This window comes from Panthera leo, chromosome B4 (genome assembly GCF_018350215.1).
Source record: "Panthera leo isolate Ple1 chromosome B4, P.leo_Ple1_pat1.1, whole genome shotgun sequence".
NCBI classification, from domain to species: Eukaryota; Metazoa; Chordata; class Mammalia; order Carnivora; family Felidae; genus Panthera; species Panthera leo.
In genome coordinates this window covers 44841271-44913359 of record NC_056685.1, presented here as the reverse complement: position 1 = coordinate 44913359, position 72089 = coordinate 44841271, and the positions used below count along the sequence as shown (strand labels likewise).

General features: G+C 39.2%; 5 protein-coding genes, 1 non-coding gene and 1 pseudogene across 6 annotated transcripts; 6 read left to right on the top strand and 1 right to left on the bottom strand.

Annotated features, from left to right (window-relative positions):
- The first annotated feature begins 9515 nt into the window (after window positions 1–9515).
- LOC122225351 (taste receptor type 2 member 8-like) lies at window positions 9516–10445 on the top strand. Its single transcript, XM_042948285.1, has one exon. The coding sequence runs from the start codon at window positions 9516–9518 to the stop codon at window positions 10443–10445; it is 930 nt and encodes a 309-aa protein (XP_042804219.1).
- Window positions 10446–11282: 837 nt separating this feature from the next.
- LOC122225698 lies at window positions 11283–11387 on the top strand. The gene has a single exon (XR_006205311.1). It is a non-coding gene; the product is annotated as a U6 spliceosomal RNA (small nuclear RNA).
- A 22970-nt stretch (window positions 11388–34357) lies between these two features.
- TAS2R10 (taste 2 receptor member 10) lies at window positions 34358–35260 on the top strand. The gene has a single exon (XM_042944847.1). It carries the CDS (start codon window positions 34358–34360, stop codon window positions 35258–35260), a length of 903 nt encoding a protein of 300 aa, XP_042800781.1.
- A 14296-nt stretch (window positions 35261–49556) lies between these two features.
- On the top strand, window positions 49557–50570 carry TAS2R9 (taste 2 receptor member 9). The gene has a single exon (XM_042948284.1). The coding sequence runs from the start codon at window positions 49557–49559 to the stop codon at window positions 50568–50570; it is 1014 nt and encodes a 337-aa protein (XP_042804218.1).
- A 1862-nt stretch (window positions 50571–52432) lies between these two features.
- TAS2R8 (taste 2 receptor member 8) lies at window positions 52433–53361 on the top strand. The gene is given in 5 exon segments (XM_042948282.1): window positions 52433–52642; window positions 52644–52676; window positions 52678–52806; window positions 52809–53044; window positions 53046–53361. Coding segments are annotated over 5 exon segments (924 nt in total).
- A 4145-nt stretch (window positions 53362–57506) lies between these two features.
- On the top strand, window positions 57507–58442 carry TAS2R7 (taste 2 receptor member 7). The gene has a single exon (XM_042948423.1). The coding sequence runs from the start codon at window positions 57507–57509 to the stop codon at window positions 58440–58442; it is 936 nt and encodes a 311-aa protein (XP_042804357.1).
- Window positions 58443–64311: 5869 nt separating this feature from the next.
- On the bottom strand, window positions 64312–64733 carry LOC122225568 (annotated as a pseudogene).
- Window positions 64734–72089: the final 7356 nt, after the last annotated feature.

Below are 72089 nucleotides of genomic sequence, written 5' to 3'. Positions count from 1 at the left end.
GTCCGTGAGTTCGAGCCCCGCGTCTGGCTCTGTGCTGACAGCTCAGAGCCTGGAGCCTGTTTCAGATTCTGTGTCTCCCTCTCTCTCTGACCTTCCCCCATTCATGCTGTCTCTCCCTGTCTCAAAAATAAATAAACGTTAAAAAAAAATTAAAAAAATAAAAAAATAAAAAATAAAAAATGACAAAAAGTCAATTCCTGAGAAGACATAAAGGTCTTAATCACGTACACATGTAGCTAGAGAATTACACAATACATGAAGTATGAATTGATAGCACTGAAAGGAGAAAAAAGCAAACCCACAATCCACTTCGAAACTGCAACAGTCTTCATTCAGTAATCAATAGAGTAGGTACACAGAAAATTAGTAAGGACATTAAAGACTGAAACACCACTATTAACTTGGTTTAATGGGCATTAATAAAATATTCTCTCCAACAACAGCAGAATGCATGTTTCATTTGCACATGGAAACTTCACCATGGTAGACATATTCTGGCTTGTAAAACAAGCCTTAAAAAGCAAATAAAATAATTAAAATTATACAAAGTATGTTATTTGACTGTAAGGTTTAAATGAAAAAATAATAAGACAAAAAGAATCTGGATACCGTAAATATTTAAAATAGAACAACATACTTCTAAATACATCAAAGATAAAGACTCAAGGGAAATTATGAACATTTTGAAGTAAAAAAAACACATCAAAATTAGAAGGTTGCAGTTAAACTAGTGCTTCGAGGGAAATTTATTACAGAAAATTCATATATTAGACAAGAAGAAAGGTCTTATACCAATAGGCTAAGATTACAACTTAAAAAACAAGTAAATTAGAAGAGCAAATTAAGCCCAAAGAAAGTTGAGGTAGGAAATGATAATAATTTTTTAAAAGTTCAGAAATCAATGAAATTGAAAACAGTAAAACAAAAGGAAAAAACCCAATAAAACAAAAAATTAGTTTTTTAGAAAATATCAATATAATTCATAAAATACTAGCTAGATTGATAAAGAAAAAAAAGGAGACACAAATTATCAATATTAGGAATTAAAAAAGAAGATATCCTCAGACTACTGACATTAAACAGAGTAATACTACAAACAACTCTTGCCCATTATTTGACAACTTAAATGAAATGGGTCAATTCCTTGAGCTATATAAAATATGAAAACTCACTCCAGGAAAAATAGATAACCTGAAAAGACATTTATTAAAGAAGTTAAACTTATAATTTAAAATCTTTTAAAATAGAAAACTCTAAGCCCAGATGATTTCACTCGCAAATTCTGCCAAATATTTGAAAAAGGATAATAATAATTCTACACAATATCTTCCTGAAAATAGAATACAAGAAGTATTTCCCAACTCACTTATGAGGCCAACATTACCATTAAAAAAACACAGACATAGATATCACCAGAAAGAAATTATAGACAATAGTTACTTATGGACATAGATGCAAAAATCCTCAACAAAAAGTAAATCAAATACATCAACATATAAAAAGGATAATATATCAATACACAGTAGAGTTTATCAAAAGATGTAAAGTTAGTTTAATATTAGAAAAGTCAATGTATGTCATCATACTAACAGATTAAAGAAGAAAAATCACATGGTTATCTCAATAGGTGCAAAAAAATCATTTGATAAAACCCAAGTTCTATTGATAAAAACCTCCCAGTAAACTAGGACTAGATGAGACGTTTCTAAACTTGATACAGACAACCAAAGAAAAAGCCAGAGCTAAATGCATATTTAATAGAGGAAAACTGACCACGTTGTCCTAATATCCAAACAAAGCAAGAAAATTCACTGTCAATACTTCTAATTAACACGATACTGAAGGTTATAGCCAGTGCAATAAGGCAAGGAAAAAAAAGAAGGAATCCATATTCTACAAGAGGAAATAAAACTGTCTTTACTTACAGATGACATGACCATCTAAGTAGAAAATTCCATGGAATCTGCAAAACAAAAAAACAAAAAGACCCAAAATAAAAAAAACTACTAAAACTAATAAGTGAGTGTGACAAGGTTGTAGGATAAAGGATCAACACGTAAAAATAATTATATTTCTATATACCAGCAACAACAATCAGAAAGTGAAATTAAAAAAAAACAACTATCATTTGCAATATCATAAAAATATGAAATACTTAAAGACAAACATAATAAAAAGTGTTAAAAATATGTACACTGAAAATTACAATACATTCAAGTAAGTTAAAAGCTATATATTATTTATCATTGGAAAACACAGTATTTAAAAAAAATTTTTTTTTTACATTTTATTTATTTTTGATAGAGACAGAGCACAAATGGGGGAGGGGCAAAGAGAGACGGAGACACAGAATCCGAAGCAGGCTCCATGCTCCGAGCTGTCAGCACAGAGCCTGACACGGGGCTTGAACTCACAAACCATGAGATCATGACCTGAGCCGAAGTCGGATGCTTACCTGAGCCGAAGTCGGATGCTTAACTGAGCCACCAGGTGCCCCCACAGTATTTTTTCAGATGTCATTTTTGCTTAAATTGATTCAGTGCAATCCTGATAAAATTCCAGCAGACTTTTCTTGTAGAAATTAACATGCTAGTTCTAAAAAATATATGGGAATGCAAAGAAACAGAGTAACAAACACAAACCAACAAACAAAAGAAAAGGTAAAACAAATCTGGAAGACTTACTCTACCTGATGTCAAGACTTATAAATCTACACTGATTGAGACAATGTGGTATTGGTGTAAAAATACACAAACAGAATAGAACAGAATAGATAACTAAGAAAGAGACTTACATGTATTAACAATTCATGTAAAAAGACAATTCAGTGAAGAAAGATTTTCTTTTCAACTAACGTATAAGAACAATTAAATATCCATATGCAAAAGATAAAAAAACAAACAACTACACCTTGCAACACGTACAAAAGTGTACTCTAACTGGATTATAGAACCTGGATTATAGAAACCCTGTTTCAGGCTCTGTGCTGACAGTGCAGAGCCTGCTTGGGATTCCCTCTCTCCTTCTTTCTCTGCCCCTCCCCTGTTCACACACTCTCTCAAAATAAATAAACTTAAAAAAATTAAAAATTAAAAAATAAATGACTGGATTATATAAAACCTAAAATTGTAAAACTTCTAGAAAATATAAGAGAAAATCTTTATGACCTTGGATTAAGCAACCATTTTCTAGATAAATCAAATAAGCGATAATTGAACTTATTTTTAGAAGACATTGTTAAGGACATCAAAGAGATATTTGTACCCCTTTGTTTTTTGCAGCATTATTCACCATAGCTAAGATATGGAAACCTAAGTGTTTACCAATGGATGAATGGATAAAGACATGGTATATACAAACGATGGGCTATTATTTAGCTATGAAAAAGGCTGTCTTGTCATTTGCAACTGCATGGTTGGACCTTGGGGGCATTATGCTAAGTGAAATAAGCCAGAAAGCAAAGGACAAATACTGCATGAACTTCGAGCTGTAAGATTAATAAATTCTGGGGATCTAATGTAAAACATGGTGACTATAGTTGATAACACTGTATTGTATCATTGAAATGTGCTGAGCGAGTGGAACTTAAATATTTTCATGAAAAAGCCTCAAAAAATAGAAGTATGTGAGACGATGGATATGTTAATTAATTAGATGGGAGAAATTCTCTCACAATATATATGTATATAAAATCACCATGATGTACAACTGAAATATCTTACAATATTATTTGTCAGTTATACTTGAATTGGCAAATAAAGTTGAAATTTAAAAATTAAAAAAATAGGGGCACCTGGATGGTTCAGCTGGTTTAGCATCCAACTCCTGATCTTGACCAAGCTCATAATCTCAAGGTTCATGGGTTCAAGCCCTGCTTCAGGCTCTGTGCTGACAGTGCAGAGCCTGCTTGGGACTCCCTCTCTCCTTCTTTTTCTGCCCCTCCCCTGTTCACACACTCTTTCAAAATAAATAAACTTAAAAAAAATTAAAAATTAAAAAATAAATGACATTGTTAAGAGAATAAAGAGGCAAGCCAAAAATAGGAATCTATATTCACAATTCACTGTTATCTAAAATATGTAAAGAATTTTTAAAAAACATTTTTTGTGTGTTTATTTATTTTGACAGAGTGTGCTCATGCTAGAGAAAGCAGGGGAGGGGGAAGGGCAGAGATAGAGAAAGAGAATCTCAAGCAGGCCCTATGCTAACATTGAGGAGCCCAACTCAGGGCTTGAACTCACTAACTGCGAGATCATGACCTCAGCCGAGATCAAGAGTTGGAGGCTTGGGGCACCTGGGTGGCTCAGTCAGTTTAGCGTCCGACTCTTGATTTTGGCTCAGGTCATGATCTCATGGTTCTTGGGATTGAGCTCTGAGTTGGGCTCTGCGCTGACAGTGCAGAACCTGCTTGGGATGTTCTCTCAAAACAAATAAATAAATAAAACTTACCAAAAAAAAAAAAAAAAAGAGTTGGAGGCTTAACTGACTGAGCCACCCAGGCATGTCTATAAAGAATTCTTAAAACTCTCTAATAAGAAGGGCACTTGGGTGGCTCAGTCGGTTAAGTCTCCAGCTCTTGATTTGTAATCAGGTCATGATCTCATGATTTGATTCCCATATGACCATTAAGATCGTCTCTATTAGAGGAATGTATTAGGAAAACAAAACAAAGAAATGAACATGTCTGAGAACAATAAGGCACAATGAATAAAGATGCTTGTTTATTTTCAGCTAACCTGTCCCTACGTCACTATTGAGCACTGGATGTGTAGAGGGGAGAGTGGATAAGAACTCTCTTATCTGTTGTTTTACTTTACAAATCTCTATGTCAAAAGGTGCCAAGTCCAGACCAGAGATGTTAGAATTTGAGCTGTAGGTATTTGAGCTTTGGTCTTTGGGTTATCTTTCTTGGGGAGAGGAGTTAAATGTGTTCTACACCACTGAGGAGGGAGTGAGATTGTATTTTATGACTACAAGTGTGAACCGTGGAAGAGACATTGAACATCTCTGAGCTATCTCAGATTTCCCAGGCCCTTGCAATTAGTATGGGGTTTGTGATTTGTTCAGGCCAATAGGCTTGAAGCAAACTTATGTGTCACTTTGGGACTGATTTATTTAAGAGGTTGAGCATGAACTTCCTTGTCCCTCTCTTTCCCAGGAAAGTAATTTGAAGGCCACATGTTGGGTGTTACATTCCAGTAGCCTGCATTTCTGGGAGATTACATGGAGGAGAACTTCCCCTACTCCACCCTGCAATTTTAAACTAAATTGGTTATGGAATGTGAACCCAGAAATGAAACTTGTACGAAACTGACATTTTGGATGTTACAGCATAGCCTATCCTATCATGCTTCATATGAGCAGTAAAAAGCTCCTTCATAATAGAGTCAGCAAAAGTGAAATTAATATGGTTTTTGATATTTTTATTTATAACCCAGAAATAAAGAATTTTTATTTATAGATCAGAATTAAACATAATTAAGCAAATAGGATCACTCCAATGTAGAAGAAAGTTATGAAAAATATACACAGATATTATACTCCTGGTTTATAAGGAAAACATCTTATATATCTTTTTTCTTTTTTTTAATGTTTATTTATTTTTGAGAGAGAGAGAGAGAGAGAGAGCAGGGAAGGGGCAGAGAGAGAGAGGGAGAGAGAGAATCCGAAGCAGTCTCTGCACTCAGCACAGAGTCCAACACTGGGTTCAATCTCATGAGCTGTGAGATCATGACCGCAGCAGAAATCAGGAGTTGGACACTCAACTGACTGAGCCCCACCAGGTACCCCTATATCCTTTTTTAAAATCTTTTATTTAGTTTTGAGAGAGAGAGACAGAGTGTGAGCAGGGGAGGAGCAAAAAGAGACACACACACAAAATCTGAAGCAGGCTGCAGGCTCTGAGCTGCCAGCACAGAGCCTGATGCGGGGCTCGAACCCAAAAACCATGAGATCATGACCTGAGCCTAAGTCGGACACGCGTAACCAACTGAGCCACCCAGGCGCTCCTGTATCTTTTTTTCTTAAATAGTTTCATTGAAATATAATTCACATGCCATACAACTCACTCATTTAAGTGTACATTTGAAAGGTTTTAGTATTCTCACAGATACGTGCAACCCTCACCAGTCAATTTTAGAACATTTTTATCACCTCACAGAGACCTGTACCCTTTAGCTCCCTAAACATCTCCCTGTCTTCTCATCATTCCCCACCCACCCCACCCCAGCTCTAAGCAACCACTTATCTATTCCCTGTAACTATAGATTTTCCTATTTTAAACTTAGTTCATATTAGAATCATATAATATGTGGTCTGTTGTGACTGGTTTCTTTCACTTAGCATAATGCTCTCAAGGTTCATCCATGTTGTAGCATGTATCAGTACTCTGCCCCTTTGTATGGCAGAACAATATTCCATTATATGGATAGAGCACATCTGGTTTATGCATTTGTCCCCTGATGAACATTTGAGTTGTTTCCATCATTTGGCTACTACAAATAATGCTGCTATAAAAATTCATAACACAAGGGCGCCTGGGTGGCTCAGTCGGTTCAGCATCTGACTCTCGATTTCGGCTCAGGTCATGATCTCACAGTTCGTGGGTTCGAGCCTGCATCAAGCTCGGTGTCGACAGGACAGAGACTGTTTGGGATTCTCATTATGCCTCTCTGCCTGACCCTCCCCTGCTCATGCTTTGTCTTTCTCTGTCAAAAATAAATAGACATGAAAAAAAAATTTTTTTTTAAATTCATACACAAGTGTTTGTGTGAACATGTGTTTTATTTCTCTTGGGTTTATACCTAGGTATGGAATTCCTGGGTCATGGTAACTCTGTGTTTAATCTCTTGAGGAACTGCTAGACTGTGTTCCAAAGCAGCAGGACTATTTTATACTCTCAGTATATGAGGTTCTCATCTCTCCACATTCTGGCCAACACTCGCTATTACTTGCCTTTTGAATTCTGGTCATTATGGTTTGAATTTGCATTTCCCTGATGACAAGTAATGTATAGTATTTGCTCATGTGCTATTGATCATTTTTATGTCTTCCTTGTAGAAATGTCTGTTCAAATCCTTTGCCTATCTTTTAAGTATTGTAATTTTGTCTCACAAAAGTTATGTTATTTGTGTTGGGGGAAAGAGACAGATGGGCAGCTGGAAAAATAAAAGACTTTTTCTATCTATATGCTAAGTCATTTTGTTCTGGATACATATTGCTCTTTAAAATATCCAAAATTCTTGGGGCACCTGTGTGGCTCAGTCAGTTAAGCATCCGGCTCCAGCTCAGGTCATGATCCCGCGGTTCGTGGGTTCAAACCCTGCACCGGGCTCTGTGCTGACAGCTCGGAGCCTGGAGCCTGCTTCGGATTCTGGGTCTCCCCCTCTCTCTGCCCCTCTCCCACTCTGTCTCTCTCTCCCAAAATAAATAAACATGAAAAAAATAAAATATAAATAAATAAATAATAAAATATCCAAAATTTAGTGGTACAAAACAACAACTATCTTATTATGCTCCCAGATGCTGTGAGTCAGGAATTTAGACAGGACACAGCAGGACAGCCTATCTCTGCTCCAAAATGTCTGGGGCTTCAACCTCAGAAGACTCCAGCAGCTGAATGTGGCTCAAATGCAAGAGGCTGGAATCGCCAAGCAGATTCTTCACTCACAGATCTGTCACTGCAGTGGGGTGATTAAAAATCCGGGCTCAGTTTGAGTGTTTAACCAGATTACCTACATGTATCCTGTTCATGTGGGTTGGGTTTCCTCCCCACAGACTCGTCTCAGATTTGTCAAACTTCTGATAGACCCCTCAGGACTCTCAGAGAAAATGTTCTAGTGATTAACACGAAAACTGCATGGCTTTTTTTTTAGGACAGCTGAAAGCTCCTATAATGTCATTTCCACTGTAATATATTGGGCGAGGCAGTCACAAGCCCACTCAGGTTCAAGGAGAGGGATGGCAGACCCCAGATCTCAAAGGAGAGAGTTAAAGCACTTGCAGCCACATTTCACAGCTGCCCTAGACTCCAAGAAATCCTGGTGTAACTTCGGACAGCAGATTTTCTGTATTTACGTAAACTTTGAGTAATTTATACATAATATGTATTGGTGAGGTGAGTAGGTGAAGGTAAACTTTGTAAATTAAGATACTTGCTGCCTGTGGTGGTTAGGAAAATGTGCCTCTAAAAAATCTGACTCAGGGGAACCTAACCGGCTACCTAAGGGCAAATACAAATGAAAACAAGTGTCTTAATTCTCCCTGTTAGAAATAAGCACCCCTATCTCCCAGTTTCGATTACAGGACCAGAGTCTAACTTCAGCTAGTGCCTGACTCCACATTGCAAAACTGCCTCCTGTCATAAATATATGAATTTATTTTTTCCTTTGTATAAAGCCAATTAACTAACACAGATGGTCAACCCAATACCAGGTAAATTTAGGACAAACCACCTGTATTAAATAGTGCTGCCCAGTTTTCCTACTGCTGGACTAGTTCTTGTTTACCTTGAGAACATGTATGTAACGGATTGTATCTGTTTGCACTATATAAAAGGGTGAGATTTCTTTCTGTTTTTGTAAATTTCCTGTGAGATGATGCATCAGATTCTGGTTTAATGCTTTGTCCGATAATGAAACTCTTTTCTCTCTCTACTTCCTTGGCAGAGAGGTTTTCTGCGTTAGCAGGAGATTTTGCTTTTAATTTTATTTCCCCAACAGCTGGCAGGCTCGTGTCCCTGTGCTCTGCAACCCATCACCCCAACCCCTTCTATGAGCGGCTCGCCGCCCAAGATTGATCTGGGCAGAGATTCGATGGCAGGACCACTCCTGGGAGACTCAGGCCACCTCTGATGGGCGCCATGGACTTGCAAATTCCCACCGATTTTCTTGAACCTCTTTTAGGATAGCTCCGCTACCCAAGGTCTACCTCCTTTCCTTCCTTCTCCTTCCACAGAACTCAGACTTGCATTTGGTAGAACAACTCCCCCAACCTTCTCCTGCTCACTCCTTCGTTTCCCATTGGGGCATTTCCCCTGGTAATTTGCTTGCCTCTCAGAGCACCCAGACCGGAGTCACCATATTTTTTAGATTGGGTTTTCAGGTTTCTAGCTCATAACTGAGGTGAGTGAATCAAAAACGTCTAAATCTTAAAAGAAAAAAAAGATGTTGTAAAAAATATGTAAAAATCAAGATCTGGTTTGTGTTTTAACAAACCAGGATTCAGATCTTAATGAATAGCTTTGCATACAAATTACAAGCAGTGCGACAGCAGCAGGTAATATGCTATTTGCCTTGAAAAATCAGTAGCTGGGATCTTGAGAGGAATAAAGGTAGTTTTCCAAAAGATAACTAAGACTTTGGGAGCATCCTGGAGGCAATCTTCTCTTTGCCAGTGGATATCAAAGTACAGGAAAAAGAAACTTATTGAACATTAAAGCTTTGGATCCATAAATCCATAACACTTGATTCACAAATCAGAGGAGTACTGAAGAGAGAGCTTGACTATCAGCGGGCATGGCAAGCATATCGAAGAATGTATTTATGATACTGTTTGCTGGAGAATTCATAACGGGGATTCTGGGAAATGGATTCATTATATTGGTTAACCGTATTGACTGGATCAGGAACTGGAAATTCTTCGTAATTGACTTTATTAGTACCTGCCTAGCTATTTCCAGAATAGTTCTGTTGTGCATAATAATTTTAGGCATAGGTGTAGATGTACCTTGTGAAGAAATATGGAACAAGAAAAATCAACTAATAAGTTTTGAAATCCTCTGGACAGGATCCAATTATTTCTGCACAACCTGTACCACCTGCCTCAGTGTCTTCTATTTCTTCAAGATAGCCAACTTTTCCAACCCTATTTTCCTCTGGATAAAATGGAGAATTCACAAAGTGCTTCTCATTATTGTACTGGCTGCAGTCTTCTCTTTCTGCTTGTCTCTTCCCTTTAAGGATACAGTGTTTATGAGTCTGATCAAAAACAAGGTAAACGCGGAAAGAAATTGGACAGTGAGTTTCACAATGAGAACATATGAGTTATTTTTGTCTCATATGCTCCTGAACATAATGTTCATCATCCCCTTTGCAGTGTCTCTGGCTTCCTTTGTCCTTTTGATCCGTTCCTTATGGAGCCACACCAGGCAGGTGAAGGGCAGAGGTGGGGATCCTATCACAAAAGTTCACGTGAGAGCCATGAAGTCTATGATTTCATTCCTACTCTTCTTCTTTATGTACTATTTGAGCACTATTATGATGAATTTGGCCTATGTCATCCTAGATAGTTTGGTGGCAAAGATTTTTGCTAATACACTAGTATTTTTATATCCATCTGGCCATACATTTCTTCTGATTTTATGGACCAGCAAATTGAAACAGGCTTCTCTCTGTGTCCTGAAGAAGCTGAAGTGCCTGCATCTAAGGAAACCCACACACCCATAAAACATGCCTGAAATGACTGCGATTTTGTCAAGAGTGAAGATAATGAATAGAACTCCATGTACGTTTCCTTCCTCTCCACTTCCTTTATTCTGTTTTGCGACAAGGTCATTGAATCTTACTGAAAATATCTGCCTCGAATAAGTTAAAAGAAAAAGATTTTGCTGTGTGTCCATCAGAATAGTGATGATGTAATTAATTGTAAAATTAGAATATATCACCAAGGCAATGGGAATTTGATGAGAGACAAGAAAAGACTAGGGAAGATAGAAATTTACTTGTGGCTAGATTACAACTGTACAAAATTAAGTTTAGCAAGTCTCAGAGACAGAAAACCCCCAGAATTCATGAAATGAATATTTGGACATCCTAAAACCTTATTACCTGTGGCTGATGGCTAACCATGACTTAAAGTGGTATTTGGGAAAGGATGAACATAGAACGAACTGACATGACGAATTTTTGGTGATGCATCCACAGCATGTGCCTAGAAGTCCTGTTGGAGAGCCCATAAGAACCCTACTATTTCTTAAACATATGCCAAAGTTGGGGGCACCTGAGTGTCTCAGTCGTTAAGCGTCTGACTTCAGCTCAGGTCATGATCTCATGGTCCATGGGTTTGAGTCCCACATCAGGCTCTGTGCTGACAGCTTGGACCCCAAGCCTACTTCAGATTCCATGTCTCCCTCACTCTCTTCCCCACTTCTGCTCATGCTCTATCTCTCTCTGTATCTCAAAAGTAAATAAAACGTTAAAAATTTTTAAAAATATATGGCAAAGGTGGTTTCAAACAAATAAATGAATAAGAGGGAAAAACACAAGGCTTAGAAAATACAAGGTGTGTTCACTTGGGCAGCACATTTACTAGAAATTGGAATGATACAGAGATTAGCATGGCCCCTACCCAAGGTTGATCCACACATTCACGAAGCACTCCGTATTTTTTTAAAACTTCTTTCATTTGTACTGTTCATTCAAATAAAATAGCTTGGTGCCTCTTACCCCCCCAAAATACAAGGCTCAAAGTCTAGGGTACTATAGAGGTTATTTTGTATGAAAAAAAAATACAGAAAACACAATGCAGAATAGTTTTATATTTTTCTTATTCCCCAGGTATAGTGCCAGTTTCGGTACCAATTATTACTCATTAATTCTGGGTTATCAGGAATCTCATGTTTTGACAGAGGTTGCTTGCTACCCCCAACCCCCAGTAAATAAAAATTTATTTTATTTATTTCACCTTTCTCTCTCATAGATGCTCTAGTTTTTAAGCAACAGTTTGCTGTTTGACTTTCCATTGGTGTATGAGAAAAAATGTATTTATTTTTTAAAAAATAAGTTGTTTTAAAGGCCTATAGAATATATCATAGAAAAAGAATAGGGTAGAACTGATTTTTTTTAAAATGGAGATGTAACTGACGTGTAACTGACATGTGTAAGTCTGAGGTATACAAAGTGTTGGTTGGATACATTTATATATTGCAATATGATTACCACTGTTGCATTAGCTAACACCTCTATCATGCTACATAATTATCAGTTCTTTTTGGTGTGTTGAGAGCAATTCAGATCTACTCTCTTAGCAAATTTGAAGTTTATAAGTTATGCTGTTGGCTATAATCACTATGTCGTACATTAGACTTCCAGAACTTATTTATCTACTAGCTGTAACTTTGTACTCCTAAACAACATCTCCTCAGTATCCTCAACCCCAGCCCCTCTTTTTGCATGTTCATCTTTTTTAGATTCCACATATAACTAACATACAGTATTTGTCTTTCTCTGCCTGACTTATTTTACTTAGCATAATAAGTGATCACTTGCTTTTGGTTCCTTCCTTGGGCAGTTTAATTTAGGTATGGGATGCCTACATTTTAAGAGGGTAGAATATTTGAAAAGCTTTGTCTAGGTGAGATATAAATGCACCTTATTTTCAAAAAGTTGGACTTCAGTAGCATGAAAGCAGAAAGCAAATTTATTCTTTCCCCCATGGCCCCTACAACCCTATTTTGTTGAGTTCTTCTTTTGCCAGGATAAAACCTTAGGCAGATCCTACAGCAGCTATAGTCACTCACGCATACATCGCGTCCAATCCAGACCAAAACCAAAGTTTAAATCTGTCATTTAATATCAAACTTTTCTTACCTTTTTCAGATCCTGTTCAAGCCTGAACACCTGATGTGGGAAAGGTTGTTTCATTGCTGATTCTTGTTCTTCTCCCCAGCATTCCTGCTGCCTTTGGTTTCTTTATGATTGCAACAAAGTTAAACAGCCAGTGTCCCCCTCGGGTTCTCTTTTGGCTAAGGAAAGCTGTCAATCATACCAGATATTTTAATGCAGACTCATTTTTTTGTAGGCATCTATGTCAGGGGTCCCCAAGGCCACCCTTATGTTTAATGACTCAGAGAAATGCTCAGGGACCTCAGAAAAAGCTATTATAGTCACAGTTACACTTTATGACAGTGCTACAGCAAAACAAAAAACAAAAAAACAAAAGCATTGATAGATGAATAATTGCATATGCTATGTTGATTTACTCCAATACAGATATAATGTCTGAAACAGTAGCTAGAAACTGGTTGAGAGACTGTGGATGTCTTTCGTAGCAGCCTAAGTTAGGAGTTTGATCCTGAGAATTGTAATTTTTCCTGTGGTATATGAATCAAACAGTGTTTGAAAGTTTGAAGCATTGATCTTTATTGTTGCAGTCTATAACTTTCTCCAATATATCTAGCTGTGGAGTTTGCTTATTTGTTTTTTTTTTTTAATTTTTATTATTACTATAATTATGGGTGTTCTCTTTCTATTAAAGCTTCAAGAATGTCCTCAGTTTAGCCCTTGGAATACCCTTTCAATCCAGAGTTTTATTTGGCTAAGAGTTTTCCCCCATTATTTGATTATTTCTTTTCATTTATCTTCTTGTATTTTTAAAATACCAGCAGATAGACATTTATATTATATTATTATTTTACAAGTGTCCTCATCAGGACAAACATCCTGTCAGAATTTTTCTTTCTTATTTCTTCTGAAACATTTTACACAAATTATTAGGCTGGAACTTCCAGCTCACTAATTTGATATTCAGAAGAGTCTCTTCTCTAATTCAGCATGACTATACTAATAATTAAAGAGACAGATGTGATTTTAAGTTCCAAGGATTCTGTTTGCCATTTTACTATGCGATAAGATTATCGGTATATAGTTATGAAAGCCTATCAAATTCCTCTGATCTACCAACAGTGCTGGGTGTTATATTGATTTAGTATTCTGTGTCCTTTGCATTCCCTGCATTTTCTTGAAGGTTTGTTCTTTTGTGTGTTCAAGCTAGTATTTCTCTTTCATTGGTTTGATTTGCCTCAATGTGAATTTTTAATATCTATACGTGCGGGTGAAATCAGTGGGCAAGATTTAGCTCATGTATGTGATTTTCATTGTTGTTGTTTTTTGTGTGTTTGTTTTTGTTTTGTTTCTTGTCTTGACTAATATACTTATACTTTCAACTATTGTGTCTCTAATTTTCCACACTTAGAACCTTCAGCAACATTACACCTTTATGTTCCCATCCAGCACATTTGATTTTATGACCTTAATCTAGGATATGCCTTCGTAGGTAGAGGGAACTAAAGTCAATTTTCTCACTCCAAGTTAAAGTCACCAGTTGCCTAAAGACCAGAGCATCATGGGTAGGAGACCCTGGGTCTGGTAATTATGTTGGACAAGGAAGTGGAGCTATGACTTTGCAGAATTTCTGTGGAGGCAAATGGACTGCTTGTTTTGGGGCAAATGGCGTCCTTTACAACTTGAAAGAAACTGAGATACTGCACAATTTTTCTTGATTTAGTTATTGGTCTTGTCATAAACCTTATCCCTTTTCTAACAAGACTATTTAACTTTTTCTTATGAACCCATAAGACTCCCTTATTAATTATGAATATTATCTCTGTGTGTCACAAATGTTGCAAATATTTTCCAATAAATTATTTCTTTTTAAAAATTTTGCATACGGTATTATTTTTCATGGAATTATTTTACCGTTCTATGTGCTAAATTTCTCCCTTGTTTCTTTTATGGTTCTGAGATTTTGTTCTTTATGTTTTTCTTAATTGAGTATAATTAATATGCAGTGTTATATTCGTTTCAGGTGTACAATATAATGATTCAGTATTTCTATACATTATTCAGTGCTCATCACCCTAAGTGTCCTCTTAATCCTTTATTTCATTCATTCCCTACCAACCTCCCCAGTTCTGGAATTTTGAATTCAGCTCATAAGAGGACTTTCACATTCAATTTTAAAAAAAAAAATTTTTAACGTTTATTCATTTTTGAGACAGAGAGAGACAGAGCATGAATGGGGGAGGGTCAGAGAGGGAGGGAGACACAGAATCTGAAACAGGCTCCAGGCTCTGAGCTGTCAGCACAGAGCCCGATGTGGGGCTCGAACTCACAGACCACGAGATCATGACCTGAGCCGAAGTCGGCCGCTTAACCGACTGAGCCACCCAGACACCCCTTTCACATTCAATTTTTAAAAAATATCTCCCTAATTTGTTTGTTTTGTTTTTTGTTAGTTTTTTTTTTTTTTTTTTTTTTTTGTCTTGTATGCATGTTTTTTTAACTGTTATATCTTCAAACTCCTAGTTACTTTCATATACTTTGTGAGGTAGGGAATCTGACTAGTTTGAATGGATGGCCAATAAACTTTTAAGTAATGTACCTTTATGTAAAGATAGCAAACTCCAATGTCCACAGTGGCCAGGAATGGTATAAATGTGTGAAGACATTGGTAGTTAGAGCTAACCGTGATGAACTTTTGTATGTGTTCCTCATAATTATGTTCAAATTTATTTTTTAAACAGTTAATGTCAGATCAGTCTGCCAATGTGTGGCCTCTCATTCTTCTTGAGTTTCTTATCGATTCTGCAACATTTACTCTTCTAAGGGATTTTCAGAATCAACTTCTCAAATCCCATAAAATATACTGTTGGGATTCTTACTAGACTTGCACTGAACTTATAGATTTCTCTAAAACATATTGAATTTCCTTCTCTTTTTAAAAAATGTTTATTATTTTGGAGACAGAGAGAGAGAGAGTGGGCAGAAGCTGGGGAGGGGAGGGAGAGAGGGGGAGAGAGGATCCAAAGAGGGCTCTGCACTGCCAGGAGAGAGACTGGCATGGGGCTCAAACTTGAGAGCTCATGAGATCGTGACTTGAGCTGAAGTCGGACACTTAACCGACCAAGCCACCCAGGCAACCCTGCATTTCCTTCTAAGAATATAACATCCAAATTAGTTTCCATAAACCCTCTTTTAGGTTATTTAATAACATTTCACAGTTATTCTTTCCTTTTAGGTGTTCTGTTTTTTTTTTTTTTATTGACTCTATTCCTAAGTCTCTTTTAAGTGTCCCAGCTAATTTTAAATATGATTTTTTTGTACTGTATTGTACTTGAGATGAGAAAACTAAAACTTTTGTTTAGAAAGCTGTTGTTACTAGATCTGTGCAGTTTGATGAGCTAATAAAGAAAGCAAAATAGGGGCGCCTGGGTAGCTCAGTCGGTTAAGCAGACAACTTCGGCTCAGGTCATGATCTCGCGGTCTGTGAGTTCGAGCCCCGCGTCAGGCTCTGTGCTGACAGCTCAGAGCCTGGAGCCTGTTTCAGATTCTGTGCCTCCCTCTCTCTGACCCTCCCCTGTTCATGCTCTGTCTCTCTCTGTCTCAAAAATAAATAAATGTTAAAAAAAAAAAAAAAAAAAAGAAAGGCAAAATAGTATTATCCTGGAACTAAGTTCCAAGTTATCACAATAGTGGAAATCGTGGGGTAGAGTTTGGAAGTAAAGAGATATTAAAGATTTTCTGTCTGGAAGGAGAAGAGTATAGATGTTGATCAATATTCCATTGGTGACTATGAATGAATTTTTGAATATGAATTAATAACTTCTAAAGTAAGTTAAAAAGCAAATGATAACTGAGATTCATTCATTCATTCATTCATTCATTCATTCATTTTTATAGGAAACAGGAAATGTGCTTACAACTCCAACATAAAAAGAATTGGTGAAAATACATAAGAAAATCACTAACACTCCTCAAATAAACAAGTTATGAATATGAACAGATACTTCACGATGGAAAAACACCATGTTCCACTTCCCAAATTAAGTATTTTTTATTAACTAATGGTAGTAACTTTGCACAGGCCAATAACAATTTGGATTGAAAAACATGCATCAGGGGCGCCTGGGTGGCTCAGGCGGTTAAGTATCCATCGACTCTTGATTTAGGCTCAGGTCGTGATCTCACAGTTCCAGAGTTTGAGCCCGGCATTGGGCTCAGCACATCGGGCCAGCGGAGCCTGTGTGGGATTCTCTCTGTCCCTCTCTCTCTGCCCCTCCCCCGCTTGTGTTTTCTCTCTCTTTCTCTCTGTGTGTCTCTCTCAAAATACAGATTTAAAAAGAAAAGAAAATATGCATCAGAGAATGTAAAAATGCTTATACATTTAAAATCATAATCTCATGGGCTGAAATTTCATCTAAGAGTAATATTTACATATACTTAGATAAACATTGCCGTACTGTACATAACAGAGAAAATAAAGTAGAACAAGAAGGAGATAAAAGTACCCTCATAATAAGGGATTACTTGAAATAATAGTGTTACAGGTCCTGATGTAATGTTAGTAGGCTCTTAGAATCATTGTTGTGGACAATTTATAAAACTCATAAAAGGCCTTAGCTTCTAAAGCTAGTAATTAAAAAGTAGACCTCAGCATTACAAAAATATTATGATTATAACTGTGTATAATGATAACTCATGAGTAGCTAAATATTAAAATACTGGAAGGAAATCAGTATAAATATTAACACATGATTGGTATTTTAATTTTTATCTACTTTTATATATGTCTAAAACTTTCTATGATTGTGTTTATTCTAATCCAGCAAATTTTATTGTTTACTACTTGTCAGGTTTTGCATTTACTGAGAGGATTTTGACAGTGAAACATCAGAATTTTGCTTCTATACAAAAAATGACAGCCCACAAAACAGTAATAATAAAGCACAAAATATACTATAATTAGAGAGATACAGGATGGAAAAAAAAAAAAGGCACCAAATCCAATTTTAGATGAAGAGGAAGATTTTTCGAAAAGTCAATTTCTTTTTTTTTAATGTATGTTTATTTTTGAGAAAGAGAGAGAGAGAGAGAGAGAACGAGTGGGGGAGGGGCAGAGAGAGAGAGGGAGACACAGAATCCGAAGCAGGCTCCAGGCTCATCAGCACAGAGCCCCACGCGGAGCTGGAACTCACGAACTGTGAGATCATGACCTGAGCCAAAGTGGGACGCTCAACCAACTGAGCCACCCAGGCACCTCAAGAGGGACATTTTTCTAGAAGCAACTGTATCTAAAACAATATTTGCAAGAGTCAGAAGAGGGATGAGTGCCAGGAATAAAGCATGAAAGTATCGATGCATTTGGACTTTATCCTGAAAATAGCGGTCAGGTTTTCGCTAAAGAAGACCATATACACACTTGAGGGAAAGGATTGCTATAAACGCATAAGATCGTAAGTCGAGTGAATGATAAGGAGACTATTCTTCCAGGCTGTGGCAAAAATGATGAGAGTCTGAACTAAGATAGTTGCCACAGGCTTGGCGAAAAAGCATAGATTTGAGAGCTATTAAGAGCATGAAATTAACTGGTTTTGGTAGCGAGTAACAGTGAACTCAGCTTGGCATAGATTTCCGGCTTCTGTGACTAGATGATCTGCAAAGGACTAGGAGCCATAATTGCAGAACTGATATTGGATTTGTCTGAGAAATTAAGAACTAGCCTTTGTGAATTCTCCCTAGTCTATGGAATGACTAATCCGACATAAGACAATAGAATAGAGAAAGAGATTTATTTTGGGTACACTGGAGGGTGGAGGGAGAAAAAGAGGTGTCGTTAATCCCCTAAACTCTTATTTCATCCCTGGTTCTCAGGGCATGAAATACGTTCCTTCGAATGCATTTTGCTACCAACAAACAGGATGGTGAAACTCTCCTTGCACCATGTGTAGATTGTTGGTGGTCCCTCCTTTATGGTAGATTTGTCTGTGTTTAGAAGGTGAAGTGCTAAGGTTCAATTAGTCCCAGAGCATCCTCCAACTAGCAAACTAGCTAACTAACTAGCATCTTCTTTGCACGACTATATTTACACGTCCCTGTCCCCAGGGAAGGATCTCCTCCCTTGGGTTAGTTATGTCATTATTTGAATCTTTCTACTATTAGTTTTCTTGAAAGACCCAGTCAGAAAAGTGGGGGGTGGGAATGATATCTAACTACTTTGGGTTCAACCGCATTGAAGACATTAATAAATCAAATTATTTTTTCTCGTTGAATTCAAATGATCAGAACAGATATCCCTCAGGTGTTTTGTACTTAAAGCAGAAATATACACAATAGATAATCCTAAAGATAGATATACATTTTAAGCATTTGTGCCAAGATGCAGTAATCTTCATATCCTCCGGAAAAATTTCCATGCTTTAGCGAACATTTCCCCTTTTTTCCCTTGTCCCCCTACTCGCTCAAGAATAAAAAAAAAAAAATTGAAGATTCTTCTACACTCTCAAGAAGGCTTTTGAAGAGGGGCGCCTGGGTGGCTCAGTCGGTTAAGCAGCCGACTTCGGCTCATTTCATGATCTTGCGGTTCATGAGTTCAAGCCCTGCGTCAGGCTCTGTGCTGATGGCTCAGAGCCTGGAGCCTGTTTCAGATTCTGTGTCTCCCTCTCTCTCTGACCCTCCCCCATTCATGCTCTGTCTCTCTCTGTCTCAAAAATAAATAAATGTTAAAAAAAAAATTAAAAAAAAAAAGAAGGCTTTTGAAGAAGTTAGAGAAGTTCAGTTTGGGCATGTATAGTTTGGAGTATGTGTGTTTCATTCCAAGAGATGACTGGAAAGGCCTACGTTTCCTTGGGAATTATGATACCAAGGTTAGATTTCTATATTGCTTGCCAAGTTTTCTGAAAATTACAAACCCTGTGTTTTACTCTGTAATGCAGTGACCTGCACGATGAGTGTATAGTAATCAGAAATGTAGGGATTGCTAGCTTTACCTGCATGTGGAGATATTTTAACGTGGTGAAAATTAGTGTTGGGGGTATTAAAAAGAAAACCACAGGTCCAAAATGGTATGTCACTTGGGTTAAGGTCCCAAGTCAATAAACCAAGACTTAATACCTAACCTAACTGTAGTTTCAACCCACCCTAAAATATAACCTTTAACCAATCAAAATGGAATCTCCTGATCAGCCCTAGGAAATTTACTGATAGCCCCCTTCCATTCCCCTTAGGAAGGTGACCTTGCCTAAAACAATGGATCTTTGTTAAAATCTTCTTTTTTTCCACTTCCTCTCTACCTTTAAAAACATTTCCTTTTCTGTAACCCTTTGGAGCTCCCCGCTACTTGCTAGGTGGGATGCTGTTTGATTCATGAATTGATTAATAAAGCCAATTCGATTCTTAAGTTTTACTCACTCGGTTGAATTTTTGTCATTTGACAGAGGTACCTATTTCACAATTTAGACTTGCAAACCAAACGAAGCAGCTCCTTGAAAGAGGAGAGGGATTTTTATTCAAAAGAGTGAAAGTTAATCCGTGCCTTTATTTACATATTAGCAAATGAGAACCTGGTCTTTCAACCATCTCTCTACACAGGCTATTTACAGTTTCTGGCTGACATCTGGACCAAGACTGGAAATCCTCAGCAGAGCTGGTTGGAAATGTTCAATGGCTGTTACAGTGATTCCACAGCTGCATTGCACATTACTGGGCTGCATAGCAAAAAAGAGCCACGGTAAAAAACAAGTAGGATACTATTGCCTAATTAAACATAAACTCCGTACCGTTATCTAGTAAATCATGTGGGTATCAGTCAACAAACTGCAGATTAGAGTCTTCCGTTTGCAGCCATGTTGAATACATTGGAGAAAGTTCCCATGGGTGTAACAAGTGGGACATAATGGGTATTTTAAGGAATTGGATTCATTGGACTCGCAAGTAACATTTTCTGGCTTAGAAACCGGAAGTTATGCTTGGTTGCGTTTGTTCTTATTAGTTCGGACTTTGCTAGGATTAGTCGGTTGTGGCTAACAATTGTCAATTTGTGTTCAGTGCCGTTGTATGGGACACTCCCCGATACTATGGAAAGAAGCCATGTCCTAACTAGTATCTGGATACTACCTAACCTCTTGAACACTTGTTTTGCTACTTGTCCTGATGTCTTTTTTTTTTTTTTTCCTTCCTGAATGCCTATTTCTCCGATTCACTTTCCCTTTGGCTAAAATGGAGCATTAATGAGGTCGTTTTCATGCTTCTGCTGGTATCTACAACCTTCCTGTTCATGAGCTTCCCTTTGCTACGTAGTTTTGATGTCTTCTGATATCATCTCCAAAAACAATAACAAAGAGAGAGAGAGAGAGAGAGAGAGAGAGACTGTGGGTGCACTTGTGAGTGAGGGAGGGGCAGAGAGAGAGAAAGAGAACCCCAAGCAATCTCCACACTGTCAGCACAGAGCCAGATGCAGGGTTCAAACCCACAGACCGTGAGATCATGTGAGACTCTGAGCCAAAATCAAGAGTTGGCCTCTCAACCAACTGAGCCACCCAGGCGCCCCCAAGTAACTTTTATTTAAATAATTAGTATGCCAAGGTGGCACATTGTAGGGTGGCCTGCTTTGGCCCCGACAGGTTCCTCTGTCCTGTCTCCCTTTCCTTGATTTTCCTTTTTACTGCTGCTCGTTCCTTGTGGAAATACATGAAGCACATTGAGCTCATCAGGGATTCCAGAGGCCCCAGCATGGAGGCCTATTTCAGAGTGATAACAACTGTGTTTTAATTTCTTGTGTTCTTTGCACTGCATCAATTTACCTTTTTCATGACACTTGTAGGAGTATTTTTGGTTACAGAACAAGCTGGCTTGGTTTGGATGTTTGGTTACATGATAAGAATTCTATAACTTTCAGGTCGCTCACATTGTGATTTTTGGAAACAGCCAACGGAGGAAATTCTTCTTGGGGATTCTTTGGCACTTGAAGCATTATCTGAAAGGAAAGGCACTTTCAGCTACACAGGTCGGCCTGTGAGAGAAGGCGGCAAGAAGTCTGTGTGATCTTCCTTGATTCACCGGATTCTTCCTTTCGTATCTATACTGTGTCACTGAGTATCATTTCAACTCTTCCTAGATGTGGACCCATTTCACCTTTATGGTTCTGAAGCAATTTCAGGAACTGAGGACGAGAGACGATGAATTATAATGAAAGATGCCTCCGCTGCTCTTATCACTTAGGAAATTCCAAGAGTTTTGGGAACTGTGTGCCAGGAACCATGGATGGAAGACCAAAAGACATATTTATCTTAAATTATATTACAGTACTTTTATATTTTTGGAAGTACATCTTCAGTGCAAATTCAAATAAACCCAAACTGAAACCCCTCCAGAAATAATTACTTTTCATAGTTTTGTGTATCTAGTGTTTCCTTAGGCAGACTCCAGCATGTACATTTTTTAAAACTTTTATTAAAACTTAAAAAAAATATTTATTTATATTTGAGATAAAGAGACAGAGCACAAGCAGCGGAGTGGGAGAGAGGGAAGGAGACACAGAATCTGAAGACAGGCTCCAGGCTCTGAGCTGTCAGCACAGAGCCCCATGAAGGGCTTGAACTCACAGACTGTGAGATGGTGACCTGAGCTGAGGTCCGATGCTTAACCAGCTGAGCCACCCAGGAGCCCCACAAGCAAATACATTTTTGTTTTCCAACATTTTTGCAAGAAAGCTAAATGAAATAATTATCTTATATTCCCCCTCTTCTCCCACACACTTACTAGAAAAAATATATAGGCATAGTATTATGCTACAGTTTGTGTTTTATCAAAGAATTTGAGCATCTAACCAAAACAGGTATTTCTGGATTCTGGCATAGTTCATAGAATTCTTGTTGTTATTAATAAAATTTTGGGTGGGAGGAAGGGGAGGGTGGGTGATGGGTATTGAAGAGGGCATCTTTTGAGATGAGCACTGGGTGTTGTATAGAAACCAATTTGACAATAATTTCATATATTAAAAGAAAAAGAATAAAGATATATTGCAAACAGAAAAAAATTTCATAGCACTTATATTAATACTATAATTGTAAATGATGTTTGAGTGGAATTTTTGTTTACCAACCAAGAAATGTTCCACCATCAAGGTCCCTTGAATCTCTTAATGTTCTTCTTTTTTTTTTTTTTTTTTTTTTTAAGCTTTTCTTAATATTTATTTATTAATTTTTGAGCATGGGGAGGGGCAGAGAGAGAGAATCCCAAGCAGCCTCCACACTCAGCCTGGAGCCCGATGCGGGGCTTCATCTCACGATGGTAAGGTTATGACCTGAGCTGAAATCAAGAGTTGGATGCTTAACTGCCTGAGCCACCCAGATGCCCTGAATCTATGAATGTTCTTAATTCCCAATGAAAAAAGGACGGTTTAAATTATGACCTAATATATTTGACCTTGTCAAATAATGTAGGAAGCATTCCCATGTGTTAATCACTCTTCTGTACCTGAAAAGGACAGGATTCAGAGTTTGGCAAACACCTGGAGGTTCAGGGGGAGTGGCAGGCTTGGAGAGGTTCCAGAAGCTTGCACCTTTTCCTGCATACCTTGCCCTATCTTGCCCTATGCATCTCTTCCGTCTGGCTGTTTCTGAGGCATATCCTTTTATAATAAATTGATAATGTAGTAAGTAAAATGTTTCTCTGAGTTCTGTGAGCTGCTTAGGAAATTAAGCAAACCCAAAGAGGGATCTCCAATTTATAGTTAGTTCAGAGGTACAGGTAACAGCCTGGGTTAGTGACTGGCATCTGAAATGGGGGCGGAGGGGCGCAGTCATTCAGGACTGAGCGCTTAACCTGTGGAGTCTGATGCTATCTCCCCGTAAATAATGTCAGAACTGAGTTGAATAGTAGAACTGTTGATGTCTGGAGAGCTTCTTGTTCTGAGACCTTCTCAGAACAAGTCCATCCTGGTACTAAGAGCATCCCCATAGAGCCCTGGTAATATCAGAACAGTTATAAATATTTGTCAATAGATTAATTGTTTTCATATTAAGTGTGCCTTGGAAATTTTCCTGGTAATTCATATATAATTTTATATAGAACAGAATGTGGGTATAATAAGTTTGAGTCCTGTGTCTTAACTGTGGGTACTTTGATTCATCTAAAAACCAAATCATAACTTGTAGCAATGCTAACTAAAAACAAATTCTCTACTCTTCAGATTTGATTTTGCTTAAAAACCTTTATGGGATTAGTAGTGATGTCCCTCTAATTTGTGATATTAGTAATTTGTGTCTTTGCTTTCTTTTCTTTGTTAGTTTAAGAAGCTTATCAACTTTATTGACCATTCAAAGAAGCAGCTTTTTGTTTTATTGATATTTGCCCACTGATTTCCTGTTTTAAATTTCATCATTTTCTGATCAAAGTCTTATTATTTCTTTTCTTTTGTTTATAGGATTGAATTTGTTCTTCTTTTTCTCGTTTCCTCAGGTGGAGGCTTAGTTGATCAATTTTAGATCTTTCTTCTTTTCTAATATATGCATTCAGTGCTATACATTTCCCTCTACGCTCTGCTTTCCCTGCATCCCCCAAATTTTGAAAAGTTGTGTTTTCATTTTTATTTAGTTCAAAGTATTTTAAATTTCTCTTGAGATTATTTCTTTGAGCTTTAGACACATTTAGAAATGTGTTGTTTAATCTCCCTCTTTGGGGATTTTCCAGTTATCTTTCTCTTATTGACTATTAATCCCATTCTGGTCTGAAGGCAGATATTGTATGACTTCTATTCTTTAGATTTGTGAAGGTGCACTTTGTGGCCCAGAGGGTGGTCTATTTTGATCAATATTCCAGGTGAGCTTTAGAAAAATGTATAATCTACTGTTGTTCGATGAAGAGTCTATATATTTCAATTATATCCTGTTGATCGATGGTGTTATTGAGTTCAACTATGTCCTCACAGATTTTATGCCTTCTAGATTGGTCCATCTTTACTGAAGACTGTTGGAGTATCGAACTATTATTTTGTATTCATCCGTTTCTCCTCACAGGTCTATCAGCATTTGCCTCGTGTAGTTTGATACTCTATTTTTGGGCATTAAAGTGTTAAGGATTATTATGTCTCTTTGGAGACTGACCCCTTTATCATTATTTAATGATCTTCCTGATAACTTTCCTTGCTTTGAAAACAGACCAGACTTCAGTACGGCTATTTCTGCTTTCTTTGGATTAGTGTTAGCTTGGTATATTTTTCTCTATTCACTTACATTTAATCTATATGTGTCTTTATATTTAAAGTGGTTTTTTTTTTTAGACAAACATATTTTAGGTTTTTTTAAATCTAATCTAACAGTCTCTATCTTTTAGGTGGTACATTTAGATGATTAACATTCAAAATGATTATCGATACCGTTGGATAATATCTATTATATTTATTACTCCTTTCTATTTGTTCCCCGTGCTCTTTATTCTTATATTTGTCTTCCACTTTTTTCTGCCTTTTGTGGCTTCAACTGAAAATTTTATATAATCCCTTTACTTGTAAAGGTTAAATTGTACTGTAAAGCTAACGCTTAGCTTGAAAGATAAGAACTTTGTTCTGACACTGAAGGTCAAAAGATAACAGCCTTACTTTTGCTCTTGTAAATCAGACTTCATACTCTTGTGAATCAGGCTTTACCAATGAAGGAAACAAAACCTTAAAAAAGAGCGTCAGAGACAAGGTCAAAGAGATCCACTGGTTGCAACTTAGCGGCAGAAAGTCTAAAATAATCACCTCATTCGATAACTGTTTCTGACTCATCTGGCAACTGTTTCTAACTCATCTGGGAACTGTTTCTCTGTTCTGTTCCCAGATAATGATAAAACGATGTGATCAGCTTTAAAAACTCTGTACCCCGGCTGTTCAGGGCCACACTCTTGTCAAGAGTGTTGGTCCCGATCAGTCAGCCACACTCTTATCAAGAGTGTTGGTCCCGATCGGTCGGCCTTGCCTCTCAGCGTCACTGGCGACGAGTGTGCAGAGGTCCAGGTTCAAACTTGCAATAAACGACCCTTGCCGCTTGGCTTTGAGTTACGACTCTGGTGGTCTTTTGTGAGAGGTTTCAGAACTTCGGGCATAACATTTGGAGGTTCCACCGAGATTTCCCCTGAGCCCACCAGACTTCTGGTCAACGGGTCATATCTGATTCCGATCGATCGCTCCCTGCGGCTTTCCCTCCCGCTACCTCCCTTGCCTCTCATTGTAATAAACTTTGTTGCAACTGTCACTGGTGCCCATAGCATTCTGTTTCAGGAGTCGGGTGGATGCAACATTTGGTGCGTTGGCCGGAAAAGTTAAAAGTCTAAAACAGGGCCCTTTCCTCGGATTGTTCCACCGACCCCTGAGAAAAAGCTCAAGATTGGGAGAGGACTATAGGAGAGCTGCCTCAATTTTCGGCCTCCACGTTAAAAAGCCAGTCCTTCAAACTCTCTGCAAGGTAAAAAAGATGAGCTTTCAGATGAAATGGCCTCCACAGGGGATCTAGAGCTCAGAATAAAAATCTTAATGAGACTAAGCGGCTGCCCCCTCTACACTCTTGCCCAGAAACCTTGGCAATAATCTCGTCCCTCTGCTCTGATCTTACAGACATTCCCTTACAGGACCCTGATATCAGCATGTTTTCAGACGGCAATAATTTTGTATCTCAAGGGCAAAAGTATGCCAGCGCTGCAGTGATGACAGACCATAAAGTTTTATGGCAACAGACCCTTCTCCCAGAAACTTCAGCCCAGCACACAGAGCTCATCGCACTAACAAAAGCCCTAAAACTTAGAAGAAACAAGTCAAAAAGTGGAGCTACCGATCTTGACAGAGCCCTTGCTTCCACCGGAGCCCAGTTACACTCCTAAAAATTTAGAGTAAATTTCAAGAAAAGGGGGAAATAAGATACCGGGACAAAAGTGGTTTCAAGATCCTGAAAGTAAGATACTCTTCCCCGTGGCACTTGGGTGGCAAAAATGCTGGAGAAAAGAGAGACGCTCTCCTGCTCCAGGAGCCTGTAAATCCGAGACCATTTCAGACCTGAACCCACAAAATCCTTGGAGGAAGACAATGGCTTTCTTTGTTAAATTAGATAAATGCTGTGAATGAAACATCCCTGCCCATCTGCTGGGCTTTTCGTGACTCTATGACACAGGTGGCTCAAATAGACAATCCCGCAGAGTTAAACCTGTGTTCGGTTTGGGGTTATGGGTTGCCCTCAGTTCCCAGGGCAGCAGAGGCACTGTCTGTCTGTGCCCCATCTCCTTCCTCCACCCCTTTATCACCAAGAAGCAAGGAAAGAAAATCTCTGTGAAAATTATAATGCTTCTAAGACTGTTGATGAGATGTGTGACTGTTTAAAGTAGATAAAGCTTGTGATTCCCACCCTCCTGTGACATCAACATACAGCCGCTGGTGATGAAAGAAAGAAGGAATCCAAGTTCACATACACGCTAGGTTGCATAGGTCGCTGGAGGGAATGCCCACATTGTGCCCAGGCCAGCCCAATATGGCTGCATGTTTAGAGCTACACGCCTGTGGCTGGCTGACCGTGGGCGTCCTGACTCCGCTGCTAGGCACAGTCACCTACTCCCCATGGCTGTCCGTGCCTCTACGCCAAGCCACCAAGGGCGCTTTGTCTCGAGAGAGAAGGAGATGCTAAGCCTGGCAAAAAAAAGTGTGTAATTTAAAAAAAAAAAAACCAGAAAGTAAAAGACAGGTGTATTAAAAATAAAAAAAAAAAAGGTGGTAGGCAAAAAAAAATGGCAATATAGAGGCCGGTCTAATGTACCGGTGCTAAAATTTCTTAAGTAGGCTAGGCTTCCAACTCTAGGTAAAAACCAAGAAAGCTGAGTAACTGAAGGTGCCATGGCTGGTGCTTAAATTTTCTAAGTTTATATAATAATAAGTGTAAAAGACTCAAAAAAAACTTTATAAATGTAGACACAGGAATCAAAAACAAAAACTGGCTCAAAGTTTATTCTCTTAGTCCGCCTGGCTCATATCATTGCTCACCACCGTAGCTGGGCCACTGCTATTGTTATTTCTCAGGTTAACTATTGGCCCGTGCATTATCAATTGATTAATACAGTTGTCAAAAGACAAATTAATAAAATAAAAATTATTATTAAGTCCAACTATGTCCCCTTAGTTCCTAATGATAAATCAAAAGATTGATTCACTGACAAGAAAAGGGGGAAATGTAAAGGTTAAATTGTACTGTAAAGCTAACGCGTAGCTTGAAAGATAAGAACTTTGTTCTGACACTGAAGGTCAAAAGATAACAGCCTTACTTTTGCTCTTGTAAATCAGACTTCATACTCTTGTGAATCAGGCTTTACCAATGAAGGAAACAAAACCTTAAAAAAGAGCGTCAGAGACAAGGTCAAAGAGATCCACTGGTTGCAACTTAGCGGCAGAAAGTCTAAAATAATCACCTCATTCGATAACTGTTTCTGACTCATCTGGCAACTGTTTCTAACTCATCTGGGAACTGTTTCTCTGTTCTGTTCCCAGATAATGATAAAACGATGTGATCAGCTTTAAAAACTCTGTACCCCGGCTGTTCAGGGCCACACTCTTGTCAAGAGTGTTGGTCCTGATTGGTCGGCCACACTCTTTTCAAGAGTGTTGGTCCCGATCGGTCAGCCACACTCTTGTCAAGAGTGTTGGTCCTGATCGGTCAGCCACACTCTTATCAAGAGTGTTGGTCCCGATCGGTCGGCCTTGCCTCTCAGCGTCACTGGCGACGAGTGCGCAGAGGTCCAGGTTCAAACCTGCAATAAACGACCCTTGCCGCTTGGCTTTGAGTTACGACTCTGGTGGTCTTTTGTGAGAGGTTTCAGAACTTCGGGCATAACATACTCTCCTTGCTTAGCATATAAGCTATACTTCTTTTTTTATTATTATTACCTTTTTTATTGGTTGCTTGAGAATTTGCAATATTCATTTGCAATTAATCCAAGTTCACTTTCTTTTTTTTAAGTTAAAAAATTTTTTTTTAATGTTTATTTATTTTTGAGACAGAGAGAGACAGAGCATGAGCAGGGGAGGGGCAGAGAGAGAGGGAGACACAAAATCTGAAGCAGGTTCCAGGCTCTGAGCTGTCCGCACAGAGCCCAGCGCAGGGCTCAAACTCACAGACTGCGAGATCATGACCTGAGCCGAAGCTGGACGCTCAACCGACTGAGCCACCCAGGCGCCCCAAAGATTTTTTTTTTTAATTTTTAAATAATCTCTACACCCGATGTGGGATTTTTGACTTACAACTCTGAGATCAAGAGTCCCACGCTCCACCGACTGAGCCAGCCAAGCTCTCCCCAAGTCTACTTGCAAATAACATGGCATCACTTTGTGGATAATGCAGGTACTTTATAATTACAAAATAATCATAACTCCTTCCATCCCTTGTATTATTGCTGTCTATATAAAAGTATACATAAGTGTACAAGTATACTTATACTTGAGCAAAGTATACACAAGTATACAAGTATACAAGTATAATTATAAGTGCAAAGTATACACAAAAGTGTACATATATATGTACATTAAATATAATGTTCAGTTTTATACTTGTTAAGGTGGCATAGTGACTTCCAAGCTCCTTACATGTGGAACCAGAAACCGGAAGTCCATTGACAGGTTTTTCAAAGAAGTTCCAAAGAGAAATTACATACTAGTTGAGCATTTCATTTTTGGTAGTCTACTGGGGATATAGCTGTAGACAAATAAACAAAATACCCTCCTCTTTGTACTCATATGTGAGTAATAATAAAAAATAAATAAACTATATTCGATATTGATAACTACAATGAAGAAAATGAAGCAGGAGAGTGGAAGTGTTGCAATTTTAAATAGGATGGCCAAGAAAAATATCACTGAGAAGGTAGCATTTGAACAAAGTCATGAATGAATGAAGAGGGAAGCTATGCTAAACTCAATGAAGGTGTTCAAGAGAGAAAGGGGCCGAAGCAAAGGAGGCCTCTGTAGCAGGTCCAGTCTGTGGTGCAAGCTGTCCTGGCACTTGGGCCACATGACCTTGTAGATTCAATGCTATGAGAGGTAGATAAAGATGTCATGGGAAAGCCCTGATGGAATTGCAGTCCAGAACCCTAAGAATACTGGGATAAAGCCTTGCTTTCTGCAGAGAGAACTACTCATGCTGTGTTACTAAACCCTAGTACAGATTGTACATCTAACTAAGGGATACCCAGTGACTATGAGACCAGAGCTACCCATCATGAAATGAACATTCTCAGTTCTACCATATCACAAGGTGGATGCAGCAACAGTCTGTCATACAATGAAAATGATTAATACAGGATTGGATCTGAGTCAAAGCAGCTGATTTTTCTGACCTCTAAGAGCTCCCTTTAGATGATAGCTTCCTTTGAACCTTGCAGAAGTGATCCAAAGATGCGGGTCTGTTAGAGATTCTTTCGAGTGACTGCAAATGAGTCAAGTGTTCTTTTTTTCATGGCAGTGAATTTAACGATGGCAGGGGTGATGGCTTGGGAAACATGATCAAAAAAGATGTGACTGCTCTTTCTCTCTCAAAAATAAATAAATGAATAAGTGAATAAATACATAAATACATAAACATTAAAAACAAAAAAAGAGATGTGACTGCCAATTGACCCAAAAGTTGAACCTGGGTATTTGGAGGCTCCTCACGCTTCCCCTTGTCCTTGGAAGATGGGTTCCACTTGCTTTTCTGCTCCCAGAGGCTGCCCCAAGATATGGCCTTCAGATAGTAATGTGATGCTGAAAACAGAGTGAGACACCTGCATGGTGTATGTGACCGAGCCCGGTTAGTGCCTCTTTATAAACTTCTAAGATTTAGAGGGTGGGTGTGGGGATCCATTTGTCTTACTACTGCTCAAGACAAGCCTCATATTTAAATTCCCTTTGCTGTTATTAAAATGCCACCTACCGACATGGAGAGTGGCCTGCCTCTTTCTTTGGTTTCTCCCTCTCCTCTGCATACAGGAGCCAGTTTCCAGGAAAGCTTCTAAGAGGGTTGTGAGCCTACAATTGGTGAGCCAGGCAGGAGACTAAAGAAATGGGCCTTGGAAAAGAGGCATTCTATGGGGAGATCTCGAATTGGCCATCAACCTCTAGGTGGGGAGAGGTGGCCCATATATCAGATACATATGGACCACCTCATGAGCAAAGGGATGCCAGAAAATGCACTTGTTGGTGGAACAGTGCACAGTACATTACTCACTGTGGCAAGAAAGGGAGCACTGTGGTCTGGCCAGTGGTCTGGCCTCCATGATGGGCAGTTCTAGCTGGCCACTGATGCCTGGCTGAAGGCTGAAACTCATGTCTAGAAGTTGAAAGACAAGCTAAGATAAGAAAAGGACATGAGAATGTCAACACTGTATGCAGGAAAGATGAATTACTAAATTCTACTCCTGAAAACAAAATTACTCTGTATGCTAACTAACTAGAATTTAAATAAACATTTGAAGAAAAATTATTGTCCTAACCTGTGTTTTCTCTCACAGCCTCCAAGGCAGCCAGAGGGCTTCCATAAGAACCACGTCCTTGCTAATATAGCCTCTTGCTGACCACTCAGGGCCCGTTGCAAAAGAGGCAGATGTTGGGGCAATGGGTGTCTCAGTTGGTTGAGTGTTCGACTCTTGATTTTGGCTTAGGTCATGATCCGGGGTTGGGGGATTGAGCCCAGGGTGGGGCTCCAGGCTAAGCATGGAGCCTGCTTAAGTTTCTCTCTCCCTCTGCCTCTCTCTCCCACGTGCCTCTCTCTCTCTCAAATTAAAAAAGAGAAAAAAGTTGGGTGTAAAAGATTGTAAGAACTGGTCAGGAGGAGTAGAGTGTTGGGGAAGGTAATGGAAAAAAGATATGACACCAATTGACCCATGAGCTGAGCCCAGACACTTGGAAGCTTCCTCACTCCCTCTCCTGTACTTGGAATGTGGGTTCCACTTGGCTTTTCCACTCCCAGAGGCTGCTCTGGGACAGTCTTGAGATGGTGATGTGATGGTGACAGCAGATGCATGGAGTATGAGCCCCATTAGGGCCTCTTTATAAACTCTTCAGATTTGGAGAGTGGGTACAGGGATTCATTTGTCTTGCTGCTGCCCAAGGCAAGCTTTGTAGGTAAGTTCCCTTTGCTATTATTAAAACTGCCCCTTGTCAACATGGACTGGCCTGCCTCTTTCTTGGGTCTCTCCCTGACTTCTTCATACAGGGGCCAGTTTCAGATTGCACCACGAAAGCTCCTGATGAGAAGGTGGTGAACCTACAGTCACGGCACGAGTGTCCCATGACAGTGGGGAAGGCAACGACCTACAACGACTTCTCGTGGTTGCAGGTTACCTGTATATTCCCTTTCTTGGTTATTGCCTCAAGTTGATTTTCCAGTCTATTTCTCATTTCTGTGAGTTACACATAAGCTTCTAAAAGATTATTTTTCCATTTAAATTAAGTTAGTTTCTGATTATGCAACCAAGAACCTTAGTAAGTACGGAAACTATTTGGTGGTGGTTGGGGGGGAAGAGGGGGTGTGAGCTTAATACCTTAATTTTTTAAAAATTTATTTAATAAAAACTATAAAAGGACTGAAAGAAAATAAAGCTGTACATTTAATCTCAAGAAGGCATTTTGAATCACAGAGGAAGAGCTTGAAATTGTAAGGGGAAAAATAGACGTACCTAACTTTAAAATATATGCAAGATCTGTATCTTCTAGAAAACCATAACAGTGGAGCGCCTGGTGGCTCAGTCCGTTAAGCGTCTGACTCTTGATTTCGGCTCAGGTCATGATCCCGTCGTTCGTGAGATCCAGCCCCCTGTCCAGCTCTGGGCTGACAGCATGGAGCCTGCTTGGGATTTTCTCTCTCCCCTGGTCTCCTGTGTTCTCTCTCTCCCCCTCCCTAAAAATAAATAAATAAACAAACGGTTTTAACAATCCTGGCTGTTAATGTTAGTCTTTTATTTGGAGTATTTAGCACATTTCCATGGAATCGAATTTATTTTATTGAATTTTTTTAAACATTTATTCATTTTTGAGAGAAAGAGAGAGGCAGAGAGCAAGTGGGGGGAGAGGCAGAGAGAAGAGGGAGACACAGAATCCAAAGCAGGCTCCAGGTTCTGAGCTTTCAGCACAGAGCAACTACGCAGGGCTCGAACCCACGAAACCCTGAGTTCATGACCTGAGCCTAAGTCAGACACTTAACTGACTGACCGCCCAGGTGTCCCAAATATCATTTATTTTTTATTTCTAAAAGATTCATCCCCAAATATTCCCATTTCTTTCTGACAGTATCTTATTTTTGTTCTTCTCTGAAATTGCATTTGCACCCTTTATTTTTTTTAAAACTTTTCATACATAGCTGTTACATCTGCAGATATCTCATCTGTCAATTCCAATATGTGCAGTCCATGTAAAGCCTAAGTTTGCTGCTTGTTTGTGTTTGTTTTGCTTTCCTAACTCATGCATAGTCTGTTCCTATGCTTGATGGTATTTTATTGTGAGCTCATTGTGAAATTTTCTGCACAGAGTTTGTGCCGAGATGAGTGGGAGTTCTCATCTTTAAAGCTTAGTTTATTCATTTTTAAAATGAAGATAATAGTAGAGCCTATTTTAAAGGCCTGTTTTGTGAAATTGAAACAAGAAAATGACCATAAAGTGCTTAGCACAGCGTTGGGAACATATTAACGTCACAAAAAAATGTCAAGTGTTACTTTTAAAAGTATATAAAAACAATACATTGATTTAAGTAATGGTTTCCTGCTTCCTCCATCAGAATATAAACTCTATGAATCACACAAGCTTTGAGGTCCTGTGTATCATTTTATTTCTTCAGTGTCCAGGAGAGAGCATAATATATTTAGACACTCAGTAAAATACTCATTGACTAAATGAATGAATGGATGCCATCAAAGTGGAACAGCCTCGATGAAAAGATTATTAATAAAAGCCTTTGAAATCAAAAGCAGTCAACATAATCTTCTGCATTCATAGATGGAATAACTTATGAGACTAAAAACCCAGCAACAATTTTGTAAGATAATATTTGTGAAATTTAGCATACCCAGAGTTGAGCTTAAGTTTTTAGTAGAGTAGCAAAATTATTAAATTATTATTCAAGTGTATTACATTAATGTTTTAATTGTTTTTAATACCTACTTTAACACAAAGTAACAAGTGTTTAGTGTTTCTATACAATTGAGTTATAACCTATTGTCCTCTTTATATTGAAACTTGAAATATACCTTGCCTAAATTATCAGGAAAATGCTGAAAATATGTTTCTGTATGCCTTTCATTATTCAGAGTAAGTGTCTATACTGGCTAAATTCATTTGTCGCCTCTATCACCTACTTTTTTCCTTTATGTATATCTAAACTGTCATAAACACAACATAAATGATGTTATAGTTGATATAGAAAAAGATGAAGTCCAAGTTTTGTTTCGGTCATGTGTTGTTTCCCTTGGATATACGTTTGGCACTCCTACTCCACAACTCAGGCTAACAAATGCAAAATAGTCCGGGGAGGACAAGTGAAATCCCCAACACAGAAACTTTCATTTGCATCTTAACAAATTGTAGGTAAGCCTTCAGTTTGGACACACATTCTCCAGGCTGGCTAAGTTTTATAGATGTCCCTGAGGGGGTCTCCATGAAGACGTTTCAGATTCCATCACAAGGCATTATTGGGGCACTTTCAAGTCTTCGTGTAATGAAAGAGAAGAACATAATTCTTCCATCAAGGTGCCAACGTTTGTCCTATTCTGCAGCAGGTAATCTGAAACAGATGTAACAGAAGCTATACTGGGAATCGGCAGATATGCTAAGCATAGTGGAAGGCCTTCTCATTTTTATAGCAGTTAGTGAATCAGTACTGGGGGTTTTAGGGAATGGATTTATTGGACTTGTAAACTGTATGGACTGTGTGAAGAACAAAAAGTTTTCTATGATTGGCTTCATCCTCACCGGCTTAGCTACTTCCAGAATTTGTCTGATATTGATAGTAATTGTAGATGGATTTATAAAGATATTCTCTCCAGATATGTACTCTTCTGGTCACCTAACTGATTATATTAGTTACTTATGGATAATTATCAATCAATCAAACATCTGGTTTGCCACCAGCCTCAGCACCTTCTACTTCCTGAAGATAGCAAATTTTTCCCACCACATGTTTCTCTGGTTGAAGGGTAGAATCAATTGGGTTCTTCCCCTTCTGATGGGATCCTTGTTTATTTCATGGCTCTTTACGTTCCCTCAAATTGTGAAGATTCTTAGTGATAGTAAAGTGGGGAATGGAAACGCAACCTGGCAGCTCAACATGCCGAAGAGTGAGTTCTTTACTAAGCAGATTTTGGTCAATGTAGGAGTCCTTCTCCTCTTCACGCTATTCCTGATTACATGTTTCCTGTTAATCATTTCCCTTTGGAGACACAGCAGGCGGATGCAATTGAATGTCACTGGATTCCAAGACCCCAGTACAGAAGCGCATATGAAAGCCATGAAAGTTTTGATATCTTTTCTCATCCTCTTTATCTTGCATTTTATAGGCCTGGCCATAGAAATAGCATGCTTCACAATGCCAGAAAAAAAATTGCTGTTTATTTTTGGTATGATGACCACAGTCTTGTACCCCTGGGGTCACTCATTTATCCTCATTCTCGGAAACAGCAAGCTAAAGCAAGCCTCTCTGAGAGCATTGCAGCAGGTCAAGTGCTGTTAAGACAGGACGACTGCTCCCAGCCGCAGAGACTCGTGTGGGGAGAAATGGATGTCCTAGAATGTTCTAGTGAAGAGGAAGCCCCTGCAGTTCTGTTCCACTTGCACGACATACTCGCATCGGTTGTACCTGTGTTATTGAGCATCACTAAACTCTCCCATAATTATTTTGACTACGTTATAGGAAATTTCACTCTTCACCATGAAAATTCAGTGGCTCGGTCAGTTTCCGTGCACTCACGCCTTTCCACACACCTCTCAGAGGAGAAACAGCTTGGAGACTATTCACTGTAAGGGTTTCACTGGTGAGAATAAGCACCTAAAACTAGAGTTTTCACCGTGCTTGACTTGACTTCCGTGAAGCACTAACAGCCTTTCACCAAGAAGACCCGTAGAAAAAAGAAGGCGAGACGAAGGAAATTGTAATCGATCTCGCTGTTTAGAATGTGGATGTGAGAGACAGAGACCGAGATGCAGCTTTTGAGTGTGCATTTTAAAGTTTTTAAAAGATCACTTTTATTTTCACTGTTTAGATCTTAATGTTCTTTTTTTTTTCCTTTTTTTTTTTTTTTTTTAACTGGCATGTGTTTGATGGAGCAGCAGTAGCGACAGCAGCAGGTGTTCTGTAGGAAATAGCTCAGGAAACAGTCTACATGGGGGACAGGGGATCAGAGCACTGATCAAACCAGTCTTTATATTCTTCAAACCCACTCATTTGAGATGAAGCAAAATCATGAACCAACTAGAGTTTAGCTGAGCGAAGATTCTGCTAGAAGTGCAGATCCAAAGGACTCACCAGGGTCACTGAGTTGTGCTGAGGGACACAAGACTGAAGCCAGCATAGAATCAGTGTGAAGTGTGAGATGCTCTGCTCTAGGGTCTTACACATATTTACATTCATACACACAAACCCGCACTCACAGGCATTTACAATGCTGGTTTTCAATTTTTTTTTTTTAGCGTTTTATTTATTTTTGAGAGAAAGAGAGAGACAGGAGTGTAAGCAGGAGAGGGGAGAGAGAGAGAGGGAGAGGGAGACACAGAATCCAAAGCAGGCTCCGGGCTCCAAGCTGTCAGCACAGGGCCCAACGCGGGGCTTGAACTCACGAACCACGAGATCATGACCTGAGCCGAAGTCAGACGCTCAACTGACTGAGCCACCCAGGTGTCCCTAAAATGCTGATTTTTAAAGTGAATATTTGTATCCAACCCAGAATGCGACCTGAGTAACCTATTTTGGCAACTTGTAAAAGTCCATGGACCCTATACGATGGCCTGGGGCCTAGAAGATATCTAAATATAAGAGCTTAATTCATTTAATAGTTTTTAAACACTAACTCTGCTAGGTGCCGAGGCTATAGTACTGAACAAGAGGCCAATGTAATGAGTAAGACATTCTGGTAGAAAAGCAAATAAATAGCAAATAATAATTTAAACAATTCTACTTATGGTGGTGGGAGAGAAAAAAAACTAAAGGGTGCTAAGGTGCTAAGCAAATGACCTGATTTGGTCCTGCGCGTAGAGAAGGTGTCATTGAGCTTGAAATGTTTTTGTTTTGTTTTGCTTTAGATCTGAATAATGCCTAAGAGTAAGGTGGGCAGAACAGGAGAGATTTGGGGTGGGTGCATACATGTCAAAGCAAGAAGGAGTAGAGGGCATTGCAGGAAATGAAAGTCCAGCATGACTAGTATATAGAGAGTGCGGTATTTGAAATCATTTTTTAAAGAAAAATTCCAATATCAGGGCACCTGGGTGTCTCAGTTGGCTAAGTGTCCAACTCTGTGATTCCAGCTCAGGTCATGATCTCGTGGGTCATGCATTCGAGCCCTGTGCTGATAGGCAGTAGCCTGCTTGGGATTCTCTCTCTCCCTCTCTCTCTCTGCCCCTCCCCTGCTTGCTTCTCGCTCTCTCTCAAAATCAATAAATAGAACATTTTTTAAAATTCCAATATGGAAGAACTTGATAAATTCCTTGCAGTTGCTAAGTTGCCCCACAGAAACAGTAAGCTAATATTTTGATAGCGAGAAACATGACCCAGCCTATTTTAATCTCAAAATCATTCAAGATTATTATTTTTCAAGTTATTACTTTGACCACAAAACATCTTTTTAATTTGCATATATTTGATCACTAATGAAGTTAAGCACTTGTACAGAATTATTAACCAACGGCATATAATTCGGGAGAATTTATCATTTGTTTTCCTTCTGTTTTTTTTTTTTTTTCATGCCTTGTAATGTTTCTTACCAAGTTGACAATTTATATATTAACATTATGGCATATATGTTATGATCTTTTTTCTTAATTTGCTGTTCAGTAAATACCTTAATTTGTGGTGTTTGTGGAAATAAGTTTGTAAAGTATATGAACTCAAATCCCTTTGTTTACATTTACGATTTCTTCCACTGCTATTTTGAAAAACATTTGATTTGTTTTTATTGGCGTATGTTCCTTTCATCCATTTTTTTGTCTTATTATAAAATCAAACTGTTTCGCTGCACCTAAAATTCAAAAACACAGAGTACGAAGGAGAAATTAAGACTGTGCATATTTGTAACACTTACTTAACTAGTGTTAACATGTTTCTGTGTGGATTTCAAGACAAATTTCAAAATAGACAGGTATAGATACATAGGTACCTTGCTTAAAAATTTGTTTTGATTACATTTATATGTAAACTAGATGGATAAGTCCTTTATCCACAAACAGCAGGATTATAGATGATTTTCGTTTTCTTCTTTTAGCGTTTTGTAAATTTTGAAATTTTCTGTAATTTATGCAATAATTGATGTAATCAGGGAAATATAATCAAAGAAAAAACAGGATACATGAATGTAAAATCTGTTTGGGGGGCGCCTGGGTGGCTCAGTCGGTTGAGCGTCCAACTTCGGCTCAGGTCGTGATCTCACGGTCTGTGAGTTCGAGCCCCCCATTGGGCTCTGTGTCGACAGCTCAGAGCCTGGAGTCTGCTTTGGATTCTGTCTCCTTCTCCCTCTGCCCTTCCCCACTTGTGCTCTCTCTCTCAAAAATAAATAAATGTAAAAACTAAAATAAAAAAAAAATCTGTTTGGTTAACTTTCTTTGAGGAATGATAAAAACAGCATTCTCCAGAGTTTTCATAAACTGTAAGTACCAACTCTAAATGCCTACTGCCTTGGCAGGTCTGATAATTTAGTTAATTGTACTCTTTTTTTTTTTTACTTTCATTAATTAAAAAGTTTTAGGGGTGCCAGGGTGACTCAGTCAGTGAAGTGACCTACTCTTGGTTTTGGCTCAGGTCACGATGTCATGGGCTGTAGGACAGAGCCCTACATCAGGCTCGGCACTGACAGCGTAGAGCCTGCTTGGGATTCTCTCTCTGCTCTTCCTCTGCTCATGCTTTCTCTCTCTCAACATAAATAAGTAAATAAAAGCCTTTTTAAAAAGTTAAACAAATTTTAACTGCAGTATCATTGACATATAATATTAAATTAGTTTGGGGTGTGGTTCAACAATTGCATACAATAAAAAATGCTGACCACCAAAAGCATAAAACCACATTACGGACTATATTCCATATGCTGTGCTTTATCTGCCAGTGACTCATTTATCTTATAACTGGGAGTTTGTACCTCCTAATCCCCTTCACCCATGTTGCCCTCTCCCTTAGCAACCATCAGCTCGTATTTATGAATCTGTTTCTCTCCTTGTTGCTGTCATGTACTGGCTTGATTCTGACTCCGGGTCGTCGGATGTTTTGTGATTCTGCTTGGAACTTGGTTTCATTGGAACTGTACCTGTGGGGATTGTTTAAAGAACTCCCAGCGGTAAAGTGTCTTTACAGTGCCCTCTGCCAGAAAGGATGTGACTTTGCTCGTGAGGCTGCGGGGGGACACCACCTGTCCTGTACTTCTTTAAATTGCATTTTCAGTTCATGATTTTCTAGGCTGCACTGGTGGTACAAATTCTGGTCACAAATATGCTTGTGGGCGAGTTTATTCTAGGAAATTCTCAGAATAACAGATCTATTACATTCTCCCTTCAATTCAGTGCGATCGAGAAGTAAATACCCCTAATTTTAACCTTTTGTTAGGCATCCAGAGTTTTTTCATTTGCTTTTAAGGGATTGCCTTGATTGCATTCAATCTGACTTCTAACCGTGGAGAGGCCCAAGGTAGGTACCCTACCCACCATGCGCATGGTCCTTTAAAATGTATGTTCTGGTATAAAGGAGGTTGAAAATGCCCCTCCCCCCACTACTTTCAGCCCTTCCTTTTCCCCTCAAAATTTGCAATTTCCCACCATTTTTGGCATCTGAGAATATTTTTTAAAAGTTTTCCTGGCAGCTGAGCCATGCACTTAATGTAATTATGAACTTGTTTTCCCATATTTTAATGTATTCTGGACTGGAGGGATTTCTCCAGACATCTGGTTTTCTGTACCCTTGAAAGCAAAAGTTGGTTGTTCTTCTCTAGCTTCTTTCTATTTTTTCTTTTTTTTTAGTAAATGCATTCAAAGCTATATATTTTCTGCATAAATATTGATTTAGATACATTCTGCAATGTTGACACATAGTTTTTATACTGTCAATCAGCTCAAAGAGCTTCAAAATATTCCTTGTAATTTCCTTTTTTTTTTTGTAAAAACTGTTAATTTTATTAAACCTTGGCCTTTATTTCTTTTTATTTTTTTATTTTTTTTCAATATATGAAATTTATTGTCAAATTGGTTTCCATACAACACCCAGTGCTCATCCCAAAAGGTGCCCTCCTCAATACCCATCACCCACCCTCCCTTCCCTCCCACCCCCCATCAACCCTCAGTTTGTTCTCAGTTTTTAAGTCTCCTTTTAATTCAAGAGTTAACAGAATGATTCTCTAGTTATATGAGACTTGTAAAGGTAGCTTCTGTGTTGATATTTTATTTTATTGAAGTTGGGTCAGGCAACATGTTTGTATGATGCTTAGCCTAGGATAAGATTTATTTGGGGCACCTGGGTGGCTCAGTCAGTTAAACGTCTGACTTCGGCTCAGGGCATGATCTCGTGGTCTGTGGGTTCGAGCCCCGTGTTGGGCTCTGTGCTGACAGCTCAGAGTCTGGAGCCTGTTTTAGATTCCGTGTCTCCCTCTTTCTCTCTCCTCCCCCGCTCATGCTCTGTCTCTCTCTTCTCAAAAATAAATAAACGTTAAAAAATTTAAAAAAAAAAAGAAAGATTTATTTGGCCTAATATATGACCTACTTTGGTGAATGTTCCATGTTTTCTTGAAAGGAGTTTGATGGTGCTACAGTCAAACTTACATGGATGAGATGAACCATATTAATGATACTGCTTCTTTACACCCATGTTTATTATGTGTTAATTTGAAATTGACGATATGCATTCATTCATGATGATTGAGTGATTGATTGATGAGTCATTTGTAGCTGCATTTAACTTTTTCTTAAAAAAATTTTTTTTAATGTTTATTTTTGAGACAGAGGGAGACAGAGCATGACTGGGGGACTGTCAGAGAGAGGGAGACACAGAATCCGAAGCAGGCTCCAGGCTTTGAGCTGTCAGCACAGAGCCCGACGCAGGGCTCAAACTCAGGGACCGCGAGATCATGACCTGAGCGGAAGTCAGACGCTCAACCGACTGAGCCACCCAGATGCCCCATGTAGCTGCATTTAACTTGAAGTAATATTAATAATTTTAATTGCATTTGTGGTCGTTACACTTATTTATTTATTTATTGAGAGAGTCGGGGTGGGGGGAAAGGCCAGAGGGAGAGGGAGAGAGAAGCTTAATCAGGCTCCACACTCAGCACAGAGCCCAGTGCAGGTCTTGATCTCATGATGTGAGGTCGTGACCTGTTCTGAAGTCACGAGTCAGACACTTAACCAACTGAGCCACCCGAGCACTTCCGGTACTTTCATTATTATTTTGTTTACTTATATTAAAAACCCTGTTTGTCCATTCACGTAGGTTTTTTCTTTAAATTTTCTTTTGTCCATGTTAAAAAGTCACTAATTTTGTTACTTTGCTTCCTATTTAATTACTGTGTGTTCCATCTGTATATTTGCAACATTTCTATATTTTTCTTTTATTGTCTCTGGCAGAAAACAAATATCTGATTTTTGATCCTTTGTTTATTTTTTTTTTAATTTTTTTTTTAACGTTTATTTATTTTTGAGACAGAGAGAGACAGAGCATGAACGGGGGAGGGGCAGAGAGAGAGGGAGACACAGAATCGGAAGCAGGCTCCAGGCTCTGAGCCATCAGCCCAGAGCCCGACGCGGGGCTCGAACTCACGGACCGTGAGATCATGACCTGAGCTGAAGTCGGACGCTCAACCGACTGAGCCACCCAGGCGCCCCAATCCTTTGTTTAATATTAGAATTTCAAAATTATGATCATTGAGTGGACATTTTTACACTTACCATAATGCGGTTATATGAATTTTCTATCTTCTCATTTCTTTTTTTTTTTTTTTTTAATTTTGCATGCTTCTTCTAATTTTCTTCCCCTCCTTTCCTATATTCTATTGATACCACAGTTTCATGTGCTGGTTTAAAAATATCTTTATCTTCATCCCAAGTAAAAGAAGAAGCTTAGCTTGTCTTATCTATTTCTAGTCTTTCCTATGTTGCTTATTTTTCTGGTCTGCAGTTTCAAGTTTTAAAAGTTTTGTTTTTATTTAAAATGTCTTTTTATTATGGTAAAATATATACAACAAAAAGTATGCCATTTTAACCACTTTTTTTATTTTAGAGAGAGAGAGCATGGCAGTGAGGTAGGGGCAGAGAGAGAGAGAGGGAGAGAGGGGATCCCATGTTGTTAGCACAGAGCCCGATACGGGGCTCAGTGTCACAAACCGTGAGATCATGATCTGAGCCCAAATGAAGAGTCGTCAGATGCTTAACTGACTGAGCCACCCCAGCACCCCTGCTTTTTCATATTTTTCAAATGGACAATTATGTATATTAGATTGTTATTCTGTTTTTCAGAACTCCAGGTGATCTGTTCAGAGAAGCAGAGGTTTAAAAAAAAATGTTTTTAACATTTATTCATTTTTGAGAGACAGACAGAGACAGAACACGAGCGGGGGAGGGACACAGAGAGAAAGGGTGACCTAGAACCTGAAGCAGGCTCCAGGCTCCAAGCTGCTGTCAGCCCAGAGATTGACGTGGGGCTTGAATCACAAACTGGGAGATCATGACCTTAGCCGAAGTTGGATGCTTAACCGACTGAGCCACCCAGGCGCCCCCAGAGAAGCAGAGGCTTTAGAAGGACCCTAGAAGTGACAAAAGCCAGATGCCGTCCATAAGGTCCACACCCTGAGAAAAAGATGAGTTAGACTGTGTGCTAACTGCACTTGGCTACAGAAGAGTAGCAATGAAGAGGCATGCAAAATGCTTGGGGCATGAGGTCACGGTCAGGAAGGCAGTGCCTCTCAGGGAGACAGCAAGACACAACAGAAAGCTGAAGCAGCATCTCTTTGAGGCACAAGCCAAAACCAAGCAAGACAGGTAAGAGAAACAAGGTAAAACTGGAAAATAAGAGGAAGTCTGTCCATAGAATAACGATATATAATAATGAAAGTGTCCAAACTGTAGTAACTCAAGAAGATCCCAGGGGGGCCTGGGTGGCTCAGTCAGTAAAGCATCCGACTTCAGCTCAGGTCGCGATGTCACTGTTTGTTGGTTCGAGCCCTGCATCGGGCTCTGTGCTGACAGCTCAGAGCCTGAAGCCTCCTTCAGATTCTGCATCTCTCTCTCTCTCTCTTTGTCCCTCCCCCTTTCACACACTGTTTCTCTCTCTCAATAATAAATAAACATTAAAAATAAATTTTTTAAAAAAGAAGATCCCAGAGCTGAGAAATAACTAAAGACCACCCAGCTTTAACCTTAGCCCTTCAACTGTCAAAAAAAATTTTTTGCCTTGCTAGTAGTTGGTGCAGGGATAGCCTTAAAATTCCAAGAACCACCACAACAGTAATCATAACAGCAAAAAATAAAATATCTACATACATATAAAACTACTGCAGAAAAAAAAAGCAGGTACACACACACACACACACACACAAAGGGAAAACCAACCTTTTCAGCATTTTCAGTACATGAATATACACTAGAAAAGTAACAACCATGAAACAGGGGGAAATTGATACACATGCTAAGATGAATTCAAGAGAATGAAACAAGTGAAAAACACCCTGAACCATAAATGAAACACTCAAAGAAGAGGTATCCAAACAATGGGAAGACATGACACAGAAGCTGATAGAAATAAAACCAAAAATTGAAAGACAGAAAAACCACCCTAGAAGTGAAGAGAAATTTTAGCACGCGTAGGAGCACATAGACCTAACAAAGTAGTAAAGGAGATAAAAGATAGACACGAGAAAGGAGGAAGGCACACAGAAATGGTAAAAGACAATAATATGAAAGAGGAAAAGGCAAATATGAAAAAGTAGACCATGGTAAACAAATAACTGGCTCCCTGAAGAGAAAAAACAAAGTAAGGAAATGGGCTAATACTTAAAAAGGGGATTTAAGAAAGCGTTTTAAAAATAAGTTTCTTAAAGGGACGCCTGGGTGGCTCAGTCGATTGAGAGTCAGACCTCGGCTCAGGTTACGATCTCTTGGCTTGTGGGTTTGAGCCCCAGATTGGACTTTCTGCCGTCATTGCAGAGCCTGCTTTGGATCCTCTGTCTCCCTCTTTACCCGTCCCCAACTAGCTCTCTCTCAAAAATGAATAAACATTAAAAAAATAAACGAACATTAAAAAAAAAATAAATTTCTTGATGCCATACGTTGGCATGACAGCACACATGGGAAAACCGTTCCAGAAAGGTAAGCTCAGAGACATACCCCTACTCATCATGCTAGACTTTAAATGTAAAGATAAACGGCTCTGAGTAAACAGGCAAAGAAAACAAGTCACTCGAAAGGGAAAGAATAAAACCTGATATCTGGCTTCTCAACAGCATTCGTCCACAACAGGAAAAAGAGAGCAAAATTTACACTAAGCGCAAGGAAAAAAGCGTGAGCCAATAATATTCTAACTAGCCACACTGTCTTCCAAGTACCAAGGTTGTTGGGGAAGGGAAGATGCTTTTAACATACAAGGACTCAGGAAATACGGTACCTACTAGCCGTTCATGAGAAATAGATTAGAGGCTGACTTTATCTAATTAAGAGATGGTTGGGGGAACTTTGGCAAAAAGAATGGTGGTGAAGTCTAATACACTTAACTATAGACCAAAGTCTAAAGTAAAAGGAGGGCTGGTGAATGATTGCAATATTACACTGCAAAAATGTATAGATAGAGGACAGGAGATTCCAAGTTGCTGGGTGATTTGTGAGGAAGTAGGGAGAATGAGCTCTTCAAAGTGACAAAGAAAGGAAACACCCAGGCCAGCTTCGCCTCAGTCGGACGATGGGGTGTGAGAGGGAGAACAGTTACCACTTGAAAGGGTGCAGAGGAAGCAATGTCCATAGAGGAGAGTCAGGATTTAGTTGTGAGGCCTTATTTTATATATATAATATATAAAATAATATATATATAATAATATATATAATATAATATAATATAATATAATATAATATATAATATATATAATAATAATATATTATATATATAATTTATAAAAACGTATTATATATAATTTATAAAAATATATATTAAATATATTATATACATATATATATAATTTCTTGTCAAATTGGTTTCCATACGACACCCAGTGCTCATCCCATCAAGTGCCCTCCTCCATGCCCATCACCCACTTTCCCCTCCCTCCCACCCCCCATCAACCCTCAGTTTGTTCTCTGTATTTAAGAGTCTCTTATGGTTTGGTTCTCTCCCTTTCTAACTTTTTTTTTTTTTTCCTTCCCCTCCCCTCTGGTCTTCTGTTAAGTTTCTCAGGATCCACGTATGAGTGAAAACATACAGTATCTGTCTTTCTCTGCCTGACTCATTTCACTGAGCATAATGTGAGGTCTTAAAATAAGGCATCTATGGATAAAATTGAGGGGTCTATGAACTTGTACGGGCACCCAATTATATCTTCCTTTTCATTAAACTTTAACTTAAACCTAGCATTCTTTCTAGGTATGAATGCAAATAGCAATCATAGAAACATTAACAGTACCTGTGATTTTTACTTCTAGAAATCACAAATCACTATTGTTTGAGAGACCTCAAATTATCATTTACCTTTATTACTGCTCTTTCTGCCAGATGAAAAGAGAAGCACAGAAATGACCATATCGCATTAAAAATATACTTTAATTGGGGCACTTGGCTGGCTCAGTTGAAAGAGCATGAGACTTTTGATCTTGGGGTCATAAGTTTGATCCCCACATTGGGTATAAAGATGACTTTGAGAGACTAAGAGAAAAATTACCAGGTGTACTCACAACTGCAAAGAAAAGACCTCCCCACCCCCCCCACCCCCCCCACCCCCCGCCGTTCCCGGAACCAGCCAGGGCATGACCGGTTGTGGTCTGACCTAAAGGTGGGAACCAATCAAGTTCTGCTGAGTGGTTTGAAAAAAAAAGGCAGGAACCAATCAAGTTCTGCTGAGTGTTCAAATTTAAATGTCAACCAATAACAGCTCTGTAACCACAAAAAAATCCCTAACTTGTTTGTGACTGTCTATAAAAGAAGCTGTAAGATCCTCGCTCGGGGCCTGTTAGCGTCACTGGCAACGAGTGCGCGGAGGACCGGGTTCGAACCTGCAATAAACGACCCTTGCCGCTTGGCTTTGACTCTGGACTCTGGTGGTTTGTTTTCAGGGGGTCTCTCGAATCGGAGCATATCAACTTAAATATACATAATATATATAATATATATATATATACTTTAATTTATCTGGATTCCTCTAAAATTCCATGCATTTTCATTTTGTTCACTTAAAAAAATTATTCTGAAGACATCACAGTCTTCACCAATCTGCCAAAGTTTAAGACCTTCTGAGTTCAAACAAAGAAGGTAAAATGAACTGTGAGAAAAATGAATGAGAACACAAGTTTCTGGCTGATGATTTACTGTGAATTGCAGTGGACATAGTGAGGGATTTGGAGTGTGTGCGGGGGCGGGGGGGGGGGGTAGATGAAGTCAGCGAATAATTAAAAATACGAGCTGTCTGAAAATAAGACCACTATGGCAGCATTCCATTCTTGATACATGTGGAAAATATAGTCATTTGCCTGACTTGACCTGCAATAATCAGTAGCATAATTAAAGAGAAAATATCAACAGAGAATGTAAGATTCTAAAGAATGGTACAAAGTATTTCAACAAGGAAAAGAAAATGAATTTAAAGGAACATCTGCCTAGCTGTGTTTGTGTTCGAGCGCTTCCGATTGCAAGAGATTTGAGAAATGACACAAGTGAACATGCTGAACCTAGACTCTATAAAGGGGCAGCTATTATCAATACGTTGACCCAGATCCAGTGTTGGGATCTATCCTCTTTGGTCTGAAATACTTAGAGTCTGTTCTTACATGTGTGCTTTGACTGTCAGCCAACATAAATGTGTGAAATCTTGCAATTCTTTTGGAGGATAAATGTTTTCCCTCTTGGTCAGATTTTGTAATTATCTTCCCGCTTTGTCCTCTCCCCCACTGCCTGGAGCACGCTGTAGTAGGACCTTGGTTTTGAGTCTAGAGACAAAAATGGTGACTGAGGTGGATCTTAAAGGAAGTAAGCATCACTTTGCATGGTAACTTTCCTGGGTGAGGTTGCTATACGGTCTTCAAGCAAAACGAGGCAGATTCCCTCTGACATGGGAAGGTGGACTGCCTCCACCAGAAAGGAGTTTGAGATTCTCAGCTTTATTTATCCAAGTGCACCTAGATATCCTCATTCCCAGTTTTAAGGTCCTACTCGTTTCCCATCATTGTTCTAAATTTCATTCGATGAGACTTGATGAGTCTGTGAATACATCTGATATGGTAAATCTCTTATCTACACAATTCACTTTTAGATCTGACTTACAGCCATAAAAAACAAGTGAATCTTTCAGGGCCACCACAGACCTCTGGTTTTCAGACTGTCAGGAGGCGAAATTTAAAATCTCAACTTGTCATAAGTTCTCCTTATGCAGGTGGAAATAGCCATGCCACTCACAGTCCTTTTAGTCATTACTAATGCATTAAAAGACAAGAACAGTAGCCACTTCATCTGCAAATACATAAGGGAAATTATCATTTATCTTATTTTTTATTTTATTAAAACAGTTTTTTTTATATTGATTTATTTTGGGGAGAGCACAAGCATAGGAGGGGCAGAGAGAGGGAGACAGAGGATCTGAAGCAGGCTCTGTGCTGACCAGTTGATAGCAGTGAGCCCGACCGGGGGCTCCAATTCACAAACTGAGAGATCATGACCGGAGCCAAAGTCAGATCCTCAACTGGTGCCCTGGGAAATTATCATTTAAATAGAGGTGGCATCTCAAGCAGGGGTGCAAGATGGATTACCAAGTCAATATAATTGAAACAAGTGGATAGCCATCTTGGATCCATAAGTCAAGTTGGATCCACACTTGATAATGTAGATATATATACATATATATTCCCAAATTGTTTTTTAAGTGTTGTGTTGTTAAAAAAAAAAAAAGCAAATCATGAAAATAATAGAGAAAAATATAGGAAAAGTTCAATGGAGAAATTTTCTAACTATAATTCAAAATCCAGAAGTCATAGAGACTGATAAATAGAACTATATGAAATTTGAAAACTTTTGGTTACATTTAAAAAATACATGGAGGGGCGCCTGGGTGGCTCAGTTGGTTGAGCCGACCTACTTTGGCTCAGGTCATGATCTCACGGTTCGTGAGTTCGAGTCCCATATTGGGCTCTGTGCTGACTGCTCAGAGCCTGGAGCCTGATTCCGATTCTGTGTCTCCCTCTCCCTAGGCCCTTCCCCTGCTCATGCTGTGTCTCTCTCACTCTCAAAAATAAATAAACATTAAAAAAATAAAAATAAAAAATACGCGGAAAGGCTAAATACAAATGGCAAAGTGGGAAATATTGTCGATACAGAACATGGGAAAAGTGCTAATTTCTCTAAGGTATAAACACCGTAGAAATTCATTAAAAGGGTAGAAAAATGAGCAAATATGTAAATAGTCCATCAAAAAAAATTCAAATGGCTTTTAAATATGTAAAAAGGTACTTGACTCCTAACCCACCTAATGGGTGGCACTCTTCGTCTCCAGTCCTCAATGTCTCAGACTCAGGGTCTGTTGTCACCAACATACGTAAAACACGTATACAAATGAGGTTGGGCATTTTCTTGAGATCATCACCTCAAGCCCTTTGTCTCTGACAAAGCAGCCCCTCCAGTGATAGCAAAGCCTAGAAGCCTCCAGCTTACATGTTAAGTTGGTGAAACAGTAAAGTCAGTGCAAGAGAATATTACTATACCTTGGTTTATTGTTTTGTGGATTTAGATGCTATGTGTCTTAAATCACGAAACAACCAAAAATCCACACAAATACTAGCAATATGATCAAGTATGTTTTGTCTTCGAAATCGGTATCCGTTATTAAAGAGTCATTATAAGGAAGATCGCACTCAGATTTTAACAAAGCATAATCGGCTGCATACAAGTACAGATTCCGAGGTGAAATTCTGTGTTATAACAGGCACAACTCGAATATCTTCGGTGCTCAGTCTTCCCCATTCCCAGGCGAAAGAGCTGGAAATAAAATAACCGTCCTTACAAGAAAATTGAAAACCACAGCTGCCTTACCTGAGTTATTCTAATTAATGAAGTGAATACATTGCTGTAAGGCTGAAATTAGTCACATTAACTATCTACACTCTAAATTAGCAATCATTTTTAATCTCCCAAACATGCATTTGCACAAAATGGACCATAACTTGGGGGTACTTTGCAAATCATCAGAGGTGGTCATGTTGCCACATCTCCGAATTAAATTGGATCCATTGTTTTCCAAGTAATTGATTCTTTCTTGCAGTTCCTGGTCTAAAGCTTAAATTCAAAGACTCCAAAATATACGGAGCTTAAAAGGAGAAAGGTTGTGCAAATCCAAGAAATCAGATCCATTCCTATTTGCATCTTAGAGGCTTGCAATCATCACTTCACTTGAGAGCCAGGACTGGTCAATCAGTGGGGTCGGCAGGCAGGCCGTTGTCACCCGGGGCAGACCTGGCTATCTCACAGACCTGGATCAATGCCGACAAAGAGGACAGCAAAAGACAAATACCCGGCAGGACGACAGTGGCAGACTTAAACACCATCCTTCACTGGTCAGCTGAAAGCAGACACCGTCATCGGTGATATCCCAGACAGGAACTTTGCTGACATGCCAAGTGCAGTGGAGGTAATGTATATGGTCTTGATTGCTGGTGAATTGACTATAGGAATCTGGGGAAATGGATTTATTGTACTGGTTAACTGCACTGGTTGGCTCCAAAGGCGAGATAGCTCCGTGATTGACATCATCCTGGTGAGTTTGGCCATCTCCAGAATCTGTGTGTTGTGTGTGGTATCTGCAGATGGCTTTGTTCTGCTGCTCTCTCCACATGCGTATGCTCAAAATGAGACAATAAACACCTTGGATGCTTTCTGGACACTGAGCAACCATTCAAGTGTCTGGTTCACTGCTTGCCTCAGCATTTTCTACTTACTGAAGATAGCCAACATATCCCACCCGGTGTTCCTCTGGCTGAAGCTAAACGTTACCAGAGTCGTCCTGGGGCTTTTTCTGGCGTCCTTCCTCACCTCCATAATTATTAGTGTCTTTTTGAAAGGGGGATCCTGGGGTCATGTCGAAATCAATCATGAGGAAAACATAACTTGGGAATTCAGAGTGAGTAAAGCCCCAAGCGCTTTCAAACTGATTATCCTGAACCTGGGGGCTCTAGTTCCCTTTGCTCTGTGCCTACTCTCCTTTGTCTTGTTACTTTTCTCCCTCTTTAGACACACTAAGCAGATGAAACTTTACGCCACCGGGTCCAGGGACTCTAGCACAGAGGCACACATGAGGGCCATAAAGGCAGTGACCATCTTTCTGCTTCTCTTCATCATGTACTATGCAGTCTTTCTTGTAGTCACTTCTAGCTTCCTGATTCCTCAAGGGCGGTTAGTGCTGATGTTTGGTGGCATAGTCACTGTCATTTTCCCATCAAGCCATTCGTTCATCCTGATCATGGGCAACAGCAAACTGAGGGAGGCCTTTCTGAAGGTGCTAAGGTGTGTGAAGGGCTTCCACAAAAGAAGGAAACCTCTTGTTCCACAGAGAATCCTGAATATGGGGAGAAAGAAATCAACAAAAGACTGTCTCCCTTCTCCCCGGGGATTACATTCATTTGCTTAATTGTATGCTGTTAAGAGTCATGCATATCTATCATTATTCTAAATTTCCCTTTGTGTTCCTTCACATTTCCATCTTGTTTAACTTTAAGTCAACTGTTATCCTTGAGCCCCGTGCATTTCCTTGTGTCTGCAGGAAAGATGAGCCTAAGGCAAAGAGGTTCTCCTTTCTGTCTTATTCTGGTAAAAACCTTGCGCTCAAAAAGCAGCAGAAGAATTTCAGGCAAACAGGCTGCGGAAGAGGTTTTAAAGCATATCAGCCCTTCCTATAAAATCGATCCTATAAGAAACTGTACTTCTGAGCCAGAGGAGGTCAGTTCTTATTTTTTCTGCTCTACCCCCTCCATTTCTAGAATGATTTGTCCCATTAAGGAAGGAGATAAAACACTGGTGAGACCCTCTCTAGGGTGAAATATAATGTAGGAAAAGAGATGTGATCTCAAGAAAATGTTTGACTAGGAAAAGGAGTGTGGGGTCTACAGTTAAGGGATATGTATATCAAAACCACCCAGCTTTAGAGTTAATTCTCAAAGATTCTTTGGAATGTTTTCTCTACCCTTCTAGACTCAAGAATCTTTGACATGTTTGTTTGGGGTTTTTTTTCCCTCTTAGCATCATTAGCTTTTCTATTCTGTTTCTGGTAACATTTTACAGATAACTAGGTTTCCTTAAATTATTAATTTCATGCTTTCCTGTAACACATTATGCAATAAAAATAGGAAATATACTACATATGTTATTTACATTATTTAAGTACTTAAATACAGAGAAGAAGAACCCTCGTTCTGTGATTTGTATTACTTAGATTTAAATTTATTGTGGAATGGGTCTCCCAAGAAAGAATAAATCAATTTGATAGTAGAATTAGTCTTATTCCCTGAAAACATTATTCGGTTAACATTTTTAAAAATGTGATTGCCCCATCAGGAGAAATGACTACAATGTAGAATGTAAGGTTGTAAGTCTTATAAAAAGAGTTGATTATAAAGAGAATAAAGTGTGTTTCCTTAATTTTATATGAAAATGTTTATTATCCAAGAGACAATATTTTGGGATGAACATTTCAGACGGGGAGCATTTCCTACATTCAATGAAATGAAACTAGCAAATTTTAATCTAGCATCTTTCACTTCTATTAAAAAACTGCATAGAGGCAAAATATTTGTAAATATTGCCACGTGCCTGCCTGACTAATAACACTATAGCATGTATAATTAGATTGGTATCATATCCTTCTCTGATTAACCATTTGTATGAAAATGAAAATTATTATCCTCTGACTGAATGTTAATTTTCTAGAATCCAATTGTACTGATCATTTCCAAAACTAAAATTCATTTCCAAGAGCCAGGAAACCTGACTCTTGATTGGCCTACAATTTATGGTGATGAAAATGAACTTTCATTTTACACATTGTGATTTTTATGGAATACATGTTTTTTTTCTTTGCTTTCTGTGGCTCCCTATTTGAAACTCAGTTCAACAGGTCAAACAGAGTACTCAAAACTTAATAGCAAGAAGCCTGTTGCAAATTCATGAAATCAAATCTCTTTTAAGGGGTATGAGAGCATTTTCAACCAAACATTTCACTTACCACTCACTAAAGGGTGATGATTATGATTTGCCCAGGCTCAAAGCTAGTCAAAATGTTTGGAACAACCAGTTGGTTTAGTCCTCACAAATGAAGAAGCCATCCTATTTCCAAAGAGAGCTTGGTACTCCTGGAATGATATCAAAATCCAAATAGTGAATGAAAAGAAAACATTATTTCGTGACTTGAAGAACTTATTACCACCCTTCAACTGAGAATCTGTAAATTAGCCCACCTGCAATGATAATGGAGAACAGGGTGTTCTCTCTACCAACATGCTCTGTACAGAAGGCAACATCTTCATGACCCTAATAACTGGAAAATTCATAATAGGAATTTTGGGGAATGTATACACTGGACTGGTAAACTGGATTGACTGGATTAAGAAGAAAAAGATCTCCTCAACTGACTATATCCTCCCCAGTCTAGCCATCTCCAGAATGTGTTTGCTCTGTATAATGATAGTAAATATCATCATAATGATATCTCGACCCAGATTTTTATGAAAATGCTAAACTAAAAAGCCATCATGCATATCATCTGGACACTTGCCAACGACTTAAGTATATGGTTTGCCACCTGCCTCAATGTTTTCTATTTCCTCAAGATAGCCAACTTCTCCCACCCACTTTTTTCTCTGGCTGAAGAGGGAGAATTGACAGAGTGATTCACTGGATTCTGCTGGGCTGTTTGGCCATCTCCTCCTTGGTCAGCCTTCTACTGGCAATGACACCAAATTATGATTAGGAGTTTCATAAAATTGCAGAACATAAAAGTAACTGCACTGGAATGTTCCATGTAAGTAAGAGTCAATTCTTCAACCCGCTGACCCTCTTTAACCTGTTGGCAATTGTCCCATGGACTGTGTCATTGATCTCACTTTTTCTTTATGTCCCTACAGAGACATGTCAAGCAAATGAAACCCAGTGTTACAGGCTGTGGAGGTCCCAGCACAGAGGCCCAGGCAGGAGCCATGAAAACTATGACTTCATTTCTCTTCCTCCTTTTTGTGTATTATGAGGTTTCCCTTTTGGCGACTTTTAGCCACCTTATGAAAGAAAGCAAATTCGCTGTGATGTTTGGAGAAGCTATACCAATTCTCTATCCTTCTGGTCATTCACTCATTTTAATTATTGGGAATAACAAGCTGAGGCAGGCATCTATCAGGATGCCAAGATATGGCAAAACAGCCTGCATGATGTAAAATCTTAGCTTTATACATAAACTTGAAAACCAAATCTTGTTGCCTAATTAAAAAAATACACTCTTGCTTCGTCCTGTTATCCCATTTATTTTGGGTACACATCTTGAAGTGTTCTTGAGGCCTATTAGCACATGAATGTATATATCCTTTCTGTGTCTTTACATCCCAGATTCTCACCTTCACTCTTTCCTCTGAGAATTTCAGAGCTCACACTTACTCTTTTTGCTGCCTTACTGCAGAGGTTAGGCATGTACTGCCTAGTTACTTTAAGATTTTACTTTGGCTCATGGTAGAGTGCACTGAACTGCATTGATTTTTTTCATTTTTTCCCTATCACATATTTACATTGCTGACCCTTAATTTTGCCCCCTTGGTGGCTCTGTTGGGTCATTCCCATTTGGATTATTAACTAGGAACTCGGATCTCCCCTGTCCCATGTCTGGTTCAGTTTCCCAGTTATGTATCTGTCTCCTCCCAAGTGAGTGAGGCTTTAGGTTGTCTCCTACATAATATATTCTGGCGGACCTTATTCTGGAACCTCCTATTCATTTTCCTTGAAATTAAATTTCTGTACAAACAACTTGCTGTTCAGGCAGCAGTAGGATGGGAACAGAACTCATTCAAGCATCTCTCTCTAAGGGTATTCCTAAGTGCTCTTCACAATCTCGGTAAAAGGATGGGGGTAAGTAATATCAATCAGACTGCTTTGCTCAGGTTCCTTTCTTAATAAGACCTGCAAGGGCTCTTACCACTCAAGACTCTAGAAAAGCAATTCATTGAGAAGAAATTAGCATGCATTGTAGGGCAACTACATGCTATCAGTAAAAAAGCAATGTAAGCCCATAACACATACAGAGTAAATTACACGCACACAAAAAGAAGAAAAATAAAGAGTCACTACAAAAACCTCATTCTACTGTGAACAACAAATCCTTCGTTACTAGAGTAGCACTGAAACACTTGATCTGGCACGTCTAAATTCACGTCTGTTCCGATAATGACTGTGCATTTCAGCTCCCGCCATTTGCTATGTCAAATTCTGGTCTATTTCAATCTACTCATTTCCTTTTGTTATAACTAAAATATTAATTGCCTGAAGATTATCAATTTTTCTGCATATGATGATGTAAAATTCACTCCGTAAAGTCCCAATGTTTACAGTCTTATGTATATAAACTTAATCAACTATATTTCTAATATCCTAGCATTTCGGATGCTATTTGTTGTACAAGACAGGAGAACTGATGTTCTCTTGATGGGATAAATTAGTGTATTCTGCAAAATATCTGCTAATTCTTCACTGAAACGAACTTTAAATTCTTCTGCAGGTTTAGATGCAATAAATATTTTATAAGATTAGTACTTCTGGGAAGGTTTCCCTCCATTAGTCTGAAGTCCTTTCCTCCATATTTAGTTTTCTGTATCTCCAGTGTTTGAAATACCTCCACTGACCATGACCGGGGTTCAAAGTAGTAAGCTGGTGACCAAACACTCTCGCACAATTTTTTTTTTTTCTGTTTTCTTTACTGTTTTTTTTTTTTTTTTTTTATTGTAGTTAGGGCATTTAATATGAGATCTACGTTTTTCACAAATCTTTAAGTGTACAAAGTATGGTTAACAGTTGTTAACTGTAAACACAATATTGTAGAGCATATCTCTAGAACCTATATTTCTCACATAACTGAAACTTGATACTCATCGGATAGCAACTCGTCATTCTTATGTCCCTTCGGGCCCTGGCAGCCACTGTTTTGCTGTTTGCTTTTATGATTTGACTATTCTAGATACCCATATGAGTGGAACTGGGCAATATTTGTCCTTCTTGTAACTACCTTATTTCACTTAGCCCAATGTCTTCCAGGTCCGCCCGTGTGTTTGCGTATTGCAAGATGTTCTTCTCTTTAAGACTGAATGATAATCCCTTGTCTGTATGTAACACATTTTCTTTATTCATTCATATGTCAGGGGGCAATTAGGGTGCTTCTATATTTTGCTGTCGTGAATAATACTGCAATAAACGTGAGTGCAAATATCACGTTGAGACCCTGATTTCAATTTATTTATTGTTTTAAGTTTATGGATTTTGAGAGAGAGAGAGAAAGAGTATGCATGGAGGAGGGGCAGAGAGAGAGAGGGAGAGACAGAATCCCAAGCAGGCTCACTGTCAGTGCAGAACCAAATATGGGGCTCGATCTCACAAAATTGTGAGGTCATGACCTGAGCCGAAATCCAGAGTTGGATGGTTAATCAACTGAGCCACCCTAGCACTCCATTATTTAAATTCTTTTAGATAAATACCCAGAATCGGGCTTGCTGGATCATACGATAGTTATATTTTTAATCTTTCAAGGAACTTTCATCCTGCTTTCATAGTACGGGCACCATAAATTCCATGCTATACTACACAGCTATGTATAAAATCTACTCTTACTTGCAAACAAACAAAAAACGTATTCTAAAATTTATTTCGGTAAAGGTATGATTGTAGTTACTGAAGGCCCTTTATTTACCAGGACACTATGGAAAAGGAAATGATGTGCTTGGGTCAGGGATCATTTCTAAGCTCAGAGGAAAGCAGTCATCTGTGAAGATGGCTACAGAATGAGGCATGTTCCCCCCCCCCCCCAAATCAGAGCTGCATGTCAGGAATGAAGGTTTGTCCTTTGAGGATGGATGAGAAGATACGTGTTCCTAAAGAAGGTATGAGCACCCCTAGAATTATTCCGTGGAAACACTATGTTGCAAAGTGTTTCTCAGTAACTCTCAATTTAGAGAAGCTGCATAAAGGTAAGAGTTTGTCTGTAGGAATGAGGTAAGTTTCATCATCGGTCTCCTGCCGAATAGTCTCGAAGAGCTAAGGATGTAGATTCTCAGATACAATTTGGCATGGCAGAGGGCAGAGGGTAGATCAAAACACAGGATTTTGCTCTCTTCTTTCATGTGTACAACTGCCCTTGAGTACCTTTTAAATGAAAAGGGAAAATATAAAGGTAATCGATGTTTTTTATTATGACTCCTTCATCTCATTATATATATATAGCATCACAGGGGTGCTTGGGAGGCTCATTCCGTTAAGCGTCTGACTTCAGCTCAAGTCATGATCTTGTGGTTTGTGAGTTCGAGCCCCACATCAGGTTCTGTGCTGACATCTCAGAGCCTGGAGCCTACTTCAGATTCTGTCTCCCTCCCTCTCTGCCCCTCCCCTGCTCGTGCTCTGTCTCTCCCTCTCTCTCTCTCAAAAATAAATAAACATTAAAAAAATGAAAATAAATATAGCATCACAAACTAAATGACCATTAAATGTCACTTGACTAATAAGACAATGCATTATGATATGAAACCTTGTGCATGTTCATCTGAACAACCCAGATAAATGAGCTAAAATATTTTTTAGAACCAAATAACCTATATTTAGTGTTAACCTTTTAAATTCCCTGAAAATCTATGGTTTTGAATGTTAACCCAAACTTTAGATTTTTAGTAGTAATCAATATTATCATTTTGCAAAGTGAATTTCGATTTTGGCCCATTTTCTATTTGCTAGAAAATCTTTGGAGGTTAGATTTGCCAGATAAAACACAGGATACCCAATTAAATTTGAACTTCAGCAATCTCATGTGATTAGTACATACACTAAAAAAAAAAAAAAAAAAAAAAAAAAAATCATTCATTGTTTATTTGAAATTCAAGTTTAACTGGGTGTCCTGTGTTTCTGTTTGCTAAATCTAGCAGTCCTACTGAGGTTACTAGTATGTGCCACAGATTAATGAATCCCAAGCTTACAAAAAACATAGCCTTAGAAAGACAGTGCAGGATCATGAAAGGGAACGGGTCTAATTTGCATCCTAAAATGTAGCTCAGCCTAAACTGGCCATGTGTGGAAAAGTAAAACCTGCTGATACAGGTTTTACATACACGTGATACACGAGGTGGCCAGGCCAGGGATTACCAATCACATTAACTTCTCAAGACTGATAAGGATTTAATGATCATAGCTACAGTCTCTACTTATCATTCCAGTCTCCATCCCAAGAGAGACTGCAATAAGAGAGGTAAAGAAAATTACAACAAAGTCTAAGAAGTGGATGTGCCTTTCAAACTACATCAGTCCAACTAGGAGCGGTTGGATATTTCTGTATTTTACCATGCTGGATAAAGTGGAGAGCACCTTGATGCTCATAGCCGCTGGAGAATTTGCAATGGGGATTTTAGGGAATGCATTCATTGGATTGGTAAACTGCATGAACTGGATCAAGAATAGGAAGATTGCCTCCATTGATTTAATCCTCACAAGTCTGGCCATATCCAGAATTTGTCTATTATGTATCATACTATTAGACTATTTTATACTGGGGCTGTATCCAGATGTCTATACTACCGGTAAAAAAATGAGAATCATTGACTTCTTCTGGACGCTCACCAACCATTTAAATGTCTGGTTTGCCACCTGCCTCAGCATTTTCTATTTCCTCAAGATCGCGAATTTCTTCCATCCCCTTTTCCTCTGGATGAAGTGGAAAATTGACAGTGCGATTCCTAGGATCCTGCTGGGATGCTTGGCCTTCTCTGTGTTTATTAGCCTTGTTGTCTCTGAGAATCTGAACGATGATTTCAGGTCTTGTGTTAAGGTAAAGAAGAAAACAAACATAACTGTGAAATGCAGAGTAAATAAAGCCCAATATGCTTCCGTCAAGATTTGCCTCAACCTGTTGACGCTATTCCCCTTTTCCGTGTCCGTGATCTCATTTCTCCTCTTGCTCCTCTCCCTGTGGAGACATACCAGGCAGATGAAGGTCAGTGCCACGGGGTGCAGGGACCCCAGCATAGAAGCCCATGTGGGAGCCATGAAAGCTGTCATCTCCTTCCTCCTCCTTTTCATTGCTTACTATTTGGCTTTTCTCGTAGCCACCTCCAGCTACTTTATGCCAGAGACTGAATTAGCTGTGATGATTGGTGAGTTGATAGCTCTCATCTATCCAAGCCATTCATTGATTCTAATTCTGGGGAACAATAAATTACGGCAGGCGTCTCTAAGGGTGCTGTGGAAAGTAAAGTGTATCCTAAAAAGAAGAAATCACTAATCACCACAAACGGATCTGAAGGCTAGCATTTACTAGGAAGGAAGACATGATGTTTCTTAGTGGTCTTCAGTTCTTGCATTAATGTTGGTTTCATATGGTTAATTACTCTTAGATATAATGTAACTATAGTTGTAACTTAGAGACCATTTTGCCTCTTTCTCTTTGTCTCTTGCTCCTCTCTCTCTCTCTCTCTCTCCTTCCCTTCAGAGTTTTTTTTTTAAACATGTTTCAGAACATATAAAAGTTAATATCCTAATATCAACTGTCAGAGGAGAGAGTATTTTCATAGTTAGGTCTAAATCATTTCTCTAGATGCAAAATTGTACAACGAATTCAGAACAACTGTAATAGCATCCCCTTGTTATTTGCATTCTTATGAAAAGCAACTCACTCAGTCCCCAGGATCCTAGTTACACTATTTTTCTCAGATCATCTGACTAGTCTCCACCTTCAGAAAAAGCTCAATATGGTGACAGCCTTAATCAAATGTTATGTAATTCTAGGAATGCGGCAGAAATTAATACTGATTATTAACACAAGCAAGATATGTATTGTGATTAAAATAAATACTGTCACAGCAAGTTCAAAAATTATTTTAGACTATAGATGAATGAAAGATTCTCTATCTGTGTGAGAGAAGGAGAGTTTATATAGAAAGTTTCTATAAAACAAGGTTGGCTAAAAAAAGAACTATTTATTGCTTATTGAAGTATATTTCTCCCCCCAAACAACGCGTAAGTTTGCTTTTAGCAGACTAGGACTATAGCGGGAACTGATTGTCGTGATACCCTCATAAGATGAGATCTTCAATCAAAAACTTATGTACTGAGATGTTAAAACGTCAAAACTGTCAAAGGAGACATTGATTCAATACGGAGCATCACTACATTCCAGAATACTATTTGGATCATACATAAGTTATCTATGAAATGTCTATTTGGGAAACTTCAACAACAGTATGTCATTTATGTTGCGGAAAGGATATTGCGGAGGGATTGACCCTGTTATTAACCAGCCTTGAGTAGCCATAAACTTTGCCCGGAGAAGAGAAAGTGTTTATAAATATTCTCATCAATAACTCTGGCAAAAATAAAAATTACTTCCACCTGAGTTTCATATGTTAATCTTTCTTCTCTGAATCTGACAGTGCAAGATACATATTGATTAAACCGATAGATTTAAAAAGATGTATATTGACTGCCTTGTAAGTTAAAGAAACAATAGACAATTAGATGCATAAACTGAAGCTTACATTCTTTTCAATATTGACTTAAAGAGTATCTGTCCCCACCACCCACCTATGCAGAGACCAATTTATTTAGATTTATTAGGCAAGGGAACAACAACAACAACAAACCCCTGAGGGCTAAAGGAAATCCTGGAAACTTCATGTCTTCATATTGTGGACCCTAGAAACTTGATCATCTACTCACATTACAAAAATAACACCTCAGTATCCAATTTCTCTGAATAACAGCCAGGCAAAGGATACTAAGGTAGAAATAGAAGCCATATTAGGAATATCTTACTGTATGTACATACTTCCACTTACTGGCGTATTGAGGATGAAAATGATGTAGCCAAAACAAGTGGTTTAGCTTCTGAGATTATATTAATTCGGAGAAATCATGCAAAAATGGTAATAACTCTGAGTTGGAAGAAGCATCTGTACTACTTCTTTTACTCCTGGTGTTTGGAGTAGAGTTTTTTAGGCTTACTCTAAGAGAACGAACGTAGCCAACTGGTTACAGAAAGTGCAAACAAATTACTTCTTTTTGTTTGTTTGTTTGTTTATTCATTTTGGGGGGGGCAGAGAGAGAGGGAGACACAGAATTGGAAGCAGGCTCCAGGCTCTGAGCTGTCAGCACAGAGCCCCACACGGGGCTCAAATTCTCAAACCGTGAGATCATGACCTGAGCCAAAATCGGTCGTTTAAGTGGCCGAGCCACCCTGGTTCCCCTTCCTTCTTGTTTTTATTTCTTATTTAATAAGTACATACACACTCACACGTTGAACATCCGCGTGTTAAGCATGGCCCTGGGTGCTATAAATACAGATGAAATGTGATAAAGTCCATGCTTTCACGTAATGCATAGTCATGGAAAACATTATGGAAGACTGATAACGATCAAGTAAACAAACTCAGGGTTATAAGTCATGACTGATGCAACTGAGAATAACTGGAGGAGAGGAATTGCTTTACATAGTGTAGTCAGACTAGACCTACCTGAGACACTGAGATTTCAAGCCGAAACTTGAGTCACAATTATAACCCAGTCATGCACCATCTTGGACCAATAATATCCTGGTGAGTGCCAGTACCCTGAGGAGCAAGTGTTTGAAGAAGTAAGAGCAGAGTAGGACCAGAGCAAGGGGTGACTGGCAGGATTGTAAAAAGCCATGTAGGTAATCAGAGGGAATTTAGATTTAAGTATAATGGGAAGGGGCACCTGGGTGGCTCAGTCTTCTGACTTCGGCTCAGGTCATGATCTCATGGTCCGTGAGTTGGAGCCCCGCGTCGGGCTCTGTGCTGATGGCTTAAGGCCTGGAGCCTGCTTCGGATTCTGTGTCTCCCTCTCTCCCTGCCCCTCACCCACTCACGCTCTGTCTCTCTCTATCAAAAAATGAATAAACGTTAAAAAACATTTTTTTAAGTGTAATGGGAAGACATCGAAGGAATTGAAACTATATGTAATATAATTTCACTTATATGTAGACTTCAGCTTACTTTGGTTATAAGAATAGATATGGTATGTGTTGAATGGGGAGGAGTACAATTAAGGGGACCAACTACTAAGTTATAGTATAGTAAGCGGTCCCTGTGAGAAATCATAATGGCTCAGATTTGGATGGTGGTAATAGACTTAAGACTCTTTTTTTAAGAGACACACACTTACTTTCCTTTAATTTTAATTTTTTTTTTTTTTTTTTTTTTTGAGAGAGAGAGAGAGCTTGTGCACAAGTGGGGGAGGGGCAGAGAGAGAAGGAGAGAGAATGTTAGGCAGGCTCCAGGCTCAGCTTGGAGCTAGATGTGGGACTCGATCCCACGACCGTGAGATCATGACCTGAGCCAAAATCAAGAGTCAGGCGCTTAACCCACTGAGCCACCCAGGCACCTCAAGACTTTTTAAAATTTAAATATTTTTATTTTTCTAAGTAATCTCTACACCCCATATGGGACTCTAACTCACAACCCCAAGATCAAGAGTCACAGGGTGCACTGACTGAGCCAGCCAGGTGCCCTGAGTTAGGACCTTTTAAAATGGATGAATTCTATATGTTGTACGGGTAAAGCAGATCAGTCTTATTACCTGGCTAGATGAAGGGAAGGAATTGAAGAAAAAGAAGATTCTGAAAACTTTTAGATTTTTTTTACATTAGCATTTGAGGCGACACTGCCACCTAAAATGGAGTGGCAAATGTTAATAAGGGGTGGGAGGGCAAAAATAAAAAAACTGTTTTTTTTAACATTTAACATTTTAGAGGTCTATGAAATAACCAAGTGAAAATGTCAAATAGATAGCTGAATATATGAATCTGTACCTAAGGATTGAAATAACAGATAAATATTTGGACATCATCAACATATAAATGGGATTACCTAAAAAAGTTATAGAGAAGTGACACCAGATCTAAACCCTGAGATATTCAAATCGTTGGAGGTTAAATTACAGAGAAAGGACCAGCAGAAGAAGACAAGAAAGAGCTCCGAGGAAGATGCGAAAAAAAGGACAGAATGTCTGGTAGAACGGGAGCAAGAGATGTCATTGTGTTAGGAGGAGGGAGAGGTCAGCTTTCAAATGATGTTGAGAAAAACAGTAAAATTGGGAAAACAAAGTCACCATTGGTTTTGGCAAGATGGATGCAATTGATGATCCAATGGCAAGAGCGATATTAGTGAAGCGTAGGGACAGAAGCTAGGTTCTGTGGAAAAGGTTTAGGAGGGAATACAATATGAGAGAGCAGACAGATGGTGAATGTATAACATTTTAGTAAGTTTTATTATTAAGGAGAGTAGAGAACAGAACATGGGAGCAAGACAAAATTTTCGTGTTTTCACTGGTTTTGTTTTCAAGTTGGATGATACAGTGTGTGCCTGCAAATTGAAATGATTCAATAGAGAAAGGAATAATAGTATAGGAGACGGTAGTAATTGCTGGGGCAACGATGTTAAAATCATTATCTCTGACGTTAAAAGGTGGAACCCTCAGACCCAAGATCGGGCTCTTTAGGTGGATGAACCTAAAAATATGAAACATCCAGATTTCCTGGAACCCTCGGGGCCAGCAAGGGCAAACCCTTACCACTTACAAGAGCAGGAGAGCGTCCCCACTCCTGAAAACTGTTCAATTGACTCCATTTGAGCCAAGTTGACATTTATTCTGCTCAAGAAATGCCCTGCCACTCCTCATTACTTCAGGACAAAGTTTCAACACAGCCTAATAAGGTAAGTGCAAACTTACCTAATAAGGTAAGTTCCAAAAGAATATAGCTTCAAGCTAATACTAGCACATGTTGTTAACATTATCAGCAGAAATAATAGAACATACTGGACACGGGTCTTGAGAGTGATGGATCAAAAGGTTCTCTTTATGCCGTCTGGGTATGGAGAATTTGTTGACCTGGGCACCCTCCATAATGATTTAGGGTTCGGATTCTGGCAAGGGCACATAAATCCAGCCCTAAAATTCTGTTGGGAAAGCTCCATGAAACTTGTACACAATGCTGGCCTCATGTATAAGGTAGAGTTGCTGCAATGCCATTGACATGGTATTAAGAAGGATCGGAAAGTTCAGGGAGATGGTAACGTCAGAAAGGGTTAACTACGTAAGACCCAAGAAACCACCGCCTCACTATGTTCTCCAGAAGATCCCTGCGGATATTTTCTTCCTGAGGCAACATGAATGTGCTGGTGAGGGGAACACTGGCATTACTGAGGACTCAATGATGGGATGTCCTCCGCAGGCCAGAATTGGCTGATGGGAGAGGCTGCCAGGAACCCGCGTTCCATGTACCCATGAATACATCAGAATTGCCTGTTGTAACACTGAACTAGCCTCACCATATTGAGCAGCAAGGCCAGCCAGAGTGCTAATCATCATGTATTGATCTGCAGGAATCTGTGGTCAGCATTAAGAAAAGTGATATTCCTAGGATTCAGAGAGATAGACAATCAAGTAAGGTGCTTCTTGGATTATGTAAGAAAAAAAAATGAATGCTAAGAAGTTACTGTAATGGAAAAACATTATTCCTTCTCAAGCTTCCAACTCTTAGTCACTTCACTTCATTGACTGAAGAAGAGCCTGGGTCCCACTGGGGAATGACGTTGCCAAGTTTCATGGTACATGCCTTCCCAGTTTCAATCCTCCCCAAAAGGAATTGCATTCAATTAACAGAGTAATTGGGACCTAGGGAAAGAGGTAATTACATTTTTTGAGAGTTGTTAAATATGAGATATGACCAGACGGTCAGATCAGAGCAACTAAAATGCCATCATGATCTTTCAGTGAGAGTGGAAGCCCCGGGGGGACAAATCCTTCTGTGGCTCCATTGGGTCTGCATACCCACCCCGTGGTCATCTACTTTGTTCTCAAGAACAGAATTGAGATGGATGTGCTTAGCTCCTATCAGAACACAGTCCTGAAGTTTCTTAAGTTTTGGGTAGATAGAATGTCTCATCGAGTGGATATCAGCAAGCTTTGTTTTGTTTTGTCTTTGTCTTCTTATTAACGCAGTATTTATTTGTCTTCTCTCTGTCAAACCCTGAGCCAACCACTTTCCCTAGGCAGCTTGGGGAGGCATAGAAAAAGGCACATCCAGGGCAGAAGAGACACAGGAAAAAGACCTATGGGAGGCGGAGACAGCTCCTTCACATGACCAAGAGGATGCGAAAGGCCAGCATCAGGCAAAAGAGCCCCAGCGGTTCTGGGAGGGCAAAGCCTGGAAGAGCATAGGAGAAGAGCTGTTGCTTCAGAGAGGGGTTCCTGGCATACCCAGTGATGAGGCTCCCAAACCCAGTCCCAGTTCTGGCCCCAGAGCCAGCCACCCCCACCAGGGCAGCCCAGCCCCAGTGAACTTGGCTGCTGTGTCAGTGCCCCTTTGAAATGGTGCTGGTTCAGAAGCTGCGGCTAAGAGTAAGTGAGGTCAGGGATGTGGGGCTGCCAAGCTGCTGAGCCTCTCATCTGTCGGCCTGTCTGGAATTAGCACCACTGCAGACAGTGTGGGGTTCAACAGCTGAGAGTTCCTCCTGATCAAGAGGAAGAGAGAGACGAACTTTGCACAGGCCTACATTTTCTGGTGATGAGGGCCAGGAGGGCTTCTCCGAGGGCAGAGAAGATGGAGCTGTAAGCTTTTGTCTTCCATCCTTCAAACACACGTACCAATTCGGTGCCAAAGAGGTAGAAACACACATACATTTGGTTTCTTCGTAAAGCAGCTCTTGCATAGTGAGGTGTGCATGATCGGGTTTTGGATCAGTCTGATTCTTGGCTCACTGGGCAGATGCTAGTGGAGACTGCAGTTTCTCTGCCTGCTTTGGAACCAACCGTATAACTCCATTTTAAAAGACAAAATATTGTACAGGTAACTAATTGTGAGTCTCAGTTCAGGCTCGTTCTCACTGCGTAAGGGGAAAATTCTTCCCCAAATGTAATCAGGATTTCCAAGTATCTAGAAAAGAACAAGGTGATTTGGTATTTAACTCCTGTGCGGTAAAATTTAAAACGTGTAATTAAAGTTTACAGACAAGTACCCACGCCTATCCTTAAAATATGACTGGGCTGTAGAATCCTCTCTGTGACTGGCATTTAAGCGTGGCTGGAAAAAAAAAAAAAAAAGCTATTCTTAAACTGCTTGAATTTGTTGCCTAGAACTCTAAGTAGGGCAGAAGAACTTCATCTTTAGGGAGTGTTTCCTGTTCAGTTAGAATCACATGATTAAGCCCCCAAGGTCAAACGCATGCAAAACAACAACTTCTGCATTGTCTTCTTCAATGTCCTCAAGTGGTGCTATTCTTGGCACTGAGGATATGAAGGTACATGAAACACTGTTCCTGTCCTCAAAGAATGCGAGATCTAATGGAAGATTTAGCTTGTACAAAATGATGGCCACTGTCAGCAAAGTGGCAAAAGAACTATCAAAGTTGAGAGCAGTGGAGAAAGGAGGGCTTCCTGCAGGAGATGCTATGTGATCTGGACTTTGGAGAGCGGAGGCAGGGAAGAAGGTGAAGGGACATGTGTGGCTAAAGCTATGCATATAATGTAGTATTTTCGATGGTCCCGGGACGCTGAACAATCCAGTAAAATTGAAGAGAACACAGGAAGGGAAAGCTGGAGATGTGAATTTCCAGATTGTGAAGAATGTTGCCAGGGACAAACTGTGATCGATCCTATGGGCAACAAAGAAATTTTTGGAGAGTGGGAGTAGCGTGATCATTCTCTTTGCAAATACCTCAGTCTGGGGTATAAATTTTTATGTAAAATTTTGTTTTAGGAGGAGGGGTACCTCCTTATGAAGAGATTTATTTTAATGTCAGCAGGCTGGAAGTTCCTCCCAGTGGGCTGGGAAACAGCTCTTCTGGACAATGTTGGGAGAGAAGAAACGGGGAAGAGAGCTCTGAACTGAAGATAATATTGCTGGGCATGTGAGTAACTAGGAGAGCCCCGTTTTGGTATCTGTTTCTGAAAACAAAGCAGGGCATTTAATGGGTTATTTGTGAATGTCCTCACCTGTTTAGTCATTTTAAGTTATGCAAACCTATTGATTTGGATATAAGACCATGAGCTTTGCTGTCCAGTATTTAGATTGAAATGATAGTAACCCATTATCTAATAAGTTACTGTCAGTTATCTTTAATGACTAGTGTTATTATGAGGCCTGTTCATTTTTATTTTTTATGTTTTTTTTTTCCCCCTATGCTTTCAGTAAGGAATGGAACATTGGAAAAGATCACAGCTGGGATTCCTACCTTGCTGGAGTAGTAAAAAGAAAGCTCCTACTTTATTCTTAAATCCTCATCCAGGTCACTTTCAAATGCTTACACCCTCAGGCTTATATACCTTCATACATTTTGCCTTGTGAAATGTACCCAACCCCATCTGTAGAATGATCCCATTCCTTCAGAAATTGTATGACAAGTCTATCAGGGTACTGAGAACACCAGCATAACCAGAGATTAATTCTGCTTCCAAGGAGAAGGTCAGTTCAAAATCTGATTTCAGAACTGAACTTGGCAGGGCATGTGGGCATACCCAGAATTAAACATGTTTACTTTGTGTCTGTTCTTTTACTCTGTGTCTGTAAATTCTTCATTAATACTAATACTAAAAACAAATGACTTATATATTCTTGATAGAAATTCCCACTAGAATCTTCATTTTTATCCTCACCCAAATTTTATAGTCTGCCTTTTGAGGCCACGTGTATTTACATACGTGGGTCCCCGTAGGTACACTCAAATGTGGACACTCAGAGAAACAAGATCTTTTAGACAGTTCCTAAACTGTCTACATGAAGCCCAACTGAGAGATGCTTTCATGTAAAAGCTCTTTCTGTCGATCTCCACTCAGGGGCTTCGGGGTGGATGGAAGAAGTGTGTTGTAATTAATGTAAGTGGGTTCATTCATTTAAGAAATCTGGTAGGTAAATTTTCATGCTGTATTACTTTGTTGAGGTTGCTGTAACAACATACTACAAACGGAGGGGCTTAAAAAACACAAATCTATTTCCTCACACTTCTGGAGACTGGAAGTCCAAGAACAAGATGTCGGTTCCATCTGAGGGCTCTGAGGACGATCTGTTCCAGGCGTCTCTCTTAGCTTCCGGTGGTTTGCGGGTAATCTTTGGTGTTCCCTAGCTTCTGCTATATCACCCCAACCTCTGCCTTTATCTTCACATGGCATTCTCCCTGTGTACATGTGTGTGTCCAAATTTCCCCTACCTCTTTATTTATTTTTATTTTTTCTGTCGCTTTTCTCCCCATTTAAAAAAAAATTGAGGTGTCGAGGCACCTGGGCGGCTCAGCCAGTTAAGTGTTTGTCTGACTCTTGATTTTGGCTTAGGTCATGATTTCACGGTTCGTGAGTTTGAGCCCCACATTGGGCTCTGTGCTGACAGTGACAGCCTGCTTGGGCTTCTCTCTCTCCCTAAATAAATAAATAAACTTTAAAACATTGAAGTGTAGTTGACACACAATATTATATTAGTCTCAAGTGTACAACATGGTGATTCAACATTTATATACATCATGAAGTGATTACCCTGGTAAATCTAGCTACCATCTATCAGTATACAAAATTGTTACATATTATTAACTGTATTCCTTCTGTGTACATTATATCCCTGTATTTTATTTATTTTATAAATGTATGTTTGTACCTTTTTAATCTGGTTTTTAATCCTATTTTGCCCCTCCTCTCCCCACCCCCCTCTGGCAACTACTGGATAGTTTTCTGTATCTATGAGTCTGTTTCTGTTTTGTTTTGTTTGTTCATTTGTTTTGTTTCTTAATTCCACCTATAAGTGAAATCATATGGTATTTGTTCTGTCAGACTTATTTCATTTAGCATAATACTGTCTAAGTCCATCTGTGTTGTCACAAATGGCAAAGTTTCCCTCTTTCTTTATCTCTGAATAATATTCCATTGTATCCATATACCATATCTTCTCTATCCATTCATTTGCTTCCTTATCTTGGCCACTGGAAATAACACTGCAATGAACTTAGGAGTACATGTATGTTTTCAAAATAGTATTTTCATTTTCTTTGGATAAATACCCAGAAGTGGAATTGTTGGATTATATTGTAGTTCTATTTTTAATTTTTTGAGGAACCTCTATCCTGGGTTTTGTTTTGTTTTGTTTTTTTAATGTTTATTTTTGAGAGAGAGAGACAGAATGTGAGCGGGGGTGGCTCAGAAAGAGATAGGGAGACACAGAATCTGAAGCAGGCTCCAGGCTCCAGGCTGTCAGCACAGAGCCTGATGTGGGGCTCGAACTCACAAAATGTGAGATCATGACCTGAGCTAAAGTCAGACACTTAACCGACAGAGCCACCCAGCCTCTCCCTCTATGCCGTTTTTCGTAGTGGCTGCACCATTTTGCACTCCCATCAATGGTGCATGAGCATTCCCTTTTCTTCATATCCTCACCAACATTTGAGCCATAATATGGCACACATGCATTAAAGGACTTCCAGAAATCAAGGGAGTTTACAAGGTAATTCTCTCTGTGTTTTGGTTGAGAAAAGGGTATGTATATTGGTAATCTGAACGTGGCAAACTCCATTACTGGTCTTAAGAATAAAATTTTTTGCTTTGTAATATGGGTGGTAGTTAAGTTGTCACAAAATTATTAAAATCAGAGCTACCTATAAAGCTGCATGACACAGAACATTTGGAGTCCGGTCAGGGCTTTGTATTTCCAAACCTGTCCTTCTTGTCCCCTGACTCAGAACCGTGACCCTAGAAGGAAAACAAGAGCCAGGGCTTTAATGCTGATGACTTCACTGATGATTTGAAGTTGGAGAAAGGAAAGGCCAAGTATACGCCACTGAAAAGTCCATGGTCACCAGTTGATCGCTATCAATTTCTAAAAGAAAGAGAAGAATTTTAGACAGAAGTATTAAGTTGGCTTGGACATTATCTATGCTGATATTTCTACTAGTGGGGAGTCTCATTACAAGAAATCATGTAAAGAGAGAGAGAGAGGAAGGAGGAGGACATGAAGGGTAGAGGCCAGGAGACAGTAAGGAGAAGGGAAGAGAGGAGAGAAGAGGAAGAGGAGAGGGAAGGTAAATCTTAGGGAGGTTGTAGGTTAATATAAGAAAGACAGAGTCGAAAGAAAGAAAGAAAAAGAAAAGCTCAGGATGAAAGTAATACCTGCTCTTATGAGAATGGGGGAGACTTTTCTATGGGTAGGATTGAGGCAAGGAGAATTGAGACAAAGATAAGAAGTTTAAGAGGGATTAAAGTCAAGATTTAAATGAGAGAAAGGAACATAAACAAGAAGAGAGAATTAGGAAATTTAAAAAGAGAAATTCACTAGATAAGGGAAGAAGAATACAACTGATACTTAGGGATCACGGGAGGGCCTCTTTAGTTGGTTTTCCTTGTCATTGGCCACCACTCTGACCACGCTGGTTATCCCTTCCACGCTTGCCTCTCTGGCCACGAGGGCCATCACGGCTACCATGGCTACCCTGGCGATCTCGGTTTCTTCAGCCACCTGGGCCACCTGGGCCACTTTGGTCACTTGGGCCACCGGGGCCACCCGGGCCACCTAGGCCACTTCTGCTATATGGGCTTCCCTGGTTGTATGGCCTGTGCTGATGACCATGGCCTTTCTTTCTGTTTTTGCCCATCTTGCCACTCTGATCTCCATTTTCTCCTTGGGGTTTGACTTGTGTTTCTTCTGTGGTTCCTTCAAATAATTAACTATCTGCTTAGGCAGGAGAACACAGATTCAGGAAGGAGCAAGTCAAGAGAAATGTTAGCCACAAACTTAAATGAGGGGAGTTTGGGATCTATGAGAGCCTAACGGTAGTTAGAAGTAAATATTAGTGGTTTCAGTGGGACTAGGTCCTGGCCAGGGCCTTGTCCCCAGAAAAGAAGGGACAGAGAGATCCTGGCTTCGTCAGAGTCCATGTACTTAGCAGCTCTTGTTGGCCCATTTGCCACTTACTCTCCCCTCTTTTAATGCTTCTGCTTCATCTGTATTGCCATCTATTCTGAACTTGCCATGATATACATTCAGTCATCTATAATTCCCAGATATCTCATGACGTCTGAGAAAAATCAGACAGATTCACTGTGTTTGCTTCCAAATAAGCATGATATTTTGGCATGAATCTATTGGACGAGGGGAAATTATCAGCAATGCTGCTCACCCCAGTAGCATAGCAATCATGGAACACCACTCTCCCCTTTCTTCAATTACCGTCTACAAATTGTTAAGTCTATGGCAAACAGAAAGTAGAAATGAGGCCCACCCTATATTGTTTCCTTTTGCAAATTTCTAGTACCTATAGTTGAGTCCAAGCCCTCCTCATTTCTCTCTCTGTTTTTTAAAGATTTTATTTTTAAGTAATCTCCACACCCCACATGGGGCTCAAACTCACAACACTGAGATCAAGAGTAGCATGCTTTACCAAATGAGCCAGCCAGCTCTGCCCCGCCCCCTCTCCCCCCCACTTTTTAAAAGATTGTATTTTTAAGTAATCCCTCACCATCTCTTGAATCACCTTTCAATCCATTCTTCATAATCTCCTGGCTGTCATTCTTATAACCATTCTCTTCAGGTTTCAACATACATTTTCTTGCATGCCCATATACTATATTGCCCCTCTGTCAGGTGCTAGAATTCCAGGCTTAAAACACACAGTCTGTGCTCTCAGACTGTGTACTTCTCAGTGTTGTCAGATCCACTAAGAACTTGCTGTGTCACTTTCTAGTTCAAAAATCTCTTTGTTGCCCATAGAAAAAATTATAAATTACGTTCGCCATTTATAACACCATTCACAAAATGAAGCTAACCCACATCTCCAGCGCTATATTCCTATATTCACTTCAACCTTACTGATTATTTGGTGTTCCTAGATTATTAAAAATAACATATGCATAGATTTAGCTTTGCATTTCATTCCGCTTTCCCCCACTCCTCCAGTCTCCAGGGTCCACGACACAAGGTATCTCCTGTATGAGACTCCCCCTTCTCTCCCCTGTTCTCAGCTTTCCTAAGGCCTTACTTTGCTACTTTTCTGATAGTGATCACTGTTCCGTCCAAGTGAACTGTTCCATTAGATCCTGTGTTCCTTAAAGACAGGAACAATGTTTCATTTGCTTTTGCATCCTTGGTACCAAATACAGGATCCTGTCATGGTTCTTGTTAAGTAGTGGATTTTATTGAATCAATGTTGGGGTAGGGCATGTGGATAATTAAAGCACTTCTTTGAGGAATCCTCAAATAGGCATGCCCTTACAAAGACAACCAAGGTCAGGTATCTGAAGCAAGAAAAAATCAGAAGGAAAGCAGTGACCACATTGTCTAGAATTGAGAGAACTCTTAAAGCAAATCATTTTCCCCCACCCATTTTTTTTTCTTTTGGTCTTTTATGCTCCTCCTGCAGTGTGGAACTAACAAGGTTAAACTATAGAGTACAATGGTTGAAAAAGGAAATTTTAAAGGGTAAGCATGATTTTTTTTAAAGTAAAAATCACAGAAACATTGGATTATTTTTATCACCCAGGGGTTCCTAGAATCGATTTAGAAAAATTCTCAATAAGTTGATTGAATTTGAAATCATTCACCTAATACTTGAGGCATTTCATCTTCCTCTCGATAGGCTTCTTCAAAGAAAGAACAAAAAAAATGAGGTATGAAACGACATCATAACATGAAGGGAAGGATCATTGAGAACCTAGAAACTGGAGAAAAATCATTAAACTTGTAAACGTTTTCATTAAGCCACAAAATTTTGCGTTGACATTTGCTCAATGTTGTCACTTCTTTGGTGGCACAACTTACAATTCCTTAGCTCCCTCCTGTACTCTGGTCCTTTCTTAATCCTCCTTCCTACACACACACTCCCACCCACCTTGGACTTGACTTCAAGTTTTTCAATTGACGTGTGTACAACTAACAGCGGTTTCA

Excerpts from the sequence above, each read along its gene's own strand:
- TAS2R9 (XM_042948284.1), top strand. The coding sequence starts at position 49,557 with ATGCCAAGTGCAGTGGAGGTAATGTATATGGTCTTGATTGCTGGTGAA.
- TAS2R7 (XM_042948423.1), top strand. The coding sequence starts at position 57,507 with ATGCTGGATAAAGTGGAGAGCACCTTGATGCTCATAGCCGCTGGAGAA.
- LOC122225351 (XM_042948285.1), top strand. The coding sequence starts at position 9,516 with ATGGCAAGCATATCGAAGAATGTATTTATGATACTGTTTGCTGGAGAA.
- TAS2R10 (XM_042944847.1), top strand. The coding sequence starts at position 34,358 with ATGCTAAGCATAGTGGAAGGCCTTCTCATTTTTATAGCAGTTAGTGAA.